The sequence below is a fragment of the Dipodomys spectabilis genome, unplaced genomic scaffold (assembly GCF_019054845.1).
Source record: "Dipodomys spectabilis isolate Male_0828 unplaced genomic scaffold, ASM1905484v1 ptg000108l, whole genome shotgun sequence".
Classification (NCBI taxonomy): Eukaryota; Metazoa; Chordata; class Mammalia; order Rodentia; family Heteromyidae; genus Dipodomys; species Dipodomys spectabilis.
In genome coordinates this window covers 18,932,809-19,000,441 of record NW_024870785.1, presented here as the reverse complement: position 1 = coordinate 19,000,441, position 67,633 = coordinate 18,932,809, and the positions used below count along the sequence as shown (strand labels likewise).

At 50.4% G+C, this 67,633-nt stretch overlaps 2 protein-coding genes, 1 long non-coding RNA gene and 1 pseudogene across 3 annotated transcripts in view; 2 read left to right on the top strand and 2 right to left on the bottom strand.

The window, feature by feature from the left end:
• The window catches only part of Ankdd1a (ankyrin repeat and death domain containing 1A), a 23,569-nt gene extending 19,814 nt beyond the window's left edge, over positions 1-3,755 (bottom strand). The window contains exons 1-3 of the mRNA XM_042687610.1: positions 3,710-3,755; positions 3,255-3,358; positions 967-1,065 (exon numbers count right to left, since the gene is read on the bottom strand). Coding sequence (XP_042543544.1) covers positions 967-1,065; positions 3,255-3,358; positions 3,710-3,755 — 249 coding nt within the window. The remainder of the gene's footprint in view (positions 1-966; positions 1,066-3,254; positions 3,359-3,709) is intronic.
• Positions 3,756-17,673: 13,918 nt separating this feature from the next.
• Positions 17,674-30,894, top strand: LOC122114541. Its single transcript, XR_006148586.1, has 3 exons — positions 17,674-17,714; positions 23,947-23,950; positions 30,827-30,894. It is a non-coding gene; the product is annotated as an uncharacterized LOC122114541 (long non-coding RNA).
• Plekho2 (pleckstrin homology domain containing O2) lies at positions 29,822-60,291 on the bottom strand. The gene is made up of 6 exons (XM_042687767.1): positions 60,180-60,291; positions 53,299-53,448; positions 42,458-42,574; positions 35,128-35,232; positions 34,139-34,237; positions 29,822-32,622 (listed from the first exon to the last, which is right to left on the bottom strand). The coding sequence occupies exons 1-6, from the start codon at positions 60,189-60,191 to the stop codon at positions 31,618-31,620; spliced, it is 1,488 nt and encodes a 495-aa protein (XP_042543701.1). The 5' UTR covers positions 60,192-60,291; the 3' UTR covers positions 29,822-31,617.
• A 6,177-nt stretch (positions 60,292-66,468) lies between these two features.
• On the top strand, positions 66,469-66,969 carry LOC122114527 (annotated as a pseudogene).
• The last annotated feature ends 664 nt before the right edge of the window (positions 66,970-67,633 follow it).

The following is a 67,633-nucleotide window of genomic DNA, read 5'->3' as shown; positions in this document are numbered from 1 at the left end:
GGTTAATTGATGATAAGAATCTCATAGAACTTTCTACCTCAGCTGACTTTGAATTGAGATCCTCAGATCTCAGTCTCCTGAGTAGCTAGGATTACAGGTGAGCAAGTTGTTTTTTATGGTATTAGCCGGAGCAAGAGCCCTACTTTCTCCTGATTACTTTGCTAACTAGGTCTTTATCAAACCACCAATTACTGGGCAATCTATGGCTGTCCACATGGGATGAAGGGATGGGAAGGTCTCCTGATTTGTAAGGTGCTTGATACTAAAGAGTTCTTTATTCCTGCACAGGGACCATGGAATAACTGGGCCCTGAAGACTAACCGGGGCCAGTCTGGACCTGAGCATTTGTATCAACAACAATCTCAACAATCGAAAAGCCGAGTACAGGTGCTTCATGCCTGTAATCCTAGCTCCTCAATAGGCTAAGATCGCAGTTTCAAAGTCACCCTGGGCAGGAAAGTCCATGAGGCTCTTATCTTCAACTAACCATCAAAAAGTTGGAAGTTGGAGCCATGGCTCAAGTGGTAGAGTGCTAGCCTTGAGAAAAAAAAAAGCTCAGGGAAGGCATCTAGGCCCTGAATTCAAACCCCAGAACAAGCACATACACACAAAAACAAAAACAAACAAACAGAATGGATAGCCAGGTTCTGGTAGCTCAACCCTGTAACCCTAGATACTCAGGAGGCCGAGATAGATCTGCAGATCATGGTTCAAAGTTGGCCCAGGCAGGCAAGTCCATGAGACTCTAATCTCCAATGAACCACCAGAAAACTGAAAGAAGAGCTGTGGCTCAAGCAGTAGAGCGCTGGCCTTGAGCAAAAGGACTCAGGAACGGTGCCTAGGCCCTGAGTTCAAGCCCCATGGCAAGCAGAAAATAATCATAATAACAATTAATAATAATAATTTTTTAAAGGTAAGATCTTGGATGCCCCACCCCTGCAAGGACAGACACATAGTCATGCCTACCAAATCCTCATCGTCCACAGCAGCCTTATACTCCAGGAGCAGCCGTACCGCCTGCAAATGCCCAGTGCCTGCGGCCCAGTGCAGGGCCACCCGGCCCACCTGCTGGGGAAGAGGAAATTTGTGATTGCCACCCGGCTGCCTGGCCTGGCTCCCACACCCTTCCCACCATGACAGCTGGTCTGCAGGCTGGCAGGTCCCTTACTGCCTCTGTCCAGCTGGCGGGGAGGGGCGGGGGGTAGAATCCAGCCCTACTCAGGCTCTTCCTCCCTAACTAGGCAGCAGCCCAAACAAACACGTAAAACACAGTGCTGGGCTCATGGCTTCTTACTAAGAGCCTACAAGGCTCTGCCCGGCCCCGCCCTCCACTGCATCTCAAAACTCCCAATGGGCCAGGTGCCAGTGGCTCCCGCCTGCAGTCTTAGCTACTCGGGAGGCTGAGATCTGAGGGTCAAGTTCAAAGCCAGCCCAGGCAGGAAAGTTGGTAAGATTCTTAGCTCCAATTAACCAGCAAAAAGCTAGAAGTGGAGCTGTGGCTCCATTGGTAGAGCACAAAACTCAGCAAAAGCGCCTGAGACCCTGAGTTCAAGCCCCAAGACCAGCATGAAAACAACAAACAAACAAACAAATGAAAAACTCAAGGGGTCTGGGTACTAGTGGCTCATGCCTATCATCCTAACTAGTCAGGAGGCCGAGATCTGAGGACTGAGGTTCAAAGCCAGGCTGGACAGACAAATCCAAGAGACTCTTATCTCCGATCAGCCAGCAAAAAGCTGGAAGTAGTTGTGGTTCAAGTGGCAGAGCACCAGCTGTCAGCAGAAAGAGCTGAGGAAGGAGACCCTGAGTTCAAGCAGCCAAAATCCTACAGCTATTACTGTTCCCCGGGACAGACATATCCCTGTAGTGTCCCCCCATACTTTGTAGCCCCTACCACCCTCAGGAATCTCAGTTCCAGAACCTTCCAGCCACAAGTCCCACAGCAAGGAAGGGAAGGGCTACCTATGTGGCACCCATGCCAGTTCTCACCATCTTTCCAGAAGAACTGGCTTCTCCTTCTATCTTCAGGCCAAGGACACCCCCTTGACCCATCCCCCCACTTACCTGCATCCTTCCCTTGAGCCTGGGAAGCAGGCTTTCCTCATTTGACCTCCCACAATGACCCTGAGCCTGGTCAAAAGGGATCATTGCCACACACACACACACCCAGTCTGCAGATTCTGGTCTCTCTTGGTCCTGAACCTCTGAACTTCCGCCCATAGGCATCTTCCAGCTCTGCTTCCCCATTGCTGCCCTTCCCGTGCTTCTCAGTAACTAACTTCTTTTTATTGCTTCCTTTCTTTCTTGAACTAAGACCTGAGCACTGCCCCTGAGCTCTTTTGCTCAAGGCTGGCACTCTACCACTTTGAGCCACAGCTCCACTTCCCCCACACATTTTATTTTATTTTATTTATTTTGCCGGTCATGGGGCCTGAACTCTGGGCCTGGGCACTGTCCCTCAGCTCCTCAGCTCAAGGCTAGCGCTCTACCACTTAAGCCACAGCGCCACTTCTGGCATTTTCTGCGTATATGGCGCTGAGGAATCGAACCCAGGGCCTCATGCATGCAAGGCAAGCACTCTACCACTGAGCCACCTTCCCAGCCCGACATTTTAATGTTTAACTGGAGATAAGAGGTTCATAAACTGGGCACTGGTGGCCTGTAATCCTAACTACTCAGGAGGCTGAGATCTGAGGATGGAGGTTCAAAGCCAGCCCAGACAGGAAAGTCCAGGAGACTCATCTTCAATAAACCACAGAAAATCGGAAATGGTGGTGTGGCTCAAGTGGTAGAGCACTAGCCTTGAGCTGAAGAGCTGAGGGACAGCGTCCAGGCCCAGAGTTCAAGCCCCACAACTGACATAAATAAATAAATACATAAAAAGTAAACAAATAAATAATAAATAATAAATAAATAAATAGGGTTTCATGGACTTTCCTGCCCAGGCTGGCTTTGAACCCTGATCCTCAGATCTCTGCTTCCTGAGTAGCTAGGATTACAGGCGTGAGCCACCAGCGCCCATCTAGTGTCTGATCTCTGCCGGCTGACCTTTAGCCTCCTGCCCTCCTGTTTCTACTCTTTGTCCTATCAAATAGGCCAGAATGATTCTTGAGTTTGACTCTGGAACGGCTAAGCTCAACTTAGAATCTTGACCCTGACCTTGGACCAGGCCCCAACTACTCAAGATGTCCAAGACCTCCATGACAATCGCGTGGATGGGGGAAGGGGGACGCCATGCAGGGCCCAGTACGCACGTGGTTTCTGGCCCTGACATTAACCCTCTTCTCCATCAGCTCCTTCATCCTCTCGATGTGGTTCTGGCGGGCGGCCTGGTGCAGCTGCTTCTCCAGGGGGAGCACTGGGGGAGGGGGGGGTGTTAGTGAGAAGAGGATCCCCCCCCCCCCATTCTGTAAGAGCTGCTCTTCTGGAAATGGATGGAATTCATTTCTCTCTCAGGGCACTGTCTGATTCAGAAAAGACAGCCAGGACTGCATGAGTCCACCGCAAGACTACACTCCCAGCGTAGTCCAGGTGTGGAAACCTTCTCTCCACTCCGCAATCCTAACCCTGTCACCACTCTGTCCTGAGGCGCAGCCTTGCTTTGCCTTCCCCCACAGTTTCCACTTCTCAGGTTAAGAAAGCCTTCGAGCTGATCCTGCTGAGCCACCGTCCCCACGCCGCCGTGCGCTCAGGCCAGGCAGCAGGTTACCATCTGAGCTGGGAGTCCCCAGGCCTGATAATAGGGTCTCATCCATAGCACCGCACCTCGGTCATCCTGACTACTGTCCTTGGCTGAACCACAGCTCCCTGGAGTGCTGGCCACCCCTGCTCTTCCCCATACAACACAGCTCTCAGCAAGCTGCAAGCTGGGCACTGGGAGAGACTCCCCAAACTCTGCTTCTCTGTGGGACAACACCTATCCAGACACACAGATGCCTTTTCTCCCCCAAGCAGGGCCCAGAAACCCTGGTAAGAGGACAAATATTGACTGGTCTGGCCCTTTGCACAGTCCTTGCAGGGACGGGGGGCAGGTAATCTTGGGTTTTTCCTGTAGCCCAGCCCCATGTGTATCCAGGGACAGGTGGCCAGTGTGCTAAGGACAAGCCTGCTGTGCGGTGTGTTTTTCCAGAGAAATCCCACACCGCCTTCCAGCTGGAGAAGAGCGTGTTGAAAGTGTCTGAGGACCTCACAGCTGTGGCCCAGACAATCACATGGTCCAGGGTCCAACTCCTGGCTATATGACTGATTTATGTTACGTGATTATCTGTGCCTCAGTTTCCTCATTTGCAAAATGGAGATGGGAACTTCCCTGTGGAAGTTGTCAGAAAGTAGCTATTCCACCTTCTAATTATTCTAATTATTTCAAAGGGGGGCACAGGATCAAGGGTAGGGGAATCTCACATTCAAAGTGTGAGTAGTAGCAGGGTACTGGTGGCCCCGCCTGTAATGCCAGATACTCAGGAAGCTGAGATCTGAGGATCATGATTCCAAGGCAGCCCAGGCAGAAAAGGCCATGAAACTCTCATCTCCAATTAAACACCAAAAGGACCAAAGTGGAGCTGTGGCTCAATGGGCTAGAGCGCTAGCCTTGAGCAAAATAGCTCAGGGACAGTGCTCAGGCCCTGAGTTCAACTGACAAAAGAAGAAGACGAAGAGGAGGAAGAGGAGGAAAAGGAGGAGGAAGAGGAGGAGGAGGAGGAAGAAGAAGAAGAAAAGGAGGAGGGAGGGAGGATAAAGAAAGATCAGGAATAGTGGCTAACACTTGTAATTCTAGCTACTCGCAAGGTGAAAATTGGGAGGATCATGATTCAAAGTAAGTTGGGACAAAACTTCATAAGATTCCATCTCAACCAATAAAAGCTGAGCAAGTGATAAGGAGCTGTGATCCTAGCTACAGGAGAGGCATAAATAGGAGAACCACAATCCAGACCAGCCTAGGCAAAAAATAAGAGACCTTATTCAAAAAAGAAAAAAAAGACTAAAGCTAGGTTCATGCGTTATGTAATACTAGCTACTTGGAAAGCAAAGATTTGAGGATCTCAGTTTGAAGCCAGACTGTACAGAAAAGTCCATGAAACTTTTTTTTTTTTTGGTTGTGGGGCCTGAACTCTGGGCCTGGCCGCTGTCCCTCAGCTCTTCAGCTCAAGGCGAGCATTTTACCACTTGAGCCACAGTGCCACTTCTGGCCTTTTCTGCTTCTGGGGTGCTGAGGAATCGAACCCAGGGCCTCATGCAGGCAAGGCAAGCACTCTACCACTGAGCCACCTTCCCAGCCCTCCATGAAACTCTTATCTCCAATTAAGCACCAAAAAGTCAGATGTGGAGCTGTGGCTAAAGTGGTAGAGCATCAGCCTTGAGCACAAAAGCTCAGGGACAGTGCTCAGGCCCTGAGCACAAGCCCCAGGACCAGTACACACACACACACACACACACACACACACACACACACACACACACACACACACACACACACACACACACACACACACACACACACACACACACACACACACACACACACACACACACACACACACACACACACACACAGCTAAAGCAAAAAGGGCTTATGTTGTAGCTCAAAGTGGGAAAGCACCTGCCAAGCTACTGTATGGGCCTAGATACAAACCCCGCACTAGCAAAAAAAAAAAAAAAGCTGGGCACACTGCTGGCTCACACCTGTAATCCTACTCAGGAGGCAAAGATCTGAGAATCACAGTTGAAAGCCATCCCAGGCAAGAAAGCTGGTGAGATTGTCATCTCCGTTTAGCCAGCAAAAAGCCAGAAGTGGAGCTGTGGCTCAAGTGGTAGAGTATCAGCCTTCAGCAGAAACACCAAAGGAAAGCATGCAGCCCTGATTTCAAGCCCCAGTACTAGCACAGAAAGAAAGAAGGAAAGAAAGAAAGAAGGGAAGAAAGAAAGAAAATAAAGAAAGAAAGAAGGAAAGAAGAAAAGAAAAAGAAAGGAGGGAGGGAGGGAAGGAGGGAAAGGAGAAAAGAAGGGAAAGGGAACGATGAATAAACTAACACACTGTAGAAGAGCCCCTTTCAGCCGGGTACCGGTGGCTCACGCCTGTAATCCTAGCTACTCAGAAGGCTGAGATCTGAGGATCACAGTTCAAAGCCAGCCTGGGCAGGAAACTCCGTGAGACTCTTATCTCCAATTAACCACCAGAAAACTGGAAGTGGCGCTGTGGCTCAAGTGGTAGAGCGCTAGCCTTGAGCTGAAGAGCTGAGGGACAGCGCCCAGGCCCAGAGTTCAGGCCCCACGACTGGAAAAAAAGAAGAGCTGGCACTTTGGTTGTGAGCTGCTCAGGCTGGGTTCCGGTGCCCGGCATGCCACTCTCCAGCAGCACCAACCTGGGACAGTCAAGAGTCACATCTCCCTCATCAGTGACTTCCTCAGCTGGAAAATCGCAGCAGGGGCAGAAAGGGATTTGTACAGGGCTCTGCCAGCTCGGATACACTCTCTTTGCTGAAGCCTGGGGGACTGGGCTGGTTTATGCTGCTGAACAACGAAGTCTCTATAAGGAGAAGCAAACCCTGTACGTAGCCAGCCAGAGATCACATTAGGATGAAAGCAGATCCTGAAGCCAGGAGCTGGTGCCTCATACCTGTAATCTTAGCTATTCAGGAGGCTGAGATCTGAGGATCATGGTTCAAGGCCAGCCTCACAGGAAAGTTCTTAAGACTCTTACCTCCAATTAAAAACTAATTTAAAAAAAAAAAAAAAAAAAAGCCAGAAGTACAGCTATGGTTCAAGTGGCAGAGAGTTCACCTCGAATCAAAAAGCTAAGGGAAGCTGGGCGCTGGTGGCTCACGCCTGTAATCCTAGCTACTCAGGAGGCTGAGATCTGAGGATCACGGTTCAAAGCCAGCCCGGGCAGGAAAGACTGTGAGACTCCTATCTCCAATAAACCACCAGAAAACCGGAAGTGGCGCTGTAGCTCAAGTGGTAGAGCACTCGCCTTGAGCTGAAGAGCTGAGGGACAGCGCCCAGGCTCAGAGTTCAAGCCCCACGACCGACCAAAAAAAAAAAAAGCTAAGGGACAGTGACCAGGCTCAAGTCCCAGTACCAACACACATATACATACATACATATATATATATATACACACACATGCACACAAACACACAGATCTTGTCTCTTCCATCCACCTCACCCCATGCATTCAGCCATAGCAAATGCACACTACATTCTTTAGCCTCTGAGACTTTTATCCAACTGAAGCTTCAACTCACAAGCTCCTCCCACAAACTGAATGCTCCAAGGATACTCAAATTTTGCTAGTGGTGGGGCTTGAACTCAGAGCCTGAGCACTGTCCCTGAGTTTTTGTGCTCAAGGCTAGTGTTTTATTACTTTGAGCCACAGCTGCACTACTGTTTTTTGTTTTTTGTTTTGCTGGTCGTAGGGCTTGAACTCTGGGCCTGGACACTATCCCTCAGCTCTTCAGCTCAAGGCGAGAGCTCTACCACTTGAGCTACAGCGCCACTTCCAGTTTTCTAGTGGTTTATTAGAGCTAAGAGTCTCATGGACTTTCCTGCCTGGGCTGGCTTTGAACCCTGATCCTCAAATCTCAGACTCCTGAATAGCTAGGATTACAGGCATGAGTCATCAGCACTCTGCCACTACTCAGACTTTGAATGTGAGATTTCCCCCTACCCTTGATCCTGTGCCTCCTTTGAAATAATTAGAACCTCTTTTCTTTAAAATGTACAAGGATTGAATTCAGGGTCTCAGCTTGCTAGGCAAGTACTCTACCAATTGCACCATGCCCCAAGCCCATTTTGCTTTTACTTATTTTCTAGACAGGCTCTCACTAGCTTTTTTGCCTGGGAATTAGCCCCAACCTGGAACCTTCCCATTTTCACCTCCTCGGTGGCTAGGATTACAGGTGTGAGCACTGGCCCTAATAATTAGAACCTTGATGGAGTTCACTACCCCTCAGCTGAACAGGTAAGGTTTGCTTCAGTATACTGGACATCCAATGAGCTATGCCAGGAGGATGTAGGTGAGTATAGGTAGGATCATCCCTCAAGACTCAGCTTAAGAGCCAAGCACGTGTAACCCTGGCCACTCAGGAGGCTGATCTGAGGATTGTGGTTCAAACCCAGCCTGGGCAAGAAAGTCTGTGAGACTTATGTCTAATTAAGCCAGCAAAAAGCTGTAAATTGAGGTGTAGCTCAGCTCCAGTGATAAAATGCCAATCTTAATTCAAAAAAAAAGCAAGGCCTAGAAGCTTCAGTGCTCTTGCATGCTCTCTCTCGATCTCTCTCTCTCTCCCCTCTCTCTCCCTCCTCTCTCCACCCACCCCCCCTTTCTCTCTCTCACACACACAGCCTAGACAACAGGATTAAGGACTCACAAGCTTTTTCTCCAGACAGGGCAGCAAGCTAGCTGACCCACACAGGCGGCCCAAGCGCCCACCTCGGCCCGGCATTGTGCAAGCTAAACCAGTGGATGCTGGAAGCCACGCCCCCTCCCACCGTCTCTATCACTTACCCGTGACCTCCTGCAACTTAGTTAAGCACCCTGCTGCGCCCCAACTTGCGCATCTGCAAAATGGAGATGGCCAGAGGTATCTCTCCAATGGCCGCTGAGAGGCTGAATGACGTCCTGCCCTCCTAAGGCCCAGCACCAAAGCCAGCACCCGTGAGGATCCTGATCCTCTCCATTTATAGATAATGTCCCCCCCCACCCCCCGACGCCCCCCAATACACCTGGGTCCGCTGGGAGGCGGCCAAATGGATCCATGCACCTCAGCTGGCCGCCCTACTCGAGCATGTGTGTGGGGGGGGGGTCCCTCAGCCTCGATCCGCCCGTGTCCCCCAGCCCTGGCGCCTCGGACTCACGGCCGTGGGTGTCCCACGCCTGGTCCTCCTCCATCCCGCCGCTCCGCGCCCAGCGCGCAGGTGCTGCGCGCCCGGCCTCGGGGCGGGGCATCCGGGCTGGACCACGCCCACGGAGGGGCGGGGCCTGGGCGGGGCCACGCCAGAGGCGTGGAGGCGCCTGGGGGCGGGGCCCAGGGGGCGGGGCCACGCCAGAGGCGTGGAGGCGCCTGGGGGCGGGGCCCAGGGGGCGGGGCCACGCCAGAGGCGCGGAGGCGCCTGGGGGCGGGGCCCAGGGGGCGGGGCCACGCCTGCATCCTGGTGGGGCGGCGGCGGGGTGGAGGGCCTTGCGCCTCGCCTGTAGATGGGCGAGGCCGTGGGGCGGGTCACGTCCGTGAAAGGGCGGGGAAAGGGGCGGGGTGAGGGGCGAGGCCCAGAGGCCGACCCTCCAGATCCGAATCACTGGTAACTTGCCTGGCTGTTGCCCCATTGGCCTCCCCACCGTCCATCTGCTTTGGATCCCCAGCATCAATTTATGAGATGCACCTTTTCCCCAGCACCTTCTCAAACCTGGATTGCTGCCAATCTGACAGACAACTCAAGAAATCCCTGTGGAAGAACACTCATTAGATATTCCTCTAGGCCTTTTCTACCAAGGATGTAAAAAAAATAAAAATACACCTATGTCCCTGCGCAGATGCACTTGTGCACACAGGCCGGCTGCATCCATCTCTCTGCCTGGAGCATCCTGAGGACTCTGAGTGAGGTTGGAAGGGACCAGTGGGTGTCCTCTGGAGAGCCCTCCCCAACGGAGTGACTGGTGATTGGATTGCTGGTGGGAGGGAGCACTGTGGAGACACTCACCCAAAGTGGAGGAAGAGCATCGGGAGCCCAGGGCTGGGAGACCTGAGCTCCAGTCCAGATGTGGGCAGCCAAGGGGTGTGCCCTGGAGCATCTCTTCCCCCCTGTCCGTGGGGCTTGAACTCAGGGCCTAGGCACTGTTCCCGAGCTTCCTTTGCTCAAGGCTAGCAATCCTACCACTTGAGCCCCAGCGCCACTTCCAGCTTTTTCTGTGTACTGAGGAATTGAACCCAGGGCTTCATGCATGCTAGGCAAGCACTCTACCACCAAGCCACATTCCAGCCCCATGGATGACACTTTCTTACTAGGCTATTTCAGAATGCTTACATCAGCCCTTAGTGGGTGTCCATGATGGTGGTGATTGTCCTCTGGCATCAGCGCTATAATTATAATCAAAGCTCTAATTTGCTGAGGAGGCAGAGGAGGCTCAGAGAGGTTGATGCATTGCCCCAACACACACAGCAAGCAGTGGGAAGTTGAGAGCGACATGTACATGTGACTCTCCACAAAGGTGCTGGGTCCCAGGCCGGGTCCTGACTACAGGTCAGGTCCAGGGATGACCCTGCAACCCACAGAAGCACACCGACTCTAGGGAAGACTCTCTTACCAGGAAGGAAAGCGATTTGGAGAAAAAGCCTCAGAAAACCGTAAAAGCAAGGCCCAAGGGGACTGACCCGGAGCCCAGCCCACGCGCCCAGCTTTGCAGGCTGAGCCTCACAGAGCTGGGAGGGGAGGGCGGAGCCCGCGAGCCCCGCTGCAGTTCCGGATATCGACACGAGAGGGCGCCAGAGCCGCGAAAGCCGCGGGCGGGGACTACCGTAATAACCACAGGTGTGCGCAACACAGGCCTTTCCTACATTGAAGGGGCTAGAGGAGAAAGAGGAGTTAAGGACTTGGGAGGGTGGAGCTGAGCAAGACCTTCATCCTACAGGCCTATCCCAGTCCAAAGGCGGAGATAATAACATTACCTAAAGCAAAGGGAATTCAATGAGTCAGTTTCCAAAGACTGCTCTGCCACCCCACAAAGCCTAGACAGGAAACTTCCTCTGTGTCTGCCTCCAAGATGGCAGCTCCTTTGCAGGGGTCCCCGTCTTTGGGAACAGATGTGACCCCTGTGTTGGAGTCATTATGCCTGGTCTCTCCCTATCGCCCTGTCCCCTCCCAGATCACTGCCAGCCTGAGTCAGACTGACTCAACTCTGTACTCAGCCAAAACTACAACCTAACAAGACTTGGAAGCCGGCCACCAGTGGCTCACGTTTGTAATCCTAGTGACTCAGGAGGCTGAGATCTGAGGATCGTGGTTCAAAGCCAGCCTGGGCAGGGAAGTCAGTGAGACTCTTATCTCCAGTAAAACCACCAGAAAACTGGAAATGGCGCTGTGGTTCAAGCGGTAGAACACTAGCCTTGAGCTGAAGAGCTGAGGGACAGCGTCCAAGCCCAGAGTTCAAGCCCCATGACCGACCAAAAAAAAGACTTGGCAAATGTTTCAAAAGTTCATGGAAGAGAAAATAAACCTGCGAAAAGACAGCAAAGTTACAAAAGAAAAAGAAAAGGGCCAGGCCCTGCTGGCTCAAGCCTGTAATCTACTCAGGGGGCTGAGATCTAAGGAGCATAGTTTAAAGTCAGCAAAGGCAGATAAATCTGCGAGCCTCTTATTGCCAACAAACCGACAATAAGCTAGAAGTGGAACTGTGGCTCAAGTGGCCAAGTGGAAGAGTGTCAGCCTTGAACAAAGAAGCCAAAATAGCTAGATACCTTGAGTACAAGCCACAGTATTGACAGAGACAGCAGCTGTCAGAAGTGTGTGTGTGTGTGTGTGTGTGTGTGTGTGTGTGTGCACTGTGTCTGTATCTGCTAGTCATGAGGCTTGAACTCAGAGCCTGGACACTGTCCCTGAGCGTTTTTTGTTGTTTTTTTTTGGTCAATCATGGAGCTTGAACTCAGGGCCTGGGTGCTGTCCCTCAAGGCTCACTAGCGCTCTACCACTTTGAACCACAGTGCCACTTCCAGTTTTGTGGTGGCAATCCCGTGGATGGGGGAAGGGGGCGCCATGCAGGGCCCAGTACGCCTGTGGTTTCTGGCCCTGACATTAACCCTCTTCTCCATCAGCTCCCTTCACCCTCTGGATGTGGTTCTGGAGGGCGGCCTGGTGCAGCTGCTTCTCCAGGGGGAGCACTGGGGGGGGGGGGGGGGGGGGGCGTGTCAGTGAGAAGAGGATCCCCCACTCTGTAAGAGCTGCTTTTCTGGAAAAAAAGGCCAAGTGCCAGTGGCTCACACCTGCAGTCCTAGCTACTCAGGAGGCTGAGATCTGAGGATTGCAGTTTGAAGCCAGTCTGGGCAAGAAAGTCTGTGAGACTCTTATCTCCAATAAACTACGTAGAAAAAGCCATAAGTGATGCTGTGGCTCAAGTGGTAGGGCACTAGCCTTTAGCACAAAGAGGCTCAGGGACAGTGCCCAGGCCGTGAGTTCAAGTCCCAGGACCAGCAGAAAATTTAAAAAAAAAAAAAAAAAGGAATGTCTTGCCTTTTCCTGTTCTACCCTTCAGACTTTGCCTTCCTCCTCCCCTGCCCACAGGCCCGGCTCTGTGGGAAGGAGAAAGGGGAAGAAGGAAGATAGAAGAGTGGGTAGTGGGTGGAGTTGAAATAGAGTCCACACTGTACGTCAGAGCCGATGGTCACTGGCACTTGAACACAAATTGTGTCCTGCACAACTCTAGGACGCACCAGAGTCCTCGACATTGAAATTTGCATAGCTATTAGCATAGGATGATGGGGGGAAAAATACCCCCAGAGAAAGAGCATCCTTTTCTGAATAGAATGAAACCTAAGAGCAAAGAACATCGTAAGGAGTCAGGTGTGGCCTGCCATCCTAGCTACTCAGGAGGCTGAGATCAGAGGATCGCAGTTCTAAGCCAACCTGGGCAGAAAAGTCCGAGAGACTCTTATCTCTAGTTAACCAGCAAAAAGCCAGAAGTGGAGCTGTGGCTGAAGTGGTAGAGCACTAGTTTTGAGCAAAAAAAAAAAAGCTTAAGGACAGCACCCAGACCCTGAGGTCAAGCCCCCAAATGAACACACACACACACACACACACACACACACACACACACACACACACACACACACAAACACACACACACCACTGTCTGCACAGGGCTAGCCTAGAAGTAGCCCTTGGAGCAGGTCAAGGAGGGCCCAGAGGGAGGGGGGCAAGAGACTGATTTGGTTTCCTCTGGGCCTAACAAGCCTCCCTTCCTTCCATTCTCCTGCCCTGTTTTTCTACCACCCTCCTCTCCTTGGCCAGTAGGCCTGATGTCCCATCCCAGTCCTACCTGGCCACCTAGCATTATACAGCGCACACCTGCCATACCTCCAAGCCTTTACCCTACCCAAGCCCTTCTCCTCCCCCTAACAACAACAACAACAACAAAGCTAAGTCCCATGCATTGTTTAGGGCCTAGCTCAGGTGTCACCTTCTCTGTGAAGTCCTGCCAGTGAGAAAAGAACTTCAGCCAGGTGCCAGTGGCTCATGCCTAGAATCCTAGCTCCTCAAGAAGCTGAAATCTGAGGATCTTAGTTCAAAGCCAGCCCCAGCAGGAAAGCCCATGAGACTTTATCTCCAATTACCCACCAGAAAACTGGAAGTAGCGCTGTGGCTCAAAGTGGTAGAGGACTAGCTTTGAGCTGAAGAGCTGAGGGACAGCTCTGAGGCCTGGATTTCAAACTCCATGACAAAAACAAACAAACAGAAAAGAACTTTACTTCTTGTGGGGGCCACAGCTCAGGATCCCACAGCCCAAGGAGCCCTACAATCCTGGCATCTGTCTTCCCTACCTCCATATCTGTCTATATAACATGGAGGGAAATTGTCTATTTTGGGGAAGTACAGATACTTGTAAATTTCTACACGGGGCACAGTTGTAGTCAGCCAACCCTAAATGGGTGGGGAGGGTGTGAGGCAGCATTTCTGCTCTACTCTAGATCTTTCTAGAAGCCCAGCTTGCCACTGATGGCAAGATCAAGCCATGATGAACAGACTTGGAGCCCAAAGATTGGCTGGTCCTTTGAGGAGCAGATTCTCTGAGTAAGCCAGTGGCTGGAAGTCATCTTTGGGGACAAGCTTGATTTCCCCAGGGAGCCCAGGGGTAGCCTAAGCCCCTGTCTGTCTTGTTAATGACTGGTGTAACTCCTACCCTTCCCCTCAGGAAGAGGCCCTGTCATAATCTTAGTTGTTGGATCCTTTCAGAGGGCTTTATGCTTGAGCCCATGTGGAATGTTTATAGCCAGACTTAGGTGCATGGCCCTACCTGTACATCAAGCAGATCCATGCATCCCTGGGGTTTTGCCTGGTGCCTGTAGGCCCCTGGGATAATGCCGGGGCGGGGGGGGGGTGTCAATCCTTCATATTCCATCTTTGGATACATAAAATGATTGGACCAAGATGGGAGAGGCAAGTCCTTCATCCACCATGTGGCCAAGATGGTGCCAGTATCCTTTTTTTTTTTTTTTTTTGGGTGCGGTCGTGGGGCCTGAACTCTGGGCCTGGGCACTGTCCCTCAGCTCTTCAGCTCAAGGCTAGCGCTCTACCACTTGAGTCACAGTGCCACTTCCGGCTTTTTTTCTTTTTGCTTATGTGGTGCTGAGGAATTGAACCCAGGGCCTCATGTATGCAAGGCAAGCGCTCTACCACTGAGCCACCTTCCCAGCCCAGCCAGTATCCTTATTTCATGTTCATGCCCCAGGACCAGTGTATACACACACACACACACACACACACACACACACACACACACACACACACACACACACACACACACTAGCAGGATGGGAGATTAGTCTAGAAGGCCTGTGATGCCTTTTTTTTTTTTTGTCAGTCATGGGACTTGAACTCTGGGCCTGGGCGCTGTCCCTCAGCTCTTCAGTTCAAGACAAGTGCTCTACCACTTGAGCCACAGCGCCACTTCCGGTTTTCTGGTGGTTCATTGGAAATAAGAGTCTCACGGACTTTTCTGCCTGGGCTGGCTTTGAACCACGATCCTCAGATCTCAGCCTCCTGAGTAGTTACGATTATAGTTGTGAGCTACAGGCGCCCAGTTTATGACGCCTCCCTCTTGAGAGACCCAGATTAGTATCCAGAGTGCTCACTCTGGTTAGAGACACCAGATAATGTTACCCACCCCAGACCATCCTTGGAAACATCTAAGTTCTTCCTTCCAATTGTGTGTGTGTGTGTGTGTGTGTGTGTGTGTGTGTGTGTGTGTGTGTGTGTGTGTGTGTGTGTAGAGGGTAGTTCCAGTGGGGAAGGGCTTCGTGTCAGCTAGTCTTTCACTCATACCAGTAACTTCCTCTCCACCCCTCAGGCCTCCCTCCCCGGTTCCCACGACTTCAACTGGAATAGAAACAGAAATCAGTTACTCAATAGGAAAGAGCAGGAGTCTCTCTGGGCCCCTTCGCCCACCTCATTTGCAGCTGGGGAGAGGAAGCAAGGAGAAAGCTGAGCTCCTAAAGCTGCCTCTTTATTTACATGTGTGAAATCTACGCCCAGAAAGGGCCAGCGACTTGCTCAAGGGTATCCAGTAAAGCAGCGCCAGGACCAAATCTGGCTGCTGCTTCTTTTTGTTGGTCATGGAGCTTGAACTCTAGGCCTGGGCGCTGTCCCTCCACTCTTCAGCTCAAGCCTAACGCTTTACCACTTGAGCCACAGCACCACTTCTGGCTTTTTCTGTTTATGTAGTGCTGAGGAATTGAACCCAGGGCCTCATGCATGTGAGGCAAGCACTCTACCACTGAGCCACCTTCCCAGCCCAACTTCTTCTTCTTTTTTTTTTTCCTTTGTGTTGGTCCTGGGGCTTGAATTCAGCATCTGGGCACTGTCCTTGAGCTTTTGTACTCAAGACTAGTGCCCTAGTGCTTGAACCATAGGAGACAAGGGTCCCATGGACTTTTCTGCCTGGACTGGCTTTGAACTACAATCCTCAGATCTCAGCCTCCTGAGTAGGTAGAATTACAGATGTGAGCCATCAGTGCCCAGACAAACCTGGATCCTCAGTCCCCTACCCACACTACCAGGCCTCCCCTGTGCGAACAGAGTCTATACCCACTTCCTAGCTAGAACACAAGGACGAGGACTGTCAGACAGTACTGGAAGACTCAGGTGGACTCCAGGAAACATGTCCCCTTGGAATGGCAGGCCTTCAGACAGGCACAAAGAAGCACTTACCTCCTCCTAGATACGCTGTCAGAGTAGGCCACATTTGGAGTGCAGTAGCTCCTATGACTAAGGAGAGGGCTTGGGAGACTGCAGGAATCAGGAAAGCCAACAAGACCAAGTAGAAATCATGGCCAGACATCAAGCTCAGGAACCCTGCATTCCACTGCAGCTCGGGGAAAGACCAGACCCCAGCATGACCATGAGCAAGCCCAGAGAGATGAAATGATATTCTCAAGATCCCCTGATTAGGAAGTAGGAGAATCTATGTAGACATGACCCCAAATCTCAGTTCTTTTCACAAGATTTCCAAACTAGGGTACACAAATGAATGTAAAACTGCAGCCCAGGATGGTGGCTCATGCTTATAATCCCACTCAGGAGGTTGAGACCTGAGGATCATTGTTTGATGCCAGCCAGGACAGACAAAATCAAGAGACTCATCTCCAATAAATCAGCAAAAAGCCAGAAGTGGAGATGTGGCTCAGGTGTGAAGGCACCAACCTTGAGCAGAAAAGCCAAGCAAGAGTGCAAAGCCCTGAGTTCAAGTCCCAGTACTACCACCACCACCACCAACAACAACAACAACAAATGTAATCCAAACTGGGTGCTGGTGGCTCATGTATGTAATCCTAGATACTCAGGGGGGCTGAGAGCTGAGGATCGTGGTTCAAACCAGTGAGGGCAGGAAAATCCCTGTAGTCCTATCTCCAACGAACCAGCAGAAAACTAGGAGTGGATGGAGGCTGTGACTCAAAGTGGTAGAACACTAATCTTGAGCAAAATAACTTAGCATCCAGGCCCTGAAGCCCCACCACACACACACACACACACACACACACACACACACACACACACACACACACACACACACACACACACACACAATATGTAGTTCAAGGTTGGAGGCATGACTCATGGTATAGCACTTGCCTAGAAAGCAGGAGACTCTGAGTAGAACTGTGAAGTGCAGCCCCTGGACTCTTAGGGTCAGTGTGGAAGCTGTTATTAGCCTTCCCTGTCTGGGTGTCCCCTGGCTCTCTGATTTGGCTCTTCATTCTGGATCCTAGTTCCTATTCTCCTCAGGCTCAATTTCAGATCTGTTCATTATCTGAGGATCATGGGTGAGAGGAAGACCTTCAGCCTCCCTTAGGAGGCTGCTGGGCCTTCCTTCTCAGGCCTCCGGGCCAGGCCAGAGTCATTCCAAGGCAGCTCAGCTTGAAGGCTGACAGCCAGCTTCGGCCTGCCTCCAGGGACTGAAGGAAGACACAAGGCCTGGCTGGGTGACCCTGCAGCCTGTGGTCAGCTGCAGAGTGCAGGCCACTGGGGAAGAAGGTCAAGCATGACCTCTTCAGGGCTTGACCCAAGAGGAACCTCCAAGCTGGGTGCCAGTGGCTCACACCTGTAATCCTAGCTACTCAGGAGGCTGAAATCTGAGAATCACAGTTCCCAACCAGCCCTGGCAGTAAAACCTGTGAGACTCATTTTTATTTTTGTAGGTCATGGGGCTTGAACTCTGAGTCTCACGGGGCTGGGAAGGTGGCTCAGTGGTAGAGTGCTTGCTTCACATGCATGAGACTCTCGGTTCGATTCCTCAGCACCACATAAACAGAAAAAGCCAGAAGTGGTGCTGTGGCTCAAGTTGTAGCTCAAGTGGTAGAGAGCTAGTCTTGAGCTGAAGAGCTGAGGGACAGCACCCAGGCCCAGAGTTCAAGCCCCATCACCAGGTGAGGGGTGGGGGGAAGAGGGAGGGAGTTTCATAAACGTTACTGCCCTGGCTGGATTTGAACCATGATCTTCAGATCTCAGCCTCCTGAGTAGCTAGGATTACAGGCGTGAGCCACTGGCGCCCAACTTCTGTGAGACAACTTCCAAAAAAAAAAGGCCAGGAGGGGCTGGGAAGGTGTCTCAGTGGTAGAGCGCTTGCCTTGCATGGATGAGGCCCTGGGTTCGATTCCTCAGCACCACATAAGCAGAAAAAAGCTGGAAGTGGTGCTGTGGCTCAAGTGGTAGAGCACTAGCCTTGAGCTGAAGAGCTGAGGGATAGCATCCAGGCCCAGAGTTCGGGCCCCACGACTGACAAAATAATAATAATAATAATAAAAAGGCCAGGAATGGAGCTGTGGCTCAAGTGGTAAAGCACTAGCCTTGTGCAAAAAAGCTAAGGAACAGCACCTAAGCCTTGAGTTCAAGCCCCAGGACTAGCACAAAAAAGGAGAGAGAGGAAAGCAGAGGAGAGGATGGGAAGGGGAGATGAGGGGAGGAGAGGTGGAAGGAGGGAAGGAGAAAAGGGAAAGGGAAAGAACACCAACACATTTGGCCTAAAACCCTGGCAGAGAATAGCTTCACAGTCCAGTCTTGCAAAGGCCTGGTCCTCCAAGATACCCCAAAGGTTCCTTCCCCTGGGGCCCTCAGCCGCCTGCATCCTGGGAATCCCCCCTGCAGCTCCTCACTTCCCCTCCTGACTCATTGAAGGTCACATGAGGAGACAGTCATGAGCCTGTGACTCCTCGGTGCAGCCCTGAGCGCCCGGCTGCTGTCAGGCAGGGAGATGGAAGAGCTCCCATTGGAGGACCACGGGAACACAGAGGAGGGGCCTACTCCTGTCCCTCTGGCTTCAGGACACGCCCAGCCAGAACCCAGGCTCCCCCTCAGCCCTCACTTGCTCCTCCTACTGTCAGGCCAACCTAGTCCCCACCACACTCTTCCAGGCCCTGGGGTCCTTGATCCCCTTTGATCAAACTTGGTCATCCCCTCATTCCAGAATGGGATCCCCGAGCCCCTATTCCTTCCTATTAAAACCTGCCTCCTCCGGCTGGGAACGTGGCTTCGTGGTAGAGTGCTTGCCTAGCATGCATGAAGTCCTGGGTTAGAATCCTCAGTAGCACATGCACAGAAAAAGCCAAGAGTGGCCCTGTGGCTCAAGAGGTAGAGTGCTAGCCTTGAGCAAAAGAAGTTCAGGGACAGTGCTCAGGCTCTGAGTTAAGCCCCAGGACTGGCAAAAATGAACAAACAAACAAACCTGCCTTCTAGCCCTGCACGAGTGACTCATGTCTATAATCCTAGCTACTCAGGAGATGAGATCTGCCAACCCAGACAAAAATGTCTGGGATACCCTCATCTCCATTTTAGCCAGCAAAAAGCCAGAAGTGGAACTATGGCTCAAGTGGAAAAGAGCCAGGCTTGAATGAAAAAGCCAAGTAAGAATTTGAGGCCTTGAGTTCTAGCCCTAGTATCAGCATAAGAAAAACAAATTATATATATGCATATATATGGCCCATTCCTATAATCCCAGCTACTCAGGAGGCTGAGATTGGAGGATTGAGGTTCAAAGCTAGGTAGGGAAGAAGATCTGTGAGACTCATCTCCAGTTAATCACCAGAAAACAGGAAGTGGCTCTGTGGCTCAAAGTAGTAGAGCATTAGCCTCGCACAGTAAAGCTCAGGGGCAGCACCAGATCCTGAGTTCAAGCCCCATAACAACAACAATAACAAAATTGTGTGTGTGTGTGTGTGTGTGTGTGTGTGTGTGTGTGTGTGGCAGTACCTGCTTACTTGGCTCTACCAGTGAAGCCCTGCCTTTAGCATCAGAAGATCAAAAATATTTTTAAACTGGGCACCAGTGTCTCACACCTGTATCCTGGCTGCTCAGGAGGCTAAAATCTGAGGATCAAGTTTTGAAGCTAGCTTGGGCAGGAACATCTGTGAGACTCTTATCTCCAATAAACTACTCAGTAAAAGCCAGAAGTAGTATTGTGGCTCAAGTGCTAGAGTGCTAGCTTGGAGCCTGAGAAACTCAGGGACAGCACCCTGGCCTTGAGTTCAGATACCAAGACCTGCCAATAGGTAGATAGATTTTAAGCACAATGAGAAATCTATTAACTCAGAGCTCAGTGCCAATGGCTCAAACCTGTAATCCTAACTACTCAGGGGGCTGAGATCTGAGGATCAATGTTTAAAGCCAGTCAGGGCAAGTAAGGTCTTTGAGACTCTTATCTCCAATTAACTAGCAGACAGCCAAAAGTAGAATTATGGCTCAAGTAGTAGAGCTCCAGCCTTGAGTTAAAAAAGCTCAGGGGGGTCTGGGAAGGTGGCTCAGTGGTAGAGCGCTTGCCTTGCATGCCAGAGGCCCTGGGTTCGATTCCCCAGCACCACATAAGCAAAACGGGAAAAAGCCGAAAGTGGTGCTGTGGCTCAAGTGGTAGAGCGCTAGCCTTGAGCTGAAGAGCTGAGGGACAGCGCCCAGGCCCAGAGTTCAGCCCCCACGACCGGACCAAAAAAAGAAAAAAAGAAAAGAAAAAGCTCAGGAGCAGTGCCCAGGCCTTGAATTTAAGCTTCAGTACCAGCACAAAAACACAAACAAAACAACAACAAAAGACAGGTGTTAATCTCACCCCAATTAAAATAACTACCATCAAAATGACAATACTAATACATGACAATAATCACACTAATAATAAATGCTGGCAGGGCTGTGGAGAGAAAGTCTTGTACACTGTTGGTAGGAATGGAAATTAGTGTAGTCATTATGGAAAACCATGAAAGTTCCTCATTGAATTAAAAATAGAACTGTCCTATGATCTAGCTACCTCCCGATTGGGTATAGATCTAGAGGAAAGGAAGGGAAACCAATATGTCAGAACTTCCTTGTTTATTGCAGAGCTATTCATAATAGCCAAGATTTAAAACCAACCTAGGTGTCAGTGGGATTATGGGTGCATAATCCAAGCTCAGCAGGTTCAATACCCAAGTCCCCAGTGCTTGCAGATGGGTTAAGATGCCAGTCCTTACCAGCTGCTCCCGCCCCACCTGCCATCCAACTTTGTCTAGGCCTCTGCATGTCTGTCTCTTCCTTGGGCAGGAAGGGAGGGCAGGGTACCTGTAATTATTATTGAATTGTTATTCCAGAACTGAAGCTGGGGTGAGACCCAGGAAGGGAACCTCTCCCCCTCACACACACACACCCCAGGCTGTGTTACTTTCATTTAGCTTTCCTCCGTAGAGTCAGAAAATTCCAGGCCCTGGACTCTCCTGCAGGGCAGCAGTTTGGCTCAAATTTCAGCTGTTAACTGGGCGTAGAGGTGAACACCTGTAGTTCCAGCTTCTAGGGAGGGTAGAGGGGCATGATTTAATGGATCCCAGAAGTCTGAGGCCAACTCAGGCCACACAGTGAGACCCTGTCTCAAAAAAAAAGCTGGGCACTGGTGGCTACTCTTGTAATCCTAGCTACTCAGGAGGCTAAGATCTGAGGATCACGGTTCAAAGCCAGCCCATGCAGGAAAGTCTGTGATCTCCAATTAACCACCAGAAAACCAGCACTGTGGCTCAAATGTAGAGTACTTGCTTTGAGCTGAAGAGCTCAGGGACAGCGCTCAGGCCAAGAGTTCAAGTCCCATGACCAATCCTCACTTCCCCCCCCCCCCCCCCCAAAAAAAAAAGGGCTGGGAATGTGGCTTAGTGGTAGAGTGCTTGCCTAGCATGCATGAAGCCCTGGGTTCTATTCCTCAGTACCACATAAACTGAAAAAGCTGGAAGTGGTGCTGTGGCTCAAGGTGTAGAGTGCTAGCTATGAGCAAACAGAGCCCAGGCCCTGTGTTCAAGCTCCAGGACTGGGGGGGGAGGGGGGGAAAGAAAAGAAAAAATACATAAATATTTGTTGGGTATGATAAGTGCTTCTAATTCCAGCATTCAGAAGGTTGAGGCAAGATGATTGCAAGTCCCCCAAACTAGTCTCGAAAGAGAGAGGCAAAGCCGGTGCCAGTGGCTCAAAACTGTAATCCTAGCTACTTAGGAGGGGGAGACCTGAGGATCATGGTTCGAAGCCAGCCAGGGCAGGAAAGTCTGTGAGACTCATATCTCCAATTAACCACCCAAAAACTGGAAGTGGAGCTGTGGCTCAAAGTGGTAAAGTGATAGTCTTGAACACAAATGCTCAGAGACAGCGCCCAGGCTCCAAGTTCAAGCCCCACAATTGACAGAGAAAGAGAGAGACAGAGACAGCGCCCAGGCTCCAAGTTCAAGCCCCACAATTGACAGAGAAAGAGAGAGACAGAGACAAAGAAATAGAGAGAGAGAGAGAGGAGACAGAGATTTTATTGTATCTTTTCTTTCACTTTTGAATTGCCCAATTGTTTGATTTTTGCCAGACAAATAGATGTGAAAATTCATTGTAGTATTTATTTACATTTTCCTGAATGTTAATAAGGTTGGACATATTTTCTTTTTTTCTTTTGCAGTGCTGTGCTGGGGATGGAACCCAGGGCCTTTACACATGGCAAGTTATGTCACCACTGAGCTATATCCTCAGCTCAATCATGTCTTTGTGTTTGTTATTCATATGAGTTTTTTTTTTCCTTTGGTAAAATATCTATTCATGTCTTTTGCTCATTTTTATATGAAATTATCTTTTGGCAATTGTTTTTTTTTTTTTTTGGGTCCGGTCATGGGTCCTGAACTCTAGGCCTGGGCGCTGTCCCTCAGCTCTTCAGCTCAAGGCTAGTGCTCTACCACTTGAGCCACAGTGCCACTTCCGGCTTTTTTCTTTTTGTTTATGTGGTGCTGAGGAATCGAACCCAGGGCCTCAGGCATGCAAGGCAAGCGCTTTTAACCACTGAGCCACCTTCCCAGCCCTTGGCAATTGTTTTATAAGGCTTTTCTCTCTCTCTCTCTCTATATATATATATGTATATTTCTCTTTTTTGTGGTATGTAGGCTGTACTGGGGCTTGAACTCAAGGTCTGGGCACTGTCCTTTAGCTTTTTCTTCTCAAAGCTAGCACTCTACTACTTGAGCCACAGCTCTACTTGCAACTATTTGGTGATTCATTGGAAATAAGCATCTCCTAGCCTTTCTTGTCATGGCTGGCTTTGAACTATGATCCCTAAATCTCAGCTACCAGAGTAGTTAGGATTACAGACGTAGGTCACCAGGCTGGATTTCAACTCTCATAAACTCTTTTCAACTGCAGTTTATGTGTTCTTGCATCTACTTCATCGCAGGTCATTCATTTACTTATCATTTCTAGAACACATCTGCCTATTCTCTGCTGGGAAAACTTGTTTGTTCTAATGTCTGTCCCATCTCTCCTCCTTCCTTACCTCACTCTCAAGATCAGATCTTTCAAACACTGATACTAAGAGTTCTGTCATGTCCTGATGCAGCTGCCCCAGCTGCATTTCAGGAAGCCCTCAAGGCGACCGCCCCCAGGAGAAGCACATCAGACAAGACACTTCCGGTTCCTGTTTCCTGGTTCCAGGCCTCAGTGCTGAGCTGCACACCGAAAGATATAGCCTGTTTGCTGTCCAGGACTGTTCCCGCAAATGACCGGACCAGGCCGTTTCCCGAAGAGGAAGAGGGTGGGGAGGGAAGGTTGCCAAGAGATTTGGCTCCTCATGTGACCTTGGGCAAGTCTCTTCCCTATACTCTTTCCATCTGTAAAATGCAGGTTTCCTAAAGGCTTTCTGGTCTTAGTCTTCCTGGGATAAGTATTACAGAAGGGACAGGGAATGTGGCTTAGTTGGTAGAGTGCTTGCCTAACATGCATGAGGCCCTGGGTTCAATTCCTTGGTACCACATAAATAAAGAATTAGAGGGGTTCCTGGAGGGTCTGAAAGTAACCAGAGCAAGCTCTCCTGAGAGACAATGCCAGAGGAAAGGACATTGCTCTCAGAGAGACTGCTAGGGGGACTTTCTAAGTACTGCTCACACATGATTCCATGTCACCATCAAAACTCTCAGGTAGACATCATTCTCTCATCAAACAGAGGAGGAAACAGGATCAGAGAGGTTAGCAAATTTGTCCAGATTCACAGAGCTACAGGATGTTTCCTTTTCTCTTTTTTTTATACCAGTCCTGGAGCTTGAACTCAAGGCCTAGATGTTGTCCCTGAGCTCCTTCTGCTCATGGCTAGCACTCTACCACTTAAGCTATAGCTCCCCTTCCTACCTTTTGGTAGTTAATTTGCGATAAGAGTCTCACAGACTTTCCTGCCTGGGCTGGCTTGGAACTTTGATCCTTAGATCTCAGCCTCCTAAGTAGCTAGGATTACAGGTATGTGCCACCAATACCTGCTTGGTGGTTTTTTGTTTTTTTTTTCTGTTTTGTTTTTGGTGCCCAGTTTGAACTCCCTGGGGTTTGAACTTACAGCCTGGTACTCTTGCTTGACTTTTGTGCTCAAGTTGGGCACTTTACCACTTGAACCACATCTCAGCTTCTGGAATGGAGGATCTGTATCACCCATCAAATTTGCTACTTAGTCTTATAAAAAGAACTTGGATATGATAGCCCTGGGTGGGTAGATCATATGCCTATAATCCTAGCTACTCATGAGGCTGAGATTTAAAGATCAGGGCTTGAAACCAGCCCAGGTAAGATAGTCCATGATACCCAAAACAATTCTGAAGTGGAAGTATGGCTCAAGGGGTAGAGTGCTAGCCTTGAGCAAAAAAAAATCTAAAGGACAGTGCCCAGGCCCAGAGTTCAAGCCCCAGTACCAGCAACAAAACAATACAAAACTAATATTGAAAAATACAGTGTCTCTAGGACTCCAGAAACAGGTAAAGGCATGAAGTTTATGGAGATCCTGCCTTCCACAGCCACTGTGGGGGCTGATGACGGCCTAGGACTAATGTCCAAGTCTACGTTCTTTTCAAGGTTCCTTTTGTAAGGGGGGGAGGGAGGGGGGGGGGGTGGAGACTGTCTGGTCTGGGAAATCCTTTGTAGAATAGTTTGGGGACTTTGGGTACCCACAGGCCTCTACCTCAGCATAGCCCTGGCCTGGCACTAGCCCACTTCCTTCAAATTCAAGGCCGCAGGCAAAGCAGGAAATGAAGTGGGCAGGGCCTATTATGCTAACTCTTTGCCGAGCTGCCTAGAGGGAGGTGGCTGGAAGCTGGCCAAGCACTTTGGGCAAGGCTGCCCTCAACCACTGTGCAGATCGAGGGCCACAGAAGACCTCACCTTGGCCACCCAGCCCCGTGTGCAGCCAGCAGGCTGCAAATCTGTGAGGCATGAACCAGACCTGGCCTTACAGCCAGACTTTTCCCCTCACCCGCAGAGTAGCGATGGGCAAAGAAATGGAGCCTTCGTAGCTCCAGCCTAGAAACCGTGTGCTTCACCAAGAAAAGAATAAAATGAGTGCTGGATGGTTCCTCAGGAGGCTGACATCGGAGGATTGCAATTCAAAATCATCCAGGACAGAAAAGTCTGTAAGACTCTTATCACCCAGTTAACCACCCAAAAGCCAGATGTTTATGCATCTTCCCTTCTGCATCTTGGCCTTCTAAGTCCTGCGTTGGACCTACCCCACTGGCCTTATGCCCGCCTTTGGGATGCTGACACAGGAGGAAGAGGACAGAGGCCTGTGGGCGAGCAAGAGTTTCTGCAGAAGCTCAGGCTCTGGGCTGTAGCTCTGGGAGCCTCAGTCATTTCCCTTCCTCCGCCTACCCAGCTGGGAGGCCCAGAACTTTCATCACATCTCAGTTGTTATCCTTATAAGGAAAGGCCTCCCGAGCTGCTCCCTAGACCCATAGCTGGCTGTTAAGACAGCCAAACTGGGTTGGAGCATCCCTCGCACTCGGAAAGTGGAGATGCCTTAAGCTCAAGTCTCCAGACTGACCTCCACCTGAAGTCACAGGCCCTGCAGGGAAATAGGAAGCACTAACTTGTGGTCCAGGCCACAACCCCTGTAGGGTTCAAATCCCTGCTCCTGACACTACCTTTGCTCCAGGAAGTTTGTTTTGTAAGACTCTGACAACGGGAAGGAATCACCACAGTGAACTTCCACACAGTTATTTGGTACAAGTCCTGGGGCTTGAACTCAGGGCCTGAGCCATCCATGTCTCTGAGTTCTTTTAGCTCCAGGCTAGCACACTACCATTTGAGCCACAGCTTCACTTCCAGCTTTTTGGTAGTTAGTTGGAGGTAAGAGTTCATGAGCTCCCCCACAACCCCCCCACCCCGCCCCGACCCCTCAGGCTGGGTTCAAACCACAATCCTCAGGTCTCAGCCTCTGAGTAGCTAGGATTATAGGCATGAGCCATGGGCTACTGACCCATGTTTGTATTTTGTAAAAAGAATTTTTATTTATGTTTTGTCGGTAGTGGGCCTGAATTCTGGGTCTGGGCGCTGTCCCTCAGCTCTTCAGCCCAAGGTTAGCACGCTACCACTTGAGCCACAGTGCCACTTGCAGCTTTTTCTGCTTCTGTGGTGCTGAGGAATCGAACCCAGGACCTTATGCATGCAAGGCAAGCCCTCTACCACTGAGCCACCTTCCCAGCCCCTAAAAAAAAACAATTTTTTAATGATATCCCCATTGCCTGGGACACACAACACAGTAGTTCCAAAGCCAGTTTGTGGAACCCTACATTGTAACTACCCACAGGGCTTTCAGATCTCTGAGGTGTCACAGCTTGTATTCAGAAGGCTCCCCTTTTCTGCCTCCAGTCCCCAAGGCCTGAAGAAAGTAAGTACTTACCACACCCTTCCTCAGCCCTGCTGCTGGCCACCAACACTATCCCAGCCACTGCTCCTTTCAAGGTGTGTGTGTGGGGAGGGGGTTTCTCCAGAGGGGATTTACTTCCTGGGTCAAAGGTGAAGAGACATTCCCATCAACAAGACTCCTCTCTGATGAAATGCCGGTCCCCTCCTCCCCCCCCCCCCCCCCCCCGTGGTTCATCTGAGGTCCCCTAGGTCACTCACGTGCCAGGCTGAGGCAGGGGAATTCATGAGGGACCCAGGGTCATAGCCACAGTGGATAGGTCCCAGGTCAGGTGTTTCCTGTTATGTTTGGCTACGAAGCGTGCCTGTCCAGCAGCTTTTGGCCATCACTGCCCTGGGTTCCCACGGGGTGGGGTGGCTGGGAGTAGGTGGTACTGCAATTGGCTCTCATGGGTAAGCAAATTGAGACCTCCTAAAACAGATTCATGCGCACCTTGGTAGTCTAACTTGGGTTTCTACCCACTGGCTCTGAGCAATCAGGGTGCTGTGATGTCAGGGATCCAGAGGCATAAAGCAGGGTCCACGCTTACCCCTAAATATAACAAGATCTGATGGTAAAACAGATGGAATCATGATTTTGGAACCAGTACAGGAAACACCTGTTCAGTAAACTCATCCATAGAGGGTAAGTCTGGGGAAATTGTAGTGAGGTGTAATATATTTGAGCGTGGTCTTTTTGTGTGTGTGGGGGTTGTGGGGCTTGGCTTGAACTCTGGGCCTGGGTGCTGTCTCTCAGCTCTTCAGCTCAAGGCAAGCGCTCTACCACTTGAGCCACAGCGCCACTTCCAGTTTTCTAGTGGTTTATTGGAAATAAGAGTCTCGACTTTCGTGCCTAGGCTGGCTTTGAACCAAGATCCTTAGATCTCAGCCAGCCTCCTGAGTAGCTAGGATTACAGGCTTGAGCCACTGGTGACCAGCTTGAGTATGGTCTTAAGAAGCTTCTGACTGATTGCTTAATTGGGGAGGAAAAAAGAAAAAAATCAGACCTCTTTGCCCAGGTGGTCAAAATAAACATCATGCTAACTCAGAGGTAGGCTGGAACACATGCACAAGGATCAGTTCCGAGTTCAGTCCCCAGCATGTAAATAAACAAGCAAAACTACCTCATCATTGCAGTTTTCTAGCTGAGAATCCATCCAACCATGAAAAACAAATCTTAGACTAAGAACAAATGAGGAGCCATCCTCACTAAGAGGGGGAAGAAAGACCGGCAAGGCGGTGTACTCCTGTAATCTCAGCACTGGGGAAGCTAAAACAGGAGGTTTGTGAGTTCTAGGCTACTCTGGGTACATAGGGAATCTACCTCAAAAAAATATATATAAATGCTTAACAAAGGAGTGTGAGTGATTAGGAGTATGTTTTCCAAAAATGTACCATGAAATGTACTGTGTGCAACACGCTGGTGGCTCACGCCTATAATCCTAGCTACTCAGGAGCCTGAGATCTGAGGATCACAGCTGAAGGCTAGCTGGGACAGTAGAGCCCATGAGACTCTTATCTCCAATTAAACACCCAAAGCCAGAAGTAAAGCTGGGGCTCCAGTGGTAGCATGCTAGCAGTGGCACACACACACAAGACATACTGTTTGGGTGCCAGTAGTTCACACTTGTAATCCTAATTATCAGGTGATTGAGATCCCCAGGGATCACGATTTGAAGCCAGCCTGAGTAGGAAAGGACCTGATACTCTTGTCTCCATTAAACTATCTAAAAGAAAAGAAAAGAAAAGCTGGAAATGGAGCTGTGCCTTAAGTGGTAAAGCACTAGCATGGAGCATAAAAGCTTAGGGACAGTGCCCAGAACCAGTACCAAAAGCCAGAACAAAAAGACATACTATGGAAATATTTCAAATTAAAGACAAAAAAGAGATATCCAGCTGAGTGCTGGTGGCTCACGCCTGTTATCCTAGCTACTCAGGAGGCTGAGATCTGAGGATCACAGTTCAAAGCCAGCCCACACAGGAAAGTCTGTAACTTTTTTTTTTTTTTGGGGGGGGGCTCCGGTCATGGGGCCTGAACTCTGGGCCTGGGCGCTCTTCAGCTCAAGGCTAGCGCTCTACCACTTGAGCCACAGCGCCACTTCCAGCTTTTTTTCTTTTTGCTTATGTGGTGCTGGGGAATCGAACTCAGGGCCTCATGCATGCAAGGCAAGCACTCTACCACTGAGCCACCTTCCCAGCCCCAGTCTGTAACTCTTATCTCCAATTAATCACCAGAAAACTGCTAAGTGATGCTGTGGCTCAAGTGGTAGAGTGCTAGCCTTGAGCAAAACAGCCCAGGGACAGTGCCCAGGCCCTGAGTTCAAGCCCCACAACCTACCAAAAGAAAAAAAAAAAAAAAGAATTCCAACATTTTATCTAACCAGGGGAAAAATCCAAAACCTTATGATAAAGGCTATTAATCAGACAGAAATGACAGAACTGTTGTATTGTTGTGAAGTTTACTGATGCTAAACACACACACACACACACACACACACACACACACATAGACAAGCCACACAAACACATATACTTTCAGAAAATACATACTAAAGTTTTAATAAAGTATGGTATTGGCTGTAATGCCTATAATTTTGGAGGCTGAGATAATCTTGATTCAAAGCCAGCTAGGGCAGGAAAGTCTACGAGACTATCTCCAGCTACCAAGAAGCAGGAAGTGGTGCTGTGGCTAAAGAAGGTAGAGAGCTAGCCTTGAGCAAAAAAAGGTCAAGGACAGCTCTCCTAGGCCTAACACACACACACACACACACACACTCAGGGACAGCTCCTAGGCCATACACACACACTCAGGGACAGCTCCTAGGCCATACACACACACAGACACACACACACACTCAGGGACAGCTCCTAGGACACACACACACACACACACACACACACACACACACACACACACACACCCAGTAAAGTACTGTGGTAATTCATTTCCAATGATCCAGGATGACACACACACACACACACACACACACACACACACACACACACACACACACACACACACACACACACACACACACACACACACAGTAAAGTACTGTGGTAATTCATTTCCAATGATCCAGGAAAAAAAAAAAATGTAGAAGAGAGAAAGTGCTTGAAAGATTAAAAAGCAAGTCAGTCTTGAGTATTTGGGTGTGTTCTTTGTGCTATTCTTTTCTGCAACTTTTCTGTTTAGATTAGTTCCAAACAAGTTTTTGAACTGAGAAAGCATTATGACATTTGGGCTAGGGTGTAGAAATGTTGGGTGGGGAGGGGTTGGGCTGAGGGAGGGACAGGGCCTCCAGCTCAGTCTATTAAAAGGGCCTTAAAATTGAGATTGGGGGAGGGGGAGGGAGAGACTGGTAATAGCGCTGACCTGTCCTCTGCTCCCTCAAGGCCAGTCTTGGAGCTCGCTCCCATACCAACCAACAGGCTTGGGGCAGAGGAGTTGTGTAAAAAGAGATTTATTGCCAAACTTCAAGAAAGATGCTTTTAGAAGCAGAAGACACTGAAGGTTAAGAAGGCAGCCCTGTGGGTCCCCTCCTCGTCCTCTCCACCCTGGGCACTCAGGCAGCCAAACAAAGCAAGGGAAGCAGCGATTTGGCCACTGAGGGGGCTCAGAGCTACATGCCCAGCTAGTTGCTCAGTGGAGGAGGAGACTGGGTCTCCCAATTCCTGGAGGCAGGTGACTTGGCTAAAGCCAAGAGCCCTGGCTGCTGGTGGGGGAAAGCCGGTCCCTGGGGAAGGTGGCAGGGAGTCATGTGACTATGCGCCCTGAGGACACTCTTGGAAATGGAGGAAAGGCAGACTATGGCATTGGGGGTTTAAGGGGTGTGCTTTGGGGCAGGTGATGAGGGCTCAGGAGCCGTGGTCTTGCTGTTCATCTCCACCCAGCCTGGTATGGACTCCTTCCAGGACAGGTTTCTACCGGTGTTGGAAGGCCTCAGTGGGCGCAGCTGGTAGCTGGGGTGGGCTAAGTGGACAGAAAGGCCAGGGCCTGCTGCAATGATCCTCCCTTCCCCGCCTCCCAACCCAGGCCCCACCTTCAGTCCAGCTGCTGGGGGTGGGAGGAAAGCAGGGGAGAAGGCTGGGTGATGACTTCCCAGAGCTAGGGGCCATAGGGGCGGACTGGGACCAGGAACGGCCCAGGAAAAGAGAGAAGAAAATACTCTCCCTCCTTAGGAGGGACCTGGGGTGGCACTGGGGATTGGTCTCAGACTCCAGCAAGTACAGAAATGACAGGAATACTGGATTTGTTTGGGTTGAACCCCAAAGACTCAGATAAATCTCATTTGAGAGGTACAACAGTCTGGGGACAGATGGGACTCTAAAGGTTGATTTATTATCATTATGGACAGGTTTTTCAGTTTTGTTTTGGTTTTTTTTTTAATGCTGGTATTGGTTTAAAATCCAGGCCCTAAGTGCTGTCCCTAGATCTCAGTCTCCTGAGTAGCTAGGCAGGAACTACTGGTGCCTGGCTAGTTTTTCACTTGCTAACATCAGGCCACTCTGAGGTTTACCTAGGCAGGAATCTGCAATACTGGTCTAGGAGCAGAGACTAGGAGACCCTTGGAGTTCCTCTCCTCCCTAGAATCTTCCAGATCTGAGCTTCCCATCACAGCTCATCAAAGCAGAGGGGTCAGCAGGGAAGGAAACAAGCCCAGAGTAGGCCGTACAGCTAAGGGCTTCTTTCTGGAAGATGCTTATCATTTGGCTTAAGACTCCAACTGGACTCTAGGTTTCACCCAGCTGGACAGATGACCCTACAGCCTAGACCAAAGGCCTCTGAGGGGCTGACTGCTGCCAGGAACATCTGGAGATGGGGAAAGCGAGGCGGGGGGGGGGGGGGGGGGGGGGGGAGGGCTCAGCTCTGCTCTATTCAGAAGTTAGGAATGTAAACTACTAGGGGTGGGGACCCAGAGAAACCCCAGAAACCCCAAGCACTGTGCCAAAGCCCTGGGCCGTTTGGAATAAGCACACAGCATACAGGGCCTAAGTGTGTGGACCAATCCAAGCCAGAGGCCTGGAGGCCAGGTCAGACCAGGGAGCCACAGTGGCCCTGGCACCTGGCACCACCGGGTCAGGTCAGGGTAAGAAGGATCCCAGGAGATTCTTCAAGTCCTGGTCAAATCCAGTGTGCCCAGGTATCCTTCTACAGCCTGGGCTATGGGTGCATTTCTCAGCAGGGCTAGGCTGTGACAGATACGATGACCCCAAGGATGCTTGCGTCTGTGTGCCACAGGCCTAGGGTGCGCTTCTCCTGTACAGGGTCACCAGCTCCTTCCGCTTCTCCCTTAGCCCAGGGGCTTCCGGGTTGAGCTCTCCTAAATCCTTCATCTCCTGCAGGACCTGAGTGGCCTGTCTCAGCTGCTCCACGGCCTGGCTGAGCAAGGTCTCCGCACTCACGGGGGGTGGCTCGCTGCCCAGCACTTTGTTCAACAGTTTCTCCGTCTTCTCGGAGGCCACCTTCACCTCCAGCTGGGCCCGATACAGCTGTTCCCTGGGCAGCTGTGGATGCCGGGGACCTTCTCCAAGCAAGTTCCCAAGGGAGGAGCAGCGGGGATGGAACGGAGGCGGCGAGTCCCAGCGGGGCAGGGCTGGAGATGGGGCGGCATCCTGTGGGGAAGTCCCTGGGGTGCCCTTGGCCTGGGATGGCTTGCTTGGCTCGGCACTGTCATCCATGCCATTCACTGAGACCTGCTCAGGGCCTGACGCAGCGTTCTCAGCGGCCCCAGGACTGAGGGCTGGACCAGAAACTTCTACCCCACTCAAGCAGGCCTTCATTTTCTCTGATAAGATTTTGGGTGGGGGTGCGGGGGGCTTCCTACCCTCCCTGGGGGCAGCCTCCAAAGTGTCAGAAGAGGGTACCCGAGACAGTTCTGCGCTCTCAGGAGCAGGGGGCTCCTCAAAGCTGGAGTTGTCCCAGCTCACCATTAGTTTGTCGGGCAAGACGTTGCTGGGGGGCAGTTTCAAACCACCATCCTCCCCCACCGGCGTCTCTGAATCCTCTTGGCCCTCGGAGCTGGCTGAGATGGGGGTTGGGGTTCTCTCCCCCACAGGAGTCTCTACCCCATCACTAAGGTTGGTCCTCTCAAGTGCTGGGGAAGGCTTGGTAGGAGGCATGGGAGGCTGCGGTGTCTCCCGGGGCTGGGCTGGGCTGACATCATGGCCTGGGGTAAACACAGGAGGCCCGCTGTCTGGAACATCCAGGTCCAGGCGTAAAATCCCATCAGAAGCTGCATTGGCCACCTGGCAAGGGGGTGGGGGATGGTATCGAGGTGTCAAGTGTATGTCAAGCTCCCTCACTCCTGCAGCCCTTTCTGGAGCTTTCTGTTCCGCCCATCTACCCACTCTCCAGTCCATGCCTGCCCAGCTCTGACTGCCAGAAGGCAGCGGTACCAATCAGGTGGCCGCCCACACCCCCCCCCTTAATGTTATCCTAGGGACACAGGGGAGAAAGCCAGCCGCCCCACAGTTATGGGGAATCTTCTCAGGGAGCCTGGAACAGAGCTGGCCAAGAGGCCTTTTCCCAAGATCCCTCACAGAGTCGAGACTCTAGCTGGGACCCTCACTCCCTTTTGCAAGCAACTCATGATCTGGCCAACACCTGCTCTATATATCCCTGGAGACCACCAGGAAGCTCATGTTCTGGAGATATCCCCCAGTAAACACATGCATGCACACATGCATATAGGCGTGTGCACACACACATGTGTGTGCATGTGTGACCACACACACCTGCACACTCTATTCTATCTCTGAGTTCTTGTGAGGCCCCCCTCTCCAAGGCTTGCCCTCTCCCCACCCCATCGAGGATGGGGAGTCCTATGCTCCCTGGGACCTCATTTCCTCTCTGTAGCGCCTTTCCTTCAGCTGCCTCATCTGAGACCTTGGAGCCTTCCTATCCATGGGTCCTCCCCTCTGGGATCTCCACAGTAATGTTCCCCACAACAGTCCTGACTCCTCTTCAAAAAAACTGTCAATGTCGCCACCTGCTTTTCCTTGCTACTTGTGGCTGTCAGGACCCATGCCCATCCCTTTGGGGATGCGCTGCCTACCTCTTGCTGCTTCTTCCCTGGCTTCTTCCCAACTCCAGCCCCTAATGTCACCCTTGCCTTTGGGGATCCGGTCCTGGGGCCTGAACTCTGGGCCTGGGCGCTGTCCCTCAGCTCTTCAGCTCAAGGCTAGCGCTCTACCACTTGAGCCACAGCGCCACTTCCGGCTTTTTTTTTCTTTTTGCTTATGTGGTGCTGAGGAATCAAACCCAGGGCCTCAGGCATGCAAGGCACACGCTCTACCACTGAGCCAACTTCCCAGCCCCTCACCCTTGCCTTTGGAGCCCTCCCCCGCACCAGCTCCACTGCTCTGAAAGAGGCTCCTCCTTTCCTCTCCTCACTATGTGGGCCCAGGGCCTCCCTCCAGCCCTGTGCCACCTCTGGCCACCATCCTGACCTGTCCATTCCTGACATTCAGGCATAAGCCAGGGTGGGTCCTGCTTTGCATTCTCTTCCTGGGTCCCTCCCTCTTCACCCCATCCTGCAGCCTATGAGGGGAGCCCCCTCCCCCACTCCTTCCCGGGCCCCCTTTTCCTTCCCCTCAACCCAACCTGCCCTACCCACGGCCTCAAACTGACCCCTGAGGATAATGTCCCCAGCTCCAGGGGGCCTCAGGAAACAGGTTGCCCTGAGCCTGCCTGCCACCTGAAGGAGCTGGGGCCTCAGGCTCACCAGATCTCCCAGCATCCAAACTGAGGGCAAGGCCTTACCTCCTTCAGGTGAATTCTCGTTGGTGGTCGGCGTTTTTGGCCCCCACGAACGCGGTCCCTTGTCACATGCTCCAGGGCACAGCTCTTGTCTACCTTTACCTAGGAGGGAGAGGGAAATAGGTGAGCCCCAGCCAGTCCTTTGGGGAGAAGGAGAAATACTGATTTCGCCAACTCATTGGCAGGGTCTGGTACCCCTGTACCTCATGCTTGCTTGGCAGGGCCAATATTGGAGCTATGAGGTACCTCTGCTGCCTGGCTTGGCTATGCTGCCACTGGTGGTCCCTATGCTAAGTCTGAAGCTCTCTTATTCTCTGCAGCTGCCCTGTTCATCTCAGTTTTGCTGCCTAAATATGGGCTCTCAGAACTTCCCCTCAAACATCTAAGCAGCTTTGGGAAGTAGGGAGAAGCGAAGCTCATGAGATTGCTACCCTCTAGATTTTGTTTCCAGAAAAGGCCTGCCCTGGCCCCGGCCACGCTCACTGCTCCCCGTGGATTACCCAGAGAGAACAAAGCCTCTACTGGTTAGGTCTGATTGCATAGCGGGCAGCAGCTCTTCTCTGAGGACCAGGAAAGGGGGCCAGGGGTAGCTAGAAAGCCAGAGTAAGCTTCACATGGGAAACGAGGCCCAGGTGGCTCATGCCTGTCATTCTAGCTACTCAGGAGGCTAAGATGAGGATTGTGTTTCGAAGCCAGCCCAAGCAGGAAAGTATTGTTTCCAATTAACTATCCCACAAAGGTGGGAAGTGGAGCTATGGCTCCAAGTGGTAGAGCTCTAGCTTCCTAAGTAAGTAGGATTACAGGCGTGAGCCACCGGCACCCAGATCCACCACCCACTTTGAGAAGCTATGTTGAGGATTAGCTGAAGTAAGGCCCAGGGTGTAGAGCAGCAGCATAATTAAAGGGTGGTCTGGGTAAAGTGGGCAGATCCTCTCCCAGACCATGCATGGCGGGCCAGAGGACTCGGAACCATCCATACCACACTGTCCTACCTCATCGAAGGCTTTGTTCTTGCCCCGGTTAATTCCTTCATTGAGGGCTTTGATCCAGGATTCCTTCTCTTCCCCACTGGGTGCCTGGAATTTGATGTCACTGACCTGTGAGAAAGACCCATAGGGTAGATGGTAGGTATCTATGGGGCTCACGTTTGAGGTCTTTTGTGTTGCTGAGAGGCTTGCTATGTAGCCCAGGCTGACCTTAATCTCAACCATCACCCTACTTTGGCTTCCCAGAGTGCTGGGATTACAGGCATGTGCCACCAGACCTCACTCACTACACTGAAGGTCTGTAGAAGCTTCCTATCTCCAGTTTTCAAAGTCAAACCAAAATGACCTCACAACAAAAAGATCTGGTACCAGATCTTGGGGACAAGTGTGGACAGACCCAGCAGAAAAGGGGATCTCTCCCAGGCTACCACTTCCAGAGGCTTGGACAGAAGCACCCTGGCCCGTGGAGAGTTCTGATCTGGTTCTGGCTTGCTAGGACTACCCCAGACCAGCTGCCTGAACTCTGGCTTCAGTTCTCTTCAAGTAGGAATAGTTCTAGTCCACACTCAACAATACTCAATAAGGTGAGTGTACTATCAAAGGTGATGGGCATGAAGGGTGTTCGGGAACTAGGACCACCATTAGCTCCACACTGGGTCCCAAACCCAGCTCTGACCTTAAGTGAAAATTATACCCCAACTCCTGAAACTCCAGGTTCTTTCCGGCCTTGAATTACAGGCTTTAAAGAAAAGGGCATCAGGGCTGGGAAGGTGGCTCAGTGGTAGAGCGCTTGCCTTGCATGCATGAGGGCCTGGGTTCGATTCCTCAGCACCACATAAGCAAAAAGAAAAAAGCCGGAAGTGGTGCTGTGGCTCAAGTGGTAGAGCGCTAGCCTTGAGCTGAAGAGCTGAGGGACAGTGCCGAGGCCCAGAGTTCAGGCCCCACGACTGGACCCAAAAAAAAAAAAAAAAAAAAAAAAAGGGCATCAAAGCCAGGCGTTGGTGGCTCAAGCCCGTAATCCTAGCTACTCAGGAGGCTGAGATCTGAGGATCGCGGTTCAAAGCCAGCCTGGGCAGGAAAGTCCTTGAGGCTCTTATCTCCAATAAACTGCCAGAAAACCGAAGTGGTACTGTGACTCAAGTGGTAGAGCTCTAGCCTTGAGCTGAAGAGTGCAGGGACAGTGCCCAGGCTCAGAGTTCAAGCCCCACAACCAACAGAAAAGAAAAGAAAAGGGCATCAGGAAGCCAATTCCAACCCCTGATCATGCAGATGAAGAGAGAGACCCATGGGTGCAATGACATTTAGTCGACATGGCGTCTAATAGACCCCTCTTAACTTCCTGACTCCTGAATCCCACAAGTTGAGGTGTGGCTCACATATTAGAGTGACAGCCCTGAGCCTGTGTCAGAATCGAAGGCAGCTCAGAGCCCTGGCCCTGCCAGGCCCAATAATAGGAAGGATAATGGCAGGAGTAATACCATTGCAGCATGGTCACGTTGGCCACCGGGGCCTCCAAGATGGACAGGTCACCAGTAACAGCTCATCTTGGGCCTCAATTTCTTCAGCCATAAGAGAACAGCACCATATCTGCCTCAGGGAGCATTAAAAAAAAAAAATGGGCTGGGTGCTGATGATTCACCTTTGTAATCCTAGCTACTCGGGAGGCTGAAATCTGAGGATCATGGTTCAAAGTCAGCCGAGGCACAAAAACCTATGTGAGTCATCTCCAACTGATCACCAAAAAACTGGAAGTAGAGCTGTGACACAAAGTGGTAGAATCCTAGCCTTGAGTAAAAAACAGCTCAGGGATAGCACCTGTGACTGACCAAAAAAAAAACCCAAAGAAAGTATCTGGGCCTCATGGAAGGCTCTGGGGTCAAAAAGTAACTGAACAGCCCGGCACCAGTGGCTCCTGCCTATAATCCTAAGTACTCAAGGGGCCGAGATCTAAGAATCACAGTTCAAAGCCAGCCCAGGCAGCAAAGTCCTTGAGACTCTTATCTCCAACTAACCACCAGAAAACCAGAAGTGGTACTGTGGCTCAAGTGGCAGAGTACTTGCCTTGAGCTGAAGAGCTCAGGAATAACACCCAGGTCCAGAGATCAAGCCCCATGGCTGACGAAAAAAGACAACAAAGACGGTATGGTTCTTTCAACCTATTATCTAGAATTGTTCATATCATAGAGTCCGAGAGTAAAAAGGCCAAGCACTGATAGCTCACGCTTTTAATCCTAGACAGTTAGGCTGAGATCTGAGGATCACATCTGAGGATCACATCTCTGCCAGGATGACTCTATCTCCAATTAATCAGCAAAATGCTGTACTAGAGGTATGGCTCCAAGTAGAGTACCAGCAGTGAATGAAAAAAGCCAAGTAGGGGCTGGGAAGGTGGCTCAGTGGTAGAATGCTTGCCTTGCAATGCATGAAGCTCTGGGTTCGATTCCTCAGCACCACATAAGCAAAAAGAAAAAAGCCGGAAGTGGCGCTGTGGCTCAAGTGGTAGAGCACTAGCCTTGAGCTGAAGAGCTGAGGGACAGTGCCCAGGCCCAGAGTTCAGGCCCCACAACCGGACCAAAAAAAAAAAAAAAAAGAAAAAAGCCAAGTAAGGGCTGGGAAGGTGGCTCAGTGGTAGAGCGCTTGCCTTGCATGCCTGAGGCCCTGAGTTCGATTCCTCAGCACCACACAAGCAAAAAGAAAAAAGCCAGAAGTGGCGCTGTGGTTCAAGTGGTAGAGCCACAGCCTGGAGCTGAAGTGCTGAGGGACAGTGCTCAGGCCCAGAGTTCAGGCCTCACGACCAACAAAAATAAATAAATAAAATAAAATGCTTAAGATGTTAAAATAATAATCTCATGGGGACTTCTCTGCCTGGACTGGCTTCGAACCTCAACCCTCAGATCTCAAGCCCTCTGAGTAGCTAGGATTTTATATTATGTGTATATAACTATAATTTATTTATTTATTTATTTTGGCCAATCCTGGGGCTTGAAGGGCACTGTTGGGAGCTTCTTTTCCTCAAGGGTAGCACCCTACCACTTGAGTCACAGTGCCATTTCCAGCCTTTTCTATGTATATGGTACTAAGGAATTGAACCCAGGACTTCATGCATGTTAGGCAAGCATTCTACCACTAAGCCACATTCCCAGCTATGACCACAATTTAAAAAAAAGACATATCTCCTCTGGCCTACTGGCTCAAGTCTGTAATCCCAGCTAAGTGGAAGGCATTGTAGGAAGATTGCAATCTGAGGCTCGGTTAGACAAAACATGAGACCATATCTGAAAAATGACCCAAAGCATAAAGGGTTGAAGGTGTGGCTCAAGTAACAGAATGTGCCTGTCTAGCAAGAACAAGGATCTGAGTTCAAACCCCAGTATCCCCTATCCAGAAATATCCAAAATGCTAAACTGGGGGCTGAATTGAGTGAATGCTGATAACAGCAATTAATGCTGTTGTTGCACTTCCTTACAAACAATCCCAGTTTCCTCATCTGAAAAACGGGTTAACACAGATTACTTCCAAGTGATGGGGAGGGAATCAGACAGGGTTTCAAGCCAGACACATAGTAGGCCCACGGAAATTAGTTACTGAATGAATGAACCAAAAAAATGAATGAACTGGCCCAATACTCCTTTCCTTAGCCCCTTTTTGGACAGCTGCCTATTCCTTGACCTCAAAGTGCCCTAGTTCTTTGTTGTCGGTGGCCAGCCTGCCCATCCCCCGCCCTGGTGTTAGATAGCGCAGCCTCCCCTCCCCCAACTCTCCCAGTTATGTAATACCGCAGTGCGCCTGGCCTGGCCCCTCGGCATCCTCATTATATAACTTCCTCCTGGCAGCGCCACCTCCTTCTCATACGGGGCTCCCAGGGTCCCCCCTGCACACTATGCAGAGCCAACTGCTCATTTGCATGAGCAGGGTAAATTCAACCCTGGCAGTAGATCTGCAGTTAAGTCAGAAACCCCAGGACACCTTGGCAACTGCTTCTCAGCTCAGCGATCAGGGCTGCTGGGGCTCAGGGAGGGACCACATTGCATCCACCAGGGGAGGGGGGGGAGAAGAGGGGAAGGTCTCCTGCAAGGGCCATTCACTCTCGTGATGGGAAAGGGGACACAAAGCTAGCCCCAATGACCCCAGCTGCTGCTCCCATCCAGGAGCTCTGAGCAAGGGAGCAAGGGATGGGGGCACGCTGGGGCAGGACTCAGCACCCCAGAAAGCTGAAGACATACATGGAAGTCAGAAGCCTAGAGCAACAGAGGAGCAGGGAAGAGTCACGTGGATTGGGTCTGGTCCCTGCACTGGTGGCTCAAGACTTTAATCCTAGCTGCTCGGGAGGCTGACATCTGAGGATCCTGGTTTGAAGCCAACCAGGGCTAAGTTGTCTGCAGTTAACCACCCAAAAGCCACAAGTGTTGTGAGGTGCCAAGATTCGCACCTCTAATCCTCACTACTCTGCAGGCTGAGATCTGAGGATTGGCAGTTCAAAGCCAGCTGGGGCAGGAAAGTCCTGGAGATTTTTATCTCCAATGAAGCAGCAAAAAAGCTGAAAGTGGAGTTCTGACTTAAGTGGTAGAGTGCTAGCCTTGCGCAATAAAACTCAAGAATAATGCCTTGGCCCTGACATCAAGCCCCAGTACTGGCACTGGCATGTGTGCACGGAACAAAACTACAAAAACAGAACTATCAGATCCAACTCGTGCTCTGGCCTTTGCCCACTGGCTGAGCCTACCTGAGGCTGCAGTGTGTTCTGGGAAAGTACTGGCTGCCTGAGAAGGAAATGTCCTCAGGGAAGACTTAAGGGGAGCCCACAGGTTACAGCTCTACCCTGAAGCATTCTGAAGCATTCCACATGACTGGAAGGACTACAACAAACGCAGAAAAGAGGCCATGTCTTGAAGGGCCGAGGCTACACAGGTCCCTGCCACATGCCTGTCCAAGAGCAGAGGCCTGGCTACAAACTTAGATGCTAATAAGACAGGCCACAGAATAGGCCCTCAGGCCTGGGAAAGGGGGAAGGGCAGAAGGGCAGAGAGGAAAAGGGGGGGGGGGGAGGGGGACGAGAGGAGGCAGGAAAGAGGAAAGAGCCAAGCTGGCCAAGACCAGCAGGACAGCCAGGCCCAGCAGTGGCCACCCTGCTTTCCTGGCAGCGGCCGCCTGTGACCTCATGGGCAGGGGCGTGGGGATGGAGAGGCAGAGGGAGAGGGACATGCAAGACACTGGAGTCTTTGTTTATTTGATTAGAGAGGAAAAAGGCGGCCTCAGGACCAGACAGCCAGGGTCACATGACCTCCCGGCCTTCCTGGAGGCTGCGCTGAAGGATGGGGAACACCCAGGGTGATAAGAAAGGCAGCCAAGAGGACGCAGAGGAGAGGATGCTCCTGGCCAGTCTACCATCTGGCCTCTGGGAAAGCCCTCAAACTGTGAGCTGGGGTGGCGAGGAGGATCGAGGGGCCTTTTCCCCTGAGGCCACCATTGCTGCCTTCATATAGCTCCATCGCTGTTCTCAGAGCCGATCTGAACTCTAGGCAGGGTAAGGAGACGGAAGAAACGGTGTGGCTGAAGAAGCTGAGAGTTCAGCTGCAATAATCAGGCCTCTCTGAAGGTAATGTCCTACCCAGAGCTGGGCCTGACCCAGGGAGTGGACAACAACCCTCAGGGGTAGGGAATGGAAGTGGGTCACAAAGCAGCATGGGTAGATGACTGAGACAAGTCCCCTCCTCCCCACACAGGCACACCAAGTGACACCCACACAAAGACCCCAGCAGAACCATGTCTCGGTGACATGCACATGACCACAGGACTGGCACACAGCAGACATGCAATTTGCCTCTCTCACACAGACATGTATACAGCATCCACTCAAAGATCGGCAGGTCTCCAGGATACAGTAAAGCCTACAGGGTCTCTGAGAGACCAAAAATGTGACTTGTGTTCTCAAAGAGCCCTGAACAGCAAATATTGTAATCGTGGGACCAGCCCATGAACTCTCAGAACAGTATAAACCTATGCTGGGTGCCAGTGGCTCCTCCCTGTATTCCTAGCTACTCAGGAAGCTGAGATCTGAGCTTCTCAGTTTGAAGCCAGCCCCAGCAGGGAAATCTGGGAGACTTTTATCTCCAATTAACTAGCAAAAAAAACCTGAAAGTGGAGTTGTGGCTCAAGTGGTAGAGTACCAACCCTGAGTAAAAAAGCTAAGTGATATTATGCAGGCCCTGAGACTTTTATCTCCAATTAAGTAGCAAAAAAACTGAAAGTGGAGTTGTGGCTCAAGTGGTAGAGCACCAACCCTGAATGAAAAAGCTAAGTGATATTATGCAGGCCCTGAGTTTAAGCCCTAATACCAGCACACAAATAAACAAACAACAACAAGAAAAAAAAAGACCCATGGCCCTTCCCTTGGGCATGGGTATACCCAACTAATACCTAGTATTAGAATTCTACAGCCTACTTCCCCTGCCCTGCCCTCTGCAGAGCGGATTGATAAAGCATTATGGTCTCTTTCCAGAGACCACAGAAACTTGGGTTCTTCCCTCTAAAACTAGAAGAGAAATGAAATGGCTCCAACAGGCCTAGACCAGACCTGCTCCCTACCTCCCTATTCTCTGTGAGTCAGCCCCAACTATACAAGGCACCTGGTGACATGCAGAGTTTAGGGTGAGGTGTGGAAGGAACTGGCAGGAGGTGCTCGACTCCGCTGCCAGCCTCAAATCTGATCCCCTCCTGACATCTGTGAAATTACACCCTGTGGCAACACCCGCCAGATTCCCACCAGGGAAAAGTGGTACAAACAGCAAACTATCTGCACTCAAGGCAGATGCCAGGGAAAGAATCTCTCAGGTTCGTGATCTTTCCCAGCTATAGCCAAGAAAGGACAGGAAAAGGAGCTGCAGCCTCCTAGCCCTGGAACCAAGAGGAGGGAGATAAAGGAAAGGCCACGCCCTTGCCTCTGTCCTAGACTCTAAGGTGCTGCAGGCCTGGCAGGGTGGAGTTATCTACAGCAAGCTCAGCCAAGGGCCTCCTGTATCCAGGGTACAGGGGAGGGCCAAGGACCCACCTCTAACAGCTACTTGCAACTATGGGCTGGAGTCCTGAGGGAAGGAAAGAAGAGATCTCAGCAGACTCTAAGTGCATTGTCCATCAACTAGGGACTGGGTGGCTCCAAGATAGAATGGAAGGTCCAATCTGTCGTAGTTCCTGGGTTTGCACCTCAGTCCATTCAACAGGGAATCTGCAGGCTGCTTTGAGTGGTTGGTCCAGCCTTGCCTTTATCCCCAGTGTGATCTTAGACAGATCTTGGCCTTGAGAGAGAGAGAGACAGTCAGCAGCAGGCATTCTCTCTTACCTTGTTCCCTGGGGATCGCAGGAGGATAAAGCGATGCTTCCGCTTCAGGAGGGCACGGAGGTCCTGACACTTCTCATAGCTGCCCAGTTCCACAGTCTCCACACACTTCTGCTCATCCTGGGGGAGAGAAACAAAGGACATGAGCTGGCAGGAGCCAGACCCACCCAGATACTCAGCCACCCAGGCCACACTCCACACCTAGATCCTACTCAGAGAAGACATCACGTCACCAAATTATGGTATTCAGACTCTGATGTGCATGTACTCTTTAAGGGGTGCCCACAAAACTCACCATCCCTAAAAGAAATGGGACATACATGCTGGGGGCAGGCATGTGTCTAGGGCTGGGTCCACTGTACCTAAGGCCAGAGATACAAATAGAGAGAAAGCGGAAGAGACTTAGAAAGGATACCTGGGAATTTATATAGGCCCAGAGGCCCAGCAGAGATTTGTAGAGAAGGTAGACTGAAAAAGGGATGCAGGATGTCACAAAAGGAGAAGAGAGGGCTGGGAAGGTGGCTCAGTGGTAGAGTGCTTGCCTTGCATGCTCGAGGCCCTGGGTTCGATTCCTCAGCACCGCATAAGCAGAAAAAAGCCAGAACTGGTGCTGTGGCTCAAGTAGTAGGGTGCTAGCCTTGAGCTGAAGAGCTGAGGGACAGTGCCCAGGCCCAGAGTTCAGGCCCCACAACCGGACCCAAAAAAAAAAAAAGGGAGAAGAGAGTCTGCACGATCATAGGGAAGCTGGGCACTGGTGTCTCAATCCTGGCTACTCGGGAGACTGAGTTCTGGGGATCAATGTTCCAAGTCAGTCAGGGCAGAAAAATCTATGAGATTGTTGTTTTTTTGTCAGTTGTGGGGCTTGAACTTGGGGCCTGGGTGCTGTCCCACAGCTCTTCAGCTCAAGGCTAGCGCCCTACCACTTGAGCCACAGTGCCACTTCCAGCTTTCTGGTGGTTAATTGGAGATAAGGGTCTCACAGACGTTCTTGCTGGGGTTGGCTTTGAACCTCAATCCTCAGATCTCAGCCTCCTGAGTAGCTAGGATTACAGGCGTGAGCCAACTGGCGTCTGGCCCATGAGATTCTTTATCTCTAATTAACCATCAAAAAGCTGGAAGTAGGGCTGGGAAGGTGGCTCAGTGTGCTTGCTTTGCATGCATGAGGACCTGGGTTCGATTCCTCAGCACCACATGAGCAGAAAAAGCCGGAAGTGGCGCTGTGGCTCAAGCGGTAGAGCACTAGCCTTGAGCTGAAGAGCTGAGGGACAGTGCCCAGGCCCAGAGTTCAGGCCCCATGACAAAAAAAAAAGGCTGAAAGTAGAGTTGTGGCTCAAGTGTTAATTTTGAACAAAAAAGCTCAGGGATAGTGCTCAGGCTCTGAGTTCAAATCTAGGACCTATATACACAAAAAGAAAAGAAAGGGGGGAAGGAAGGAAGGAAAGAAGGGAGGGAGGGAGGGAGGAAGGAAGGAAAGAAAGATAAACAAAAGAAAAAAGAGAAGAAAAAGAAAAGGAGGGCTAGGAATGTGGCTTAGTGGTAAAGTGCTTGCCTACCGTGCAAGAAGCCCTAAGTTCAATTCCAGAAAAAGCTGGAAGTGGCGCTGTGGCCCAAGTGGTAGAGCGCTAATCTTGAGCAACAGAAGCTCAAGGACAGAGCCCAGTCCCTGAGTTCAAGCCCCAGGATTGGCCAGAAAGAAAAAAGAAAAGGGAAAAGGACTCTGATACCTAGTAAGCACTTCTGCATCCTAGGTTCTCCTAGGCCCCCCAAGACCCCTGAAAGCCCAGAGCCTCAGTGTCTATCTCTTTTTGACAGAGAGACTGAGGCTAGAGGGGAAGTGTCTTTCCCTAGGGGCCAGCCCCAAGCCACAGGCCTGAGCCAAGCGAGGGTCTCTGCTGTACACCACACTTCACCCAGCCCAAGGTGTGAGCAGCATCTTCTCAGTATGCTGCTCCATGCCAGAGCTTCTCCCAATGTGGCGCCTAGGCCAGCAGCATCAGTACAACCTAAGAATTTGCTAGAAACATAAAACTCTTACACAGAAGCCCTGTTGAATCATAAACCTAGGGGAATAGGTCTGGCAACGTGAGGTGGTGTGTGTGTGTGTATGTGTGATGGTCCTGGGGTCTGGCAATGTGAGGTGGGGTGTGTATGTGTGTGTGTGTGTGTGTGTGTGTGATGGTCCTGGGGTCTGGCAATGTGAGGTGGGGTGTGTGTGTGTGTGTGTGTGTGTGTGATGGTCCTGGGGTCTGGCAACGTGAGGTGGTGTGTGTGTGTGTGTGTGTGTGTGTGTGTGTGATGGTCCTGGGGTCTAGCAATGTGAGGTGGTGTGTGTGTGTGTGTGTGTGTGTGTGTGTGTGTGTGTGCGCACACACGCGTACGTGATGGTCCTGAGGTTTCAACTTAGGCCTAGGGTGCTTTCCCGGAGCTATTTCCTCAAGGCTAGTGCTCTACTACTTGAGGCCCCAGCTCCACTTCTAACTCTTTGGTGGTGAATGAACTTTCCTGCCTGGGCTGGCTTGGAACCTCGATTATCAGATCTCAGCCTCCTAAGTAGCTAGGATGTATAGGTGAGCCAACAGCATCTGGTAGTAATGTGAGTTTTAACTAGCCCTCCAATGACCCTGAAGTATGTGAAAGTTTGAAGATCACCACCCAACATTTCTGGGGGTGAAGCCTGGTGCTCAGTACCCTTTTATTTTTGTCTTTTTGGTAACACTGGGTTTAGACCCAAGGCCTCATGCTTGCTAGGCAGGCGCTCTACCACTTGAGTCATGACCTGAGCTCTATTTGCTTCATTTGTGTTTCTGATAAGGTTTTGTGTTTTGGACCAAAGCGAGCCTTGGACTGCAATCCTTCCACCTGTGGCCTCTTGTAATTGGGACTGCAGGCATGAACCACTGTGCCTAGACTTGTTTGTTTTTGTTGGTGGTGGGGCTTGAACTCAGGGTCTAAGTGTTGTCCCTAAAGTTTTTTTTTGTTGTTGTTGTTTTTGAGACAGGATCTCACTATGTAGCCCAGATGGTCCTGGAACTTCAGATTGTCCCGCCTCAGCCTCCCCAAATGCTAGAATTACAGGTTACAGGTTTGGACTACTACTCTTGGCTTTCTTGGGCTCTCTCTCTCTCTCTCTCTTCCTTTCTGCCAGTCCTGGGTCTTGCACTCAGGGCCTGGGGTCTGTTGCTGAGCCTCTCTGCTCAAGTCTAGCACGATACCACTTGAGCCATAGCACCATTTCTGGCTTTTTCTCTTTATGTGGTATTAAGGGATTGAACCCAGGGCTTCATCCATGATAGGCAAGCACTCTACCACTAAGCCATATTCCCAGCCCAACTTTCTTGGTCTTTGTCTTTGTTGTTCTCCTCCTCTTCCTCCTCTCCCCTTCCCCCACTCAGCAAAGGATTTTATTAATCTTTGTTCCAAACTTTATTCTCTCTTTTTTTTTTTTGGTCCAGTCGTGGGGCCTGAACTCTGTCCCTCAGCTCTTCAGCTCAAGGCTAGCGCTCTACCACATGAGCCACAGCGCCACGTCCGGCTTTTTTTTTCTTTTTGCTTATGTGGTGCTGAGGAATCGAACCCAGGGCCTCAGGCATGCAAGGCAAGCGCTCTACCACTGAGCCACCTTCCCAGCCCCTCTCTGACTTCTTTAGTTTAGTTAGCTACAAAGAATGAATTCTGTTTAAGGAAAAACTGAAAAGAGTGCAATGTCCAAGGAACTTGAGCTTAAAAATATTAAGAGATTTTGCCAGGCGCCGATGGCTCATGCCTGTAATCCTAGCTACTCAGGAGGCTGAAATCTGGGGATCGTGATTCAAAGCCAGCCTGGGCAGGAAAGTCCGTGAGACTCTTATCTCCAATAAAGCACTAGAAAACTGGAAGTAGCGCTGTGGCTCAAGTGGTAGAGCGCTTGCCTTGAGCTAGAGAGCGTAGGGACAGCGTCCAAGCCCAGAGTTCAAGCCCCACGACCGACAAAATAAATAAATATATAAAGAGATTTAGATTTTATGCGATCCATAAACAGAAGAATTTTCAAGCCAGGCACCAGTGGCTCATGCTTGTAATCTTAGCTGCTCAGGAGGCTGAGATATGAGGATCTTGATTCCAAGCCAGCGGGGGGCAGTAAAGCCTGCAAAACTCATATCTCCAATTAAATCATGGAAAGAGCCAGCAGTGGTGCTGTGGCTCAACTAGTAGAGTGTTAGACCTTGAACAAAAGGAGCTTGAGGACAGTACCCAGGCCCAGAGTTCAAGCCTCAGGACCAACAAAATACTAAACAAAAACAAAGAATTTTCAAAAAACACATTGTTCCCATAACTTCTTCAAGCTTTATCCTCTCCAGGAGTTGACTCAGTTCAGTTTGCTTCATTCTTAGAAGCCTCTAGATTCCCCACATGATAGGGACCTTAGTCATCACTGTCTTCTCTGGAACCTTTTCCAGCTCTGAGTTTCCATCCAGATCCTGTGGTCGGGCTTCGGCCAGGCTCCTGCAGCTCCACAGATGGTCAGTACTGAGCTGTTTTTTGATACTGAGAAGCATTTGGTCAGCTGCTTTCTGTCAGCATGGCCTGATAGGCCAAGTGCTGCCAGAGGCCTTAACTTTACTGTTGTTAAGGTGGATCACACTTGTTCCTTGCTTTGCAAACCCATTTACTTTTTCCGTACCATAGCTACTGTTTATGTTCACCTCTCTTTCTCTCTCTCCCTCTCGTGTCAGGACTGGGGCTTGAAGACCCTCCAGCTCTTACTTACTAGCTTTTTCACGCAAGGCTAATGCTCTACCACTTGAGTTACACTTCCACTTACAGCTTATTAGTTGTTGTGGGTTTTTGTTTGTTTTTTTTTTGTTTTGTTTTTGGTTTGGTTTGGTTTTTGTCACCTTGTGGCTTGAATTCAGGGCCTAGCACTGCCTCTGATTTTGTTTTGTTTTTTGGTTTTTTTGGGGGTCCAGTCGTGGGGCCTGAACTCTAGGCCTGGGCGCTGTCCCTCAGCTCTTCAGCTCAAGGCTAATGCTCTACCACTTGAGCCACAGTGCCACTTCCAGCTTTTTTTCTTTTTGCTTATGTGGTGCTGAGGAATCGAACCCAGGGCCTCAGGCATGCAAGGCAAGCGCTCTACCACTGTTTTTGTTTTGTTTTGCTCAAGGCTACTGCTCTACCCACTTTAACCACAGCACCGCTCCTAGATTTTTTTATTTTTTTTTTTGGTAGTTAATTGGAAATTAAGAGTCTCCTGGACTTCCCTGTCCTAGCTGGCTTTAACTGTGATTTTCAGATCTCAGCCTCCTGAGTAGCTAGGATTACAGGTCTGAACTACCAGTGCCTGGCAGCTGTTACTGAAAACAAAACAAACACCCTGAGCACTGGTGGCTTCTGCCTATAATCCTAGCTACTAAGGAGGCTGAGATCTGAGAATCACAGTTCAAAGCTAGCCTAGGTAGGAAAGTACTTGAGACTCTTATCTCCAATTGACCACCAGAAAACTGGAAGTGGCACTGGGGCTCAGTGGTAAGGTGCTAGCCTGGAGCCAAAGAGCTGAGGGACAGCGCCCAGGCCCAGAGTTCAAGCCCCACGACCAACCAAAAAAAGAAAAAATCTGCTGTAGCTGTTCTATGAACCACCTTCTTTCTGCAAACAGTTCCTGTCCTCACCAGTGCACACCTAGTACCTGCAGTTTCTGAGGTTGACGGAAGGTACTGTGTCACCTTTGCCCACAGCAACCCCCTCTGGCTGGACCTCTCTCCCTGTGCCTGTCCCTCCATCTTCCGGTCCTCAGTTCTATCCCTCCCTATTTTGCTCCTTTTTTTTGGGGGGGGGGGGGCATTCCTAAGCTCTTGCTCTGATCAGTGCTTTTTATTTTTTTATTTTTATTTATTTATTCTTTGCCAGTCCTAGAGCATGACCTCAGGGCCTGGACACTGTCCTGGAGCCTCTGTACTCAAGAGTAGCATTCTACCACTTGAGACACAGTGCCACTTCTGGCTTCTTCTGTTTATATGGTACTGAGGAATCAAACCCAGGGCTTCATGCATGCATGTTGGGCAAGCACTCTACCATTAAGCCACATTCCCAGCCCTGCTCAGTACTTTTTTTTTTTTTTTTTGGTCAGTCGTGGGGCTTGAACTCTGGGCCTGAGTATTGTCCCTCAGCTCTTCAGCTCAAGGTAAGCGCTGTACCACTTGAGCCACAGCGCCACTTCCAGTTTTCTGGTGGTTAAGTGGAGAGAAGAGTCTCACGGACTTTCCTGCCTGGGCTGGCTTTGAACTTTGATCCTGAGACCTCAACCTCCTTAGTAGCTAGGATTACAGGCGTGAGCCACCAGCGCCCAGCTCCTGCTCAGTACTTTTTAAAGCACAAGATTCTACAACTAAAAGGGCAGCTCTCTCTATCATGTTCTCTGTGTCTATCTTTTGTACAAAAACAGCCATTAGAGGGACACATAGGCCAGGCGAAAAGGGCTCATGCCTATAAGCTTAGCTATGAAGGACACAAAAATCAGGAGGCTAGCCAGTCTGGAAAAGGGTTATACTGAGGTCTCATCTCAACAAATAGACTGGACATGAGGGTATGTGTCCCTAATCCCAACTAAGTGAGCAGCAGAAGTAGGATTATGGTTCAAGGCTGGGGGGTGGGGTAGGGGTAATCAAGACCCTTTTTGAAAAATAGTCTAAAGCTGGGCTGGAGGCATGGTTCAAGTGGTAGAGTGCCATCCTCACAAGTTCAAGACCATCAGCACCATCAAAAAATTAAAAGAGAGAGAGAAGACAGACAGACAAGAGAGATGGACAAGACCAGTTTGCTGGAATGAGTATCTAGCCCACCAGAGGGAGACCCCAAGAAGTTTCTTCCTCAGGGGCATCCCAAGGAGGAAAGCCCACCTGCCCTCCATTCATGGGCCGCCCCTGCAGGATGACTACTGGTCCCCTTGTACTGTCCTCTACTGCCTGGGGATAGTCAGTCCAGCTACCCACCACTGCCATCATGCTGCATCTCCTCTCTCCACCCGAAACGCTGAATCATCTCAGCCCTTCTGCAGCTCAGAAAAATGGATAAAGCAGCAGGCAGGCACTGGGTGGGGGCAGCATCTTCTCTGACAACAAAGGAACAGCCAAGAGCCAAGAGCCATCAGCACTAGCCTAGTTCCTTACATCAGAAAGAGGAATTGAGCTAACAAGCATTTCTCAATTCCTACTCCAGGGCCAAACTCCCTCACCCTTGAGTACTCAGTTCTGGAAACTACAGTTAAGTTTTGAATATTCGTGTGTATGTGCACGTGTGCACACACATGCACCAGGGCACGTGCACACACATGCACCAGGGCTTGGGCACTGTCCCTGAGGTTTTGTGCTCAAAGCTAGCACTCTATCACTTACGCCACAGCTTCACTTTTGACTTTTTGGTAAGCTATTTGGAGATAAAAGTCTCTTGGGGCTGGGCACTGGTGGCTCATGCCTATAATCTTAACCACTCAAGAGCTGAGATCTGAGGACTGAGGTTCAAAGCTAACCCAGGCAGGAAAGTCCATGAGACTTTTGTCTCCAAGAGCTCTGTCTCCTGTCTCTGGAGCTGTGGCTCAAAGTGGTAGAATGCTACCCTTGAGCAAAAGAACTCAGGGACTTGCCCAGGCTGAGTTCAAGCCCTACAACCCCCCCAAAAAAAGTCTTGGGTTTGTTTACCTTAGATCTCAGCCACCCAAGTTGCTAGGATTACAGGTGTGAACCACTGGTGCACAACTACACTGATTCTTTTTTTTTTTTTTTTTTTAATGTATCATTTGGTTTTTCAGGTTTGGCCATGTGAAATCCTGCTTTCCCAGCTGTGGCCAGATGTGGAGCCATGGTCCAGGACAATTCTGGCAGCGCCTGCAGGCTGACAGCTGAGAACCTGTCACTCAACTCTCGCAGCAGCTGGCACCGGAGGAAGCTGTGACAATCCCCTTTATTTATAAAAATATCCCTCTGCTGCCACATTCCCAGCCGTGACACCTCCTAATTTGGTAAGAGCTGGGGTACAGAACATCTGGGGGAGGGGGGGGCTGTCTGCCTGTCCTCATCCCTTGTCCTCCTCCCATTGCTTCTCTGACACCAGGAGCCTGGGGAGGTAGACAGGACAGGCCAAGGTGCTTCCAAAGGCAGTTCTCCAAAATACCGAGATCAAGGTCACCCAGTCTTTCTTGGCCTGGGACACTTAGGAATTTGCCAAGTACCCTGAAGGAGCTGAGAGAGGTTGGTAATGGGGAGAGACTGGCTCCTCAGCCTGCCCTCAGGTAGACCAACTACCAGAGACATACTGTAAAATGTTTGTGTGTGTGTGTGTGTGTGTGTATGCACAAGCATGCAGACCTCCATACTGCAGCTGGAATGAAGGGCCTCATGCTTTTGCTTGACTTTTTCTACTCAATTCTGGTGCTTTACCACTTTAGTCACAGCTCCACTTTGGGATTTTGGGCTGGTTAGTTAGAAATAAGAGTCCCAAGGACTTTTCTGCTTGGGCTGGCTTTGAACTGAGATCCTCCTCAGATCTGAGCCTCCTCAGTAGCTGAGATTAAGGTGTGAGACAGCAGTACCAACTGAGGGTGATTTTAGAATAGCCATAACTCTAGTTTTGTTGTTGTTGTTGTTGTTGTTTTTTTGGGGGGGTCCGGTTGTGGGGCCTGAACTCTGGGCCTGGGCACTGTCCCTCAGCTCTTCAGCTCAAGGCTAGCGCTCTACCACTTGAGCCACAGTGCCACTTGCGGCTTTTTTCTTTTTGCTTACGTGGTGCTGAGGAATCGAACCCAGGGCCTCATGCATGCAAGGCAAGCGCTCTACCACTGAGCCACTTTCCCAGCCCCTCTTTTTTTTTTTTTTTTTTTTCTTTTGTCAGTCATGGGGTTTCAACTCTGGGCCTGGGTGCTGTCCCTCAGCTCTTCAACTCAGGGCTAGCACTCTACCACTTCTGGTTTTCTAGTGGTTTATTGGAGATAAGAGTCTCACAGATTTTCCTGCCTGGGCTGGCTTTGAACCATGATCCTCAGATCTCAGCTTCCTGAGTAGCTAGGATTACAGGCATGAGCCACTTAGCCCTACTTAGCCTCAACTCTAAAAGCTATTACCCACAGGGAAAAACACCTTATCTCCTCCAGTCTTCAACTAGAACTTCATTGACTTTCATTTATTATACAAATTAGGCATGTTTTTTCTGGCCTGTACTGAGGCTTGAACTCAGGAACTGGGCACTGTCTCCAAGCTGCCTCTGCTCAAGGCTAGCACTCTACCACTTGAGCCACAGTGCCACTTCTGGCTTTTTCTATTTATGTGGTACTGAGGAATTGAGCTCAGGGATTTATGCATGCTAGGCAAGCATGCTAGGCAAGCACTCTACCACTCTAAGCCACATTCCAAGCCATCTGAGCTTCTTTTGCTCAAGACTAGAGCTCTACCACTTGAACCTTAGTGCCACTTCCAGTTTTCTGGTGGTTTACTGGAGATAAGAGTCTCACAGACTTTCCTGCTCAGGCTAACTTTGAACCATAATCCTCAGATCTCAGCCTCCTTAGTAGCTAGGATTACAGGTGTGAGTCACCAGCATCCCCTTAATTTCAGCTTTTTTTTTTTTAGCCAGTCATGGCGCCTGAACTCTGGGCCTTGGCACTGTCCCACAGATCTTCAGCTCAATGCTAGTGCTCTACCATTTGAGCCACAGCGCCACTTCTGGCTTTTTCTGCTTATGTGGTGCTGAGGAATCGAACCCAGGGCCTCATGTATGCAAGGCAAGCACTCTACCACTGAGCTACCTTCTCAGCCCCAACTTTAGCATTCTTGATCATCCAAATTCTAAGTCTCCTCAACCTAGTAGGGACATCAGATTCTGATAATGTTTCAGAGGCACAAGAATAGCAGAAGTCACTGGTAGTCTTGTGTTACAGGAGAAAGAAAAGGAATTTGGCATGGTAGTACACCCCTATATTCCCAGCAATTGGAAGGCTGAAAGCAGGAAAATCACAAGTTTCCAGGCCAGCCTGGGCTATAATACAAGACCCTACCTATCTCAAACAACAACAAAATAAAGCTCCAGGGAGTATGAGAGTTAATTCTTATTTCTACTACCATTACTGCATGGAGCAGGCTTCAGCTTTCTGGAACATTCCTTATATAGAACTTTGCCCAGGGACAGGAAGTTTCAGTATTCAGGTGTACAGTTGGGAAGACTCACATGCCAGACACACACAGAGTTCAAAGGGACTGCAGATGTGGAGGTATCATCCCCAAAGCACACCCAAACACCCATAAGAGATCAAGCAAAAGGAAACATCAAAAACGGAGCACGGCTGGGTACTTGTGGCTCGTGCCAGTAATCCCAGCTACTCAGGAGGCTTAAATCCAGAGATCATAGTTCAAAACCAGCCTGGGCCGGAAAAGTCTGTGAGATTCTTATCTCCAATTAACCAGAAAAAGCCAAATATAAAAGTGTGGTTCAAGTGGTAGAGCATCAGCCTTGAGCAAAAAAGCTAAGGGATGGATAGCACCCAGGTCCTGCGTTCAAGTCCTAGTACCCACATTCCAAAAAAAAAACTTCGCTATTCAGGACACAGATCTGAAGATCATGATTCAAAGTCAGCCTGGGCAAGAAAAGTCCATGAGACTCTTATCTCCAATTAACCATCATAAAACCAGAAGTAGAGCTGTGACTCAAAGTGGCAGAGCACTAGCATTGAGCAAAAGAACTCAGGGACAGCGACCGGGCTCTGAGTTCCAGCCCCGCCAGAGCAGATTTTCCAGCCTCAGTCCTGGTCTCCTCCTGCTGGACTGGCTGCCATCACTTTATCCCCATCCCAGAACCCCCACAGTCAGGGTAAAGCAGGCCCCCACCTCATTCTCGTAGACCAGCAGCTGGGCCTGGCAGAGGAGCAGGTAACGATCTTTCCAGAGACCCAGGAGGCCCCCACTGCTCTTCTTGATCCAACCAGCCTTGTCCGCAGTCCGTGTCCCATGAGGCTTCTCGCCCCCGTCCTTCACACCCTGTAAGACAGCATCAGATCATACCATGAGGGCTGTTACCCTGGGCCACGTGGGCTAGAGACCACACAAAGGATGTGTGTCTATGCTGGGTCCTATATGATGTCCCCAGATCCCCAAAGGCAGATATTCCTAATACCAGAAACAACAGTCTTAGTCTCACTCTTACAGCTACCCTCCAAGGTGCAAGCCTTTAAGTTCAAGAGAGTTGACTTTCCAGAATCATGTGGCTGGAGGCACAGAGACAAAATTCAAAATGGGTCTCTGTTACTCCTTCTTCTCATGTTCATTAAGCCAGTCAACAAACATACTGAGTACTTGTAACATCACAGAAGAGTAACAGTCTCGGCCAAGTGCTAGTAGCACAAGCAAATAATCCTAGCTACTTGGGGGCTGAGAATTGAGGATCACAATTTGAAGCCAGTTTGATAGACAAGTCCAAGAGACTCTAATCTCTATTCTTTTCTTTTTTGGCCAGTCCTAGGGCTTGAACTCAGGGCCTGGGCACTGTCCCTCAGCTTCTTTTGTTCAAGGCTAACACTCTACCATCTGAGCCATAGCACCACTTCTGGCTTTTTTCTGTTTATGTGGTACTGAGAAATCAAACCATGGCTTCATGCATGCATGCAAATACTCTACCACTAATTACATTCCCAGCTTCTTATCTCTAATTAACCAGCAAAAATCCAGAACTAGAGGAATGGTTCAGATAGTAAAGTCCTAACTATGGGCATAAAAAGCACAGAGTGATAGTAAGACTCTGAATTCAAGCCTCAGTACAAGCACAAAAACTGCCATAGAATTCACAGTAGGAGGAAAAACAAATTGAACAAGTAACACCCAGGCACACATATATTAACCAGTGTGAAATGCTACAAAGGATAAATAGGGGCCAATGACCCCCAGGCTGAGGTAGTGTAAAAAAGGCTTCCAAGAAGAGAGGATTGCCAGGTACCAATAGCTTATGCCTGCAATACTAACTCCTGAAGAAGCTGCAGATTGCAGTTCAAAAACAGAGGAGGCCAGGCCCTAGAGGCTCACACCTGTAATACTAGATACCCAGGAGGCTGAGATCTGAGGATAAAGGTTCAATGTCAGTTCAAGCAGAAAAGTTCATGAGCCAGAAATGCAGCTGTGGCTCAAGCCATAAAGAGCCAGCCTGGAGCAAAAAAGCTGAGGGACAGTCCCCAGGCCCTGAGTTCAAGCCCCAGTATTAGTGCACACACACACGCACACAAACAGCTACCTAAGGCAGAAAAGTTGTCAAGACTCCATTTCCAAAATAACTAGCAAAAAACTGAGCTGGAGGCATGGTTCAAGTAGTAGAGTACCAACTGATCAAGCAAAGCCCGAAATTCAAACTCTAGCACACACAAAAAGAGGATTACCAGGATGGGCGGGACTAGGCCAAATGACCATCTGCCTCTCGACTCCTGCCCTTCGAATGAACTCACTCTGCAGCTCAGACATCTTGCCCCAAAGCAGAAGGAATCCTCTGTCTGTATCCCCACCCCAGGCCAGGACTGCTTCCTAATCTAAGCGAGCAAACTGGGGCGCTGATGGCTCATGACTGTAATCCTAGCTACTCAGGAGGCTGAGATCTAAGGATTAGCAGTTCAAAGCCAGCTGGGGCAGGAAATTCTGTGAGGCTTTTATCTCCAATTAACCACCAGAAAACCGGAAGTGGCACTATGGTTTAAAGTGGCAGAGTGCTAACCTTGAGAGAGAGAGAGAGAGAGAGAGAAAAACACCTCAGAGACAGCACCCAGGCCCTGAGTTCAAGCCCCACAACAACAACAAAACAAACAAACCAACCAAAAAAATCCCCAGAAGTCTTCCTTCCTTCAACCATTGCGGGTACAAGGAGCTAAAGTCAAGCCTGGATAGACAGGGAAACCACAATACCACCTCAGGGCCAGCCAGGGGCATCTTGTGTCCTGTCTGCTTGGTTGGCTGGGTACAGAGTACATGCCTATCACATGGGGTCAGATTCACACTCTGGGTTCCCAAGCACTCAAGTCCTCTTTTGAGGACCCAAGAAATATCTGTGAGATGAAAAAAAAAAAAAAAAAAAAAATCCACCCCAGTTTGGTACACCATTTTTGTTCATTGGCTGAATCATACAGCAGTGAGTGTTAAGGAAGAAGGGCAGAGAAGGGGAGAGGAGGGGGAGATCAGGAGCAGAAATGGAGAAAACTCTAGAAGGAAACCAACACTCACTAATTTTGCCTATGCTATAATTTACATAAAACTCAAAAAGGGGGCCCCAGTGCAAAGAGGCACGCCTCTCCCCAGGGATGCCCTGCGGCTACAGCTGTCTTTTGGAAGGGCAAGCCCAGACACAAGTTAAGTGTGGTGAGCTGTCAGGAGGTGGGCAGGCTCCAGCTTTACCTGCTGTCACAACTCAAGGTGTGTGTGTGGTGCTGGGGGGGGGGGGAGCCCCAGCCTGCTTCTCCCTGTGCAACCCCCCCCCCCCACCACTTCCTGAACTGCAGGTTCTGATGATTGGAGCTCTGGTTCCATGCAGGCCTGAGGGCAAACCTCTGGTTCTCAATTTGTTCACCTTTGTCCACCCTTAGACATGGAGATGTTAACAGGGAAAGTAAAAAAAAACAAAACAAAACTTTAATTCCATGAGGATAGGGATTTTGGGATTGTTTACAACTGTTCCCAGGGGCCTACGGTGCCTGGCACCTAGTAAAGACTCAGAAAAAGATTTGTGGCTGTTTGGAGATAAGGCATTTGTAAAGCAGTTCCTAGGATGTCTTAGACTAGTAGGTGGCAGCTGTCACTTCTGTTACTGCCATCTCTGCCGTGCCCTCTGGCTCTCAGGGATTCTCTGGGGGCCTGGGTCCCAACCTGGGACAATGATTTTCTAGACTACACTGCTAGGCCCAAATCTCCACCAGTTCCTCTTTGAGGAAATGGGACAGTCTTGATGCTCTTCCCGGAAGCAGGAATGAGGAAGTAGAGGGCTGGCCAGTTATGAGCCATCCTGCCTGGGGGAAGAGGGGACTTTAGGGCCCCTGGATAGAGGGGGAAACTCTCCTAGAACCCTTCCCCTATGTCGCTGTCAATACCAGGTATTCAGCTCCCATGTGCTAAGGGACCCTGGCAGGCTGTCATAGGGCCCAGGGAAAAAGGAACCCCTATACCCACATTTCTCACACTCACACTCCTGCCTGCCTCCCCCACTGCCTGACACAGGAAATTTCCTACTAGTTGGAAGCTCTGGGAGCCAAGGCTGGAACCTGGTATCACGATCACTGTTACCTCTGACCAGCGCCCAGTGAATAGCATGACTTCATTAGTTAGAGAACTGAGCCCGGGGCCTGGAAGACTGGGTGGGACTGGGTGGGAGGAAAGAAGGGACAAATTAGGGGGCTACAGATGGTGTGAATCAACACCCAGCCATCCTATGGGAGGCCTTGCTGGACACCAGGGTCCTACTTGCCTCCACTTTCTATTAGACCCTCCTTGCCCCTCAGCCCTCTTCCCAGCAGGGGACCTGGCTCTGCCCCAGTGGGTTTTAACAAGGCACCCCTCCCCTTGGCAGGGCTCACAGGGAATGTTTTGTCCTGCTCAGCCCAGTTTCTAGGCCTCCTCTCCTCTTATTGACCAGCTGACCACTGTTTCTGTTTTGCCCTCCCCCACCCATCCATCCTCACCAGGCTCTCTCCCTACCACTGTGAGCAGCCACTGAGACAACTGTGAGCATAAGCTTGGCTTCCTATGCCTGACTGTTTGGGAGGCTGTTTGGGTCTTTTTTTTTTTTTGCCAGTCCTGGGGCTTGAACTCAGAGCCTGGGCTGTCCCTGAGCTACTTTTGCTCAAGGCTAGCACTCTACCACTTGAGCCACAGCGCCACTTCCAGCCTTTTCTGTGTATGTGGTACTGAGGAATCAAACCCAGGGCTTCAGGCATGCAAGGCAAGCACTCTACCACTGAGCCACATCTCCAGCCCTGGCTCATTCATTTTTAAAAACAAAAAAACAATAGGAGCTGGGGGCTCTTAGCTACTTGGGAAGTGAGAGCTGAGGATCAGGGATCAGGGTTCGAGGCCAGACAGGATGGAAAAGTCTGTGAGACTCTCTTCTCCAATGAAACAGCAAAAAGACAGAAGTGAAGGCATGGCTCAAATGGTAGAGCGCAAGCCTTGAACAAAACAAAAAAAATCTAAGCAAGCATGTGGGGCCCTGAGTTCAAGCCCCAGTACTGGCACCAAAATTTTTTAAAGCCAGGTCACTCTTATCTTTGTGCTTAGAAGACAGATAGAAAACCATAACAAACTTAAGACAGAAGCCAGAAGAAGAAATTTTATTGGCACATGACATTACAGACCCTGGCAGCTCAAGCCAACCTTTGCCCTTAGACTAAACCCAGTAAAGCAGCCCAAACTCTAGAGAGAAGCCACCACATCAGAGCCCTGTGATCTGAGCCTGTGGAGGAGCAGACAGAGAAAGGAAGTACAGGGCTCTGCCCTAGAGGAGCACAGACCAGGCCTCAGGGAAGCCTCTAGTGTGGGGAATGGGTGTAGGGAGGGGTAGACGTCCATCACTTCAAAGTTTCTAGTCTAGGAAGTCATTTGAGAAGGGCAGAGCTCAAGAAAGTAAAGGAATTCCACTCTCAATCCCTTCACCCCTGAAAAGACACAACCTTAATTAGCCAATGTTGGGACAGGGCACTGTCCCCTCCTGTCTCAAGAAGCTCAAGTAAGCAGTGTGGAGCCAGGACTTCGTGAGGGCAGGGGACAGAGCCTTAGGGTAGAAGCCTAGATCCAAGGTTTCCAACGTTACACCAGGGACAGTAACAACAATGCCACTGATAGGTATAGTTTTCAAAGTTTTTGCACACGCATTAGCCTATTTCTGGATCCTTCTCTCTCTTTTCATCTGGGGAAACTAAAGCCCAGAGAATATATTTAAGGAGATGTTCAAAGCCCAAATCAGCACTTCTTCACCAAACCTCAGCCTGATACAGACCACCAACCTACTGCAGAGATCATTGAGGCTGAGGGGGTCATGCAGGGGCCCAGGAAGGAAGCAGAAAGCTAGTGGGAGGGTGAAAAACAGCCATGTATAAGTGAAATGAGACTTAGGGGATGGAGGGAGGAAGTAAAGTGGCATGACTTGAGATGGCCCGGGTATTCAGACAGGTCTTGACATCTGGGAGTCAGAAAGTCACACTATTAGAGATCAAGGACCAGAGGGAGCTCAGGGCTGAGCTGAGCTCAGGGAAACTCCCTTTAATTGGGGGCCAAAGCAGATCAGGAGATGGAGTATTTTTCATCCACATCCTCAGAGAACAGAGGAGGGGCCTGAACCAGAGAACCGAGCGCCCAGGACAGACAGCAGCCCCACCCGTGACAGCAAGAAAGAAACCACAGCAAATCTTAGTGGCCTGCTTGGCCTCCTATCTAGGCCCACTCAGTGAAGGGACTACATCATACCCTCAGGCCTGGGGGAGGTGGCTAGGCCCTGTATTTTATAGAAGAGGAAACGCTGGCTAAGAGGGGAAGTGACTTATCTATCATCCCACAGAACTGCAGGGCCTGGCCTAGAGGGAGTCACCCGCCTACCTGCTCTTGACCAGTGGCCCCAGGAAGTAGGGAGGTGGACACTGACAAGGACTCAGGCAATGTGGACCACTCAGGGGTCTCCAGATGACTAGTTTCCTTGCCACTCATCCAGGCAAAAACAGATCCTTCCTTCCTTTGAACTTGTAAGGGCAAAAGATGGTGAAAACTTCAAGAGATAACACAAGCCAGTGGCTCACACCTGTAACCTTGCTACTCAAGAAGCTGAAATTTGAGGATTAGAGTTCAAAACCAGCCAATTAACCACCAAAAAAAAAAGCCCAAAGTGGAGCTGTGGTTCAAGTGGTAGAGTACCTGCAAGCCCTGAGTTCAAGCCCAGTACTGGCACACCAGAAAAAGAAAAAATCATATTCATATTCACATTTATGCCACAGACAGTCATTAAATGCTCACTAGGAGTGCTGGGAGAATAGTTTGCATGCAAAGGGTGGAGATCATGGAGTACCTGAAGACACCCCAGTCCAAAAGTGTCCTGAGAAGGGAAGAATGAGACTCAAGAGGCATTGGCTAGACCAGTTCTCGGCTCCCCGGGAACTCAGGCCTTCTCAGGGATGTGGGGAAAGCAGAGACCTGACTTCTTAGCTGGTGTCTTCGGAAGGATTTGGGCCAGGGAAGATGAGAGGAGGGAAGCAGAGGACTCGCAGGGGACTTACACAAGGGAGGAAAAAGTCATTTCCTCGGTCTTCCTGCCACCAGGCACTGTTAACAGTGTCAAGATCCCTTGAGCCAACGACCCTGGAAGCCACAAGCACACATAGACACGGATCTGGCCAGCACAGGGTTGGGGATACAGCAGGCGACCCAGGCCACTTCCCGGCCAGTTGGAGCCTCAGTCTCCCCATCAATCCAATGGGAACAATACCAGCCACGATTTCCACACAGAGAGAAAAACCACGATGAAAGAGGATGCGGTCTGCGAAGTGCCGGACGCCGTTCTCTTCCCCCGCCTCTACCCCAGGCTTTCTCGTGGGGGGGGGGTGGGAAAGGGGGGCCCACGGGGTTCCCAGGCCGATGGAGAGCCAGAAACGAACCAAGGCCTGAGCCCGGGACCCCAACCACCCCGCGAGAGTCTCACTGACCCCCTCGCCTAAGCCGACCCCACCTCTCCCCACCCCAGTATGGCCCGGCCCGGCCCTCACCTCCTCTTCCATGGCGAGTCCGTGAGGTCCGGCTCGAGGCTCCGCCGCTCACTCCCGGCGCCGCGCGGGACCCGCCAGCTCCATCTGCGCGCGGCCCGGGCGGCGGCTCCCTACGTTCTGTCCCGCCCGCCGCCCCGGGCTCAAGAAAGTTCGGGGGGCGGGGCCGGGGGCGGGGAGAAGCTTCCGGAGCCCAGGAGGCGGGGCTAGGAGGACGAAGCGCGAGGGGGGGAAATAGAGCGAAGTGGGCGTGGCCTGGTAAGGAGGGGCGGGGTGTCTGGGGCTCGAAGGCCCAAGCTAGCGGCGACGTGGGGCGCGGTCATCCTCGGGGGGCGTGGCCTTCTGGGGAGGGGAGGGGCCTTCTGGGGCGGGGCGGGGGCGGGGCCGAGGCGTTGGACTGAGGGGCCCCGGGCGGCGCTGGAGCGGGAGAGGAACTGGGCGGGGCGCGGTGGAGAGAGGTTTCCCGGGGCCCGCGCGCGGGGAGAGGGGTGGGTAGCGACCCCCTGACGGGGGGTTGAGTCAGGAGGAGGGAAAGGGAGCTTCCGGCCCCGAGACCCAGGCGAAGGTAGCGCGAAAGGCCGGAGGGCGGGGCCGGGGCGGGGCGGACCCTGCCAGGGGCGGAGGCGCTGGCGGCTGCTTCCTTTGAGGTCTCGGGGGCCCACGGTGGCTGGGCTTGCGGGAACGGACCCAGCTCCCCCGGGCAGCCGGGGACGAGTGACGGAGTGCACAAAGACGCTCCTCCTCTCTCCTCCTCCCCGATGCCTGCTGGGGTCGTGGTCTTGTCATCTTCCTGGAACCTCTGGGCGGAGCCGGGCCTGGATCTCGGCCCTGGAGTGAGGATCACGTTAACAGAAAGACTTGGGGCCGGGAGTCTGGACTTCCCGGGGTCCTGGGGTAGGAGGTTGGCCTCTTGCCTGGCTTTCAAGAATCGCACCCACCCACACACACACAAACAATCCTGATTCCGTTGGCCTGGCTGCACCCCACTCTGACTCCCCAACGCTTACTCCATCCAGTGGTGATTTTGCAACCCTGAAATTACCAGAGTGGAGTCTTAGGGACCAGAGCGCAAGAGAGAGAGAGGTATCCTCTCAGCCTCCAGCCGCAGCCATCTCCCCCAGCTTCCCTGCAGAATTAAGTGCATGCAAGATCAATGGTGACCTCCTTTGGCTGTGGCTGACCCTCTTTCACTACCTTCTGCTGGTCCTTGGGCTCCCAGGATATTTCCAGCCAAGGGGGAAGATGTTGGCACACTTTTTTCTCATGCCTAGGCCTGGTTCCTGTATCTAAAGGGGAAAAAAAAAAAATAGACTTGAGAAAGAGGGGATATGTAGTAACCTCTTACAGCCACTACATGTTTTTTATTCCTTCAATCCTCAGAGCTGTCTATAGTGTTTTATGCCTTGCCTGAAGACTTGGATCTTGAATCTGGAAATTGAGACCCTATTTGCCGGAAACCAGAGACCCTGGAGAAATTCACTCTTACACAGAACCAGTTCTGTTGGGGGAAGGGCATGAGCAGTGAGGTCAGATGGATGGGGCTGTGTGTGTGTGTGTGTGTGTGTGTGTGTGCCTGAGTGTATGTGTTAGTACAGGGTTTGAACTCAGGACCTGGGTATTGTCCTCTAGTTTTTCACTCAAGGCTACCACTTGTTGTTGTTTTGTTTGTTTGTTTGTTTGTTTTGGTGGTTAATTGGAAATAAGAATCTCATGGACTTTCCTGCCTGGGCTAGTTTTGAACAATAATCCTCAGATTCAACTTCCTGAGTAACTAGGATTACAGGTGTGAGCCACTTGCACCCAGCTGTCAGATAGATTTTGATATGCAGCCAGTTCTGTCTTTTGGGGGAGAAAACTACTCATAAACACTCTGGCCTCAGTTTCTCCTCCCAGCCCATTCTGGTCCTCTGATTGTTGCCTTCACAGTGGAAGCATTTACTCAACACAAAAGTTTTCTTTTCTTTGATTATCCATCAGGCCCTACATAATTGGGCTTCATGGCAGGGCTGGAAGTCCATGTCTTTTGTGGAGAGAGAAAGCCATGTGAACAAATGCGATACTATGTGTGAAATGCGAAGATAAACTGGGTGCCAGTGGCTCAGATATATGCTCCTAACTACTCAGGAAGCTGAGAGCTGAGGATTATAATTCAGGCTAGCTCAGGCAAGAAAATCTGTGAGATTTCTTATCTCCAAGTAAGCACCAAAAAGCCAAAAAAAGGAAGTATATCTCAAGTAGAAGCGCTCTAGCTGTCAGCTAGCAAGGCATGAGCCACAGCGCCCAACTGAGTAGACCACATTTAACTTTGGGCAATAGGAAGTGTTTGAGGGTTTTGGCTGTGGAAGCAGTAGAGTCTGTATTGCATCTGCTCTATTTAATCAGCAGTTAATAGAGTACCTCTGAAGTGGAAGTGCTTTCCATTTCCAATATGTCATCCTGGAAATACCTACTCATACAAAAGAATTGAAGGAGTCTCTACTTGCTCACTGTAATAAACTCCTCATGTGTATCTACCTCATTTGATCTTTACAAAAACCATGAAATACATGTTAGCCTTGTTTTACAAATCCAGAGTCTTTAGCTTGCTGGGTGTTTGTGGCTCACTTCTGTAATCCTAGATACTCAAGAGGCTGAGACCTGAGAATCATGGCTCCAAGCCAGCCCAGGCAGGAAAGTCCAGGAGACTTTATCTCCAATTAACCACTGGAAAACCAGAAGTGGTGCTGTGGTTCAAAGTGTCAGAGTGTTAGCCTTGAGCAAAAGAGCTCAAAACAGTGCCTAGGCCCTGAGTTCAAGCCCCATAACTGACATACACACAAAAAAGCTGGAAATGGAAGTATGACTCAAGTGGTAAAGGGCCAGCCTTGAGGGAAAAAAAAAGTTAAAGCAAACAGTGAAGCCCTAGCTGGGTACTAGTGGCTCACACCTGTAATCCTAGCTACTCAGCAGGCTGAGATCTGAGTAACAAAATTCAAAGCTGGCCAGGGCAGGAAAATCTGTGAGACTCTTAGCTCCAATTATATCACACAAAAAAGTCGGAAATGGGGCTGTGGCTCAAGTGGTAGAGTGCTAGCTTTGAGGAAAAGGAGCTCAGGGACAGTGCCCAGGCCCAGCGTTCAAGCCTCAGGACTGGTAAAAAATATAGAGTAAAAAAGAAGAGTGAAGGGCTGAGAAGATGGCTCAGTGGTAAAGTGCTTGCCTCGCATGCATGAGGCCCTGAGTTTGATTCCTCAGCACCAGAAAAGCTGGAAGTGGTGCTGTGGCTCACGTGGTAGAGTGCTAGCCTTGAGCTGAAGAGCTGAGCGACAGCGCCCAGGCCCAGAGTTCAAGCCCCATGACAGCGGGCAGGGGGTGGGGGTGGGGTGGAGGGTGGGGTGAAGTGAAGCCCTGAACACAAGCCTGCCTAACTGCCTGATGCTATAGAATCCATGCTCCCTACCAAATGATCTGCTTTATGTAACCAGGCCATACAAGATCAGGGTGCCCTTGGGCTGGCAATGTGGCTTAGTGGTAGAGTGCTCACCTAGCATGCACGAAGCCCTGGGTTCGATTCCTCAGTACCACATAAACAGAAAAGGCCGGAAGTGGCGCTATGGCTCAAATGATAGAGTGCTAGCCTTGAGCAAAAGAAGCTCAGGAACAGCGCCCAGGTCCAGAGTTCAAACTCCAGGACTGGCAAAAAAACAAACAAAAAAACAGCGCCATCTGTTGGAGAGCTGGTAAACAAGCTGAAGAGGAGAGAGATCCTGAGAATAATGTCAAGTACATACACACAGTGAGTTGGTGAAGCTTGCCCCCTGAAGGACCCAGTTGTATTCTAGCAGTGTTAGCTAGATAGGAGTGGGATCAGAGGAAATTCAGGAGGACTTATGAAAAAGAGAACTTATATGGGATACCCTGCCTTCTTCTGGAACTCTAGGCAGATTTGCCTGATCATATGATGGTGAGTGAGGGGACAAGTTTTTAAGATGCCACCAAGGAGGTGCAGGGCGGAGGAAAATTAAGAATCTCACCGAAGCAATTTGATATTTCCCCCCATAGAAAGGGCCACAGAAGCTTTGCAGCAGGGTATGCCAAATCTCATTTGCATTTTACAGGATCATTTGCATAACTGCTGTGTACTGAGTGAATGGAGTAGCCTGGGCCAGGGAGACAGGGAAGTCCTTTGGGTAAGATATTGTCCCCCCAAACACAGGTAGAAGTGATGGATCCTGAACCAGGCAGTGCTTGGGGGATGGTAGGGACACATTCCAGAGACAGGAAACAGAAGGATCAAGTCTTGGAGGGAGTGGTTTCATTATGCATAGATTCATCTAATTAGAGAAGCTACTGTGTGTCAGAGATAAAGCATAATCATGACAGGCACCCTTGTCTTCATGAGGCTGGCAGAGAAGGATGATAGGCAAATAAACAAATGAACACGATAATGACTGTTCTAAGTTCTATAGAGGAAATAAACTAGGTAATAACAGTTCTGGAAGAATCCATCATAAGTATATGGGGGGATTCTTTCCTTCCCTCCTTCCATCCTTCCTTCTCCTTCCTTTCTTCCTCTCTTTCCTTTCATTTCTTTCCTTTCTTTCTTTCTTCCTACCTTCCTTCCTTCCTTTCTTTGAGATAGGGTTTCACCGTGTAGCCCAGGCTAGCTTCAAACCTGATATACTGCCCAGGCTTGCCAAATACTACATTACTCTCCTAAGTGCTAAGATCACAGGTATGTACCACCAAGTCTGAGTGTGAAGCCTTTCTGAGGAATGGGTATTTTAACTGTGACCTGAAAGATGAGAAAATGAGGATTGGTGGAAGGAAGAGGGTATTTCCTACAAAGGAAAAAGCAAGTTAGTGGCTTGGGAGAGGGATTTAGCATTATTTGTTTGTCTTCCTGTGCGTGTATGCCAGTCAGTACTGGGGCTTGAATTCAAGGCCTGTCGCTTGGTGTTTTGTTGTTGTTGTTTGGTTTTTGTATTTTGTTTTTTGGCTTGAAGGCTGGTGCTCTACCACTTGAGCCACACCGCCACCTCCTTTTATTGTTGAGTAGTTGGAAATACAAGAGTCTCTCAGATTGGTCTGCCCAGGTTGGCTTCCATCTATGATTCTCAGATCTCAGCCTCCTGAGTAAGTAGGATTACAGGCGTGGGCTACTGGCATTCGGCTGCCTTATTTTCTTATAAACACAGATCTGAGGGAACTTTTCCACTCCTAACAGACCGTGGAAGAGGCAGAAGACAAGGAGGAAGAGCAAGATCGATCAAGGATAGAGACCAGGTGAGGTAGCAGGACTTGCGATGTGCTCTGAGTTCTGTCATAGAGTGGGAAACACTCTTTCCCATTGCGTTCCTCCACAAGACCTCTTCAAGCCACCAAGGCTGGGAAGCAGAGGCTTGCAGGGAAAACATCCCAGGCGCAGGGGTGGGGGGGTAGGGGTGGGGTGGGGGCGCCTTTGAGCGTCACGTGACACGGACCTTTGTGGATGTCTTTGTGGTGGTTACAGCTGAGCCAGGGATTGGATTGGGGACCTCCCAAGTGAGAAAGGGACAGAGAAGACCTCGGGAAGGAGAAGGAAATTTCGACAATGAAGAAATTCGTTCTTGCTGAAAGCTGGTTTCCAACTCAGGCTCTGGGTTAGACGAGGAAATTAATCGGGGAGCCGTGTTGCGCCGCCCTAGGAACTGGCTCAGCAGCGGCCGCAGGGGCAAAGAACACTACTGAGGAAGAACAGGAAGTCCCGCGCGGGATGCCACGCCCTAGGCCCCGCCTCCCTCCCCACGGACCAATCAGAACCCAAAGGACAGGGGGCGGGGAAAGAGGGCGGAGCCCAAGGATGCTTAGTCTCCTGCGAGGCGGAGTCTCATTCAGTGCTGGGCTTGGAGTTCTATTCCCTAAGAAGAGTAGTAGTAGTTGATGCACCAGCGAAAGCCTAGGTGAGCATCCAACCACTTTGGTTATAAGGTCCTAGTAGGTTCTGTAATACTGAATATGACACTTATTCTATGATCCAGAATTTCGAACCCATGTATTTATTCAAAAGAAATGAGCCAGGCACTGGTGGCCCACCACCCCTGTGATCCTAGCTAGTGAAGAAGCTGCAATCTGAGGATGGAGGTTGGATGCCATCCCAGGCAGGAAAGTCAGATTCTTCAATTCACCGCCAAAAGGCTGGAAATGGAGCTATGGCTCACTTGGTAGAGCACAAAAAAAGCTCAGGGACAGCAGAGTTCAAGCCCCAGGATCTGCACAAAAACAAAAGAAATGTACACCTCGATTAGTCCGAGCGGAGCAAGCGAGGCGAGTGGTTGTGTAGTCTCGTCGGGAACCGGTAGCGCTTGCAGCATGGCTGACCAACTGACTGAAGAGCAGATTGCAGAATTCCAAGAAGCTTTTTCACTATTTGACAAGGATGGTGATGGAACTATAACAACAAAGGAACTGTAATGAGGTCTCTTGGGCAGAATCCCACAGAAGCAGAATTACAGGACATGATTAATGAAGTAGATGCCGATGGTAATGGCACAATTGACTTCCCTGAATTTCTGACAATGATGGCAAGAAAAATGAAGACACCGACAGTGAAGAAGAAATTCGAGAAGCATTCTGTGTGTTTGATAAGGATGGCAATGGTTATATTAGTGCAGCAGAGCTTTGCCATGTGATGACAAACCTGGGGGAGAAGTTAACAGATGAAGAGGTTGATGAGATGATCAGGGAAGCAGATATTGATGGTGATGGTCAAGTAAACTATGAAGAGTTTGTACAAATGATGACAGCAAAGTGAAGCTATTGTACAGAATGTGTTCAATTTCTTGTACAAAATTGTTTATTTGCCTTTTCTTTGTAACTTATCTGTAAAAGGTTTCCCCCTATTGTCAAAAAAATATGCATGTATGGGCTGGGAAGGTGGCTCAGTGGTAGAGCGCTTGCCTTGCATGCATGAGGCCCTGCGTTCGATTCCTCAGCACCACATAAGCAAAAAGAAAAAAAGCCAGAAGTGGCGCTGTGGCTCAAGTGGTAGAGCGCTAGCCTTGAGCTGAAGAGCTGAGGGACAGCACCCAGGCCCAGAGTTCAGGCCCCACGACCAGAACCCCCCCCAAAAAAATGCATGTATAGTCATTAGGATTTCATTCCTCCATGTTTTCTTCGCTTACCTTACTGTCATTGTCCTGAAACCTTATTTTAGAAAATCGATCAAGTAACATGTTGCATGTGGCTTACTCTGGATATATCTAAGTCCTTCTGCACATCTAAACTTCGATGGAGTTGGTTAAATGAGGGAACATCTGGGTTATGCTTTTTTTAAGTAGTTTTCTTTTAGGAACTGTCGGCATGTTGTTGTTGAAGTGTGGAGTTATAACTCTGCATGGACTATGGACAGTCAACAATATGTACTTAAAAGTTGCACTATTTGGGGCTGGGAAGGTGGCTCAGTGGTAGAGCGCTTGCCTTGCATGCGTGAGGCCCTG

Coding starts and splice junctions, on each gene's coding strand:
- Plekho2 (XM_042687767.1), bottom strand. Junction 42,575..53,298: donor TGCTGGTCTACGAGAATGAG/GTGGGGGCCTGC, acceptor TCTCTCCCCCAG/GATGAGCAGAAGTGTGTGGA. Junction 35,233..42,457: donor TGCGATCCCCAGGGAACAAG/GTAAGAGAGAAT, acceptor TCTTTCTCACAG/GTCAGTGACATCAAATTCCA.